At 38.0% G+C, this 72089-nt stretch overlaps 1 protein-coding gene across 2 annotated transcripts; it reads left to right on the forward strand.

The window, feature by feature from the left end:
- Positions 1 to 6315: 6315 nt before the first annotated feature.
- On the forward strand, positions 6316 to 46912 carry GRXCR1 (glutaredoxin and cysteine rich domain containing 1). 2 transcript variants are annotated; one of them, XM_074821383.1, is made up of 6 exons: positions 6331 to 6726; positions 14633 to 14639; positions 30608 to 30619; positions 35618 to 35841; positions 43378 to 43443; positions 46729 to 46912. In XM_074821383.1, exons 1-6 carry the CDS (start codon positions 6331 to 6333, stop codon positions 46906 to 46908), a joined length of 885 nt encoding a protein of 294 aa, XP_074677484.1. In that variant the 3' UTR covers positions 46909 to 46912. The 2 variants fall into 2 exon arrangements, with proteins under 2 accessions (XP_074677483.1, XP_074677484.1); XM_074821382.1 differs by lacking the exons at positions 14633 to 14639; positions 30608 to 30619 and having other exon boundaries at positions 6316 to 6726; positions 35602 to 35841.
- Positions 46913 to 72089: the final 25177 nt, after the last annotated feature.

Below are 72089 nucleotides of genomic sequence, written 5' to 3' on the forward strand. Positions count from 1 at the left end.
AGACAGAAGCTCTTCATGAACTGCTGCTTCTGCGTTTAGCTCAGCAACTTGACTCCTATGGAAACCTACTGTGGAAAAAGCAGAAATGAAAGAACTATATTGAAATCGCTGTGAATTTAAAGATAGTAATTGACTACCTTTTCAGATACAATGTAGAGCATTTCTCCCTGAAGGGTTTGGAAATGGAGGATTTCTTCTACCTCTGGCAAAAAGGGTAGCAGAAAGATCCCATACGTCCTCTTACTTCATTGTGCGCTTGTGTGCATGGCCTAGATACATGTGTTGATTTCCTCATTCATTTAACGCCTTCATTATGTAAATTGAAAAAAAAAGTGCACCTGACTCACTAATGTAAACAGAAACATAGACACAGAAACCCTGCCATTCTATCTAACAATTGTTTAACAGAAGTTAAAATCTACAAATAAAATGAAATGGCAGTATAAGGTACTTGTCATATGAATAATCAGACATTATAATGGCAACAGTATGCTTGGTCTGTTCTCATCTGTAGTATTTCTGTTTAGCAGCTGCTATGTCTGACAAACGACTGCCAGATGCAAGAGTTCCCTGATGGGTACCCGAACATGTTCTGTGTGTCCTCCTGAACCTTCCTACAGTTAAAATGTTATTCTGGACCTGCAGAAAAGTAGACAGATGTTCTGCCAGTTTAGCAAATGGGAATATTCCTTCTCTGAGCAAGTGGAAAATGCACTAAATCTCTCTCAGCTAGAAACAATTTTAGCATTGCTGTTCAAATCATATGCTTTTGTAATCTCTAAAGCATAGAGCATGTTGTTCACAAATTTTACTTAACTTGTAACAGAATAACCAAACTCAACTTTCCACCTGTGCTTTTAAAAACCAAAATACTTGCTTCCCAACAACAGATGGTACATCTAGGGCTCTTGAATGTCTGAGTCCTGATGATTATTCTGCTAATAGTACGTTAACAATTAGAGATTACAGAATATGCTTTGATTACTACCAGTGTAATGAAGTCAGAGGCACTTGCAAACAGACTTTGTAGAGTGAAGAAAAATTTGTATCACAAGACATGTCACTGTGAATTCATGCCATCTGTCTAATGATGAATGACACCCATGTGAATGGTATCAAGTCAGCCTACAGATTTGCTATATATACTTAGTAACCTGCAAATACACAAGGCAAAATGGCCTCACTTACACTGTGCATCGAAACAGAGAGTATAACACTTTGTCATAGGGTAAACCACTCTATTAAAATTATCACATGTTCAGAAATGAAGAAGGCATTTGTGATTTCAACTTAGTTTATTTCTTTTTTGGATATCTGTTTTCCTCCAAAAGTCTCATTTTCATCATTCAGGTTTAATTTTGCTGTTATTTTAATACTACCAATTCTAACAGCTCTTCATACCTTTTATTCTCTGATCAATGTCACGAGGTCCATTTTTACTGTAGTTTCAAATAGCACACTCTATATTTCTTCAGCAAAATGCAAACAATCTTTGCTGCTTAATATACATGGCTAGATATTCTTTCAAGCATTTTGCTGCATTTAATGTTATTGATTTGTTGTCCTTTCCTGAGGTGAAGCTGGTAGTGCTCCAAACTTACAGAAATGGAGTGCCTATGACAGATTGTCTCCTTGTATAAGCTGCTGAAATTGAAGTGTATATATATATATATGATGAACTCTGACAGTTAGATGTCACATATTAAAGAAATTGTGTCAGGGTTATAAATGAGACTGGAGTTTCCTTTTATTCTCTTCTGCTCTTTTTTCCCCCTTTCTGATACAGCTATAAAGGTCTCACTTGGAATAATATGACTGCTACTTTAGCTTATTTCAAACCTTTCATTTTAAAAGTATTAAAGAGTTTGGCTCACCTGACCTAATTTCAGTCATTTAAAAGGTAAATATTCAGAATAAGCTTATTAGTCAGACTTTCTTTGCTTTCTCTGTCATGGAAGAAAGATGTGATGAATTGCCCTCTGCAGGCACCTTCTTGCATGGACTGTGGAAGATTCTCAGATGTGTATCTCAGAGCAGATGTTTGCCTTTCAGGCTGCACTGTACAGCATCTGTCTCCTGGGCTTCATCCAGTACTGTTATCTTGACTCTGTGTCAAGAAGAATCATCAGAAGTCAGCAACTAGCAGAAACATCATCTTCTTTGTTCCTTTTGACTTGGTGATAAATTTGAATGTGATAAAATGTGAGGGTTTTACTGGAAACCATATTATTTAGCACAACATCAAGGTAATGGGCTGGTACACATCCTTGTGAGATGGGACAGAGTCAAAGAGGTGACAGAGGTAATATCTTCTTTCCAGGTGTTTTTTTGCAGAGTGCTCCTCTATTAAGGAGTGATCTCTGTAGCAACAACTTTTTTCTCTGTATGCTTCGACATTATGCATGCTGGAACCCCCGGCCTCGAATTAATCAATGGCAGAACATTAGAACCAAACTAAGCAGAAACAAAAACTAACAGTAGCCAAATGATTCAGGAAGTGTCATAATTACAAGTAAGAAATATCTCATTACTGCAAAACCCTGCCACCACATTAGTTTTTAATGAATACTGCTCATTAAATGAAATAACCCCTTGAATGAAGTTTGCCTAGAGAAGCTAGAAAATGATAAACACAAATATAACAGCTGTCAGGGTGCAGCATCAAACTGGGTAAGTGGAGTTAGTATCACCATTTACTACAAATTTTTTTCTACAGGAGGGACAGAGATGTTTAATCAAGTTCCATCCTTTCTGCCTTTGTTGAGAACATGCAGCCAGAAGATGGGACAAATATGTGCATTGCAGGTCTTTGAGCCCTCAGATGTCTTATGTCATGAATACAACCAATTTAGTCTGTGATTTGTTTCCTGCTGGCAATGTGCACTTATCCCCATGAAGTGCTAAGGCTTGGACAATAGGCCCAAGCCAGAGTTGACCTATAGATGAATCCTGTATATTTTATAACTGATAACCATTGTGCTAACAGGTATTATACTAAGTTATAACAAACCACCTAGTCTGATGTAAAAGGTGAAAGTGTTGAAGCCTGAGCAACAGGCCCTGAACCAAAACTGTTAATTCAATATGTAATCCCTAATGAAATATGCATGGAGGATGTAGCTATGATGAATGTATCTTTCCCTTCCTTTGTATATGAATAGGGTAACAGAGTCATGGAGACAGGTGCCTGTCCTCAAGGCCTGATGTGAGACCTTGTGCATAATCCAATCAGATAAGCAGAGAAATTCCCTTAGTTTCTTCCTTGAGCCCTGGCCAGACTCTGGGGGGAACCTAATGTGAAATTTAAACCAGATATTTCCGCTTGAAACAAAGGTGCCAGCTATTCTGGCGTGCTGATTTTTAGCATATAAGGCTGGGCCCGCTCACAGCGACTTTGGAAGCCTCACCTACGGGTGGACGCACCGCGTAGGATTTCCCACTTGCCGGGACAGGCTCTCCAAATCCTCGCTGTAACCGGGGCTCCCCAGTGTCTGCGGATCTGCATAATGGTAAAGTATGCAAGTGGTGATGTATCTTTCTTAATCACTATTCTCTCTCTCAGATAGTAATGATTTGATGCGTTACCCTGTATTTTCCTATTTGTTTAAGTGCACTATTCTGTCTTTTCTTACTGTATGTTTTCTGTATTATTCTGTTATATTTTGTTATTTCTAGTAAATATGCCTGCTCTTTTCACTCTGGTGTCTGAGTTTAATTGATATCCCTGATCAGCAAAACACCCCAAAATCACAGGTTTGCTCAGAGAAGGTCCACAGCTGAAACAAGATGACATCTTATGCCTGTAAATGCCTTTGTCAAGGGGCAAATTCCCCTTGTTAATAGTTAAGGGGTGTTTAACTACTCTTCTGCAGAGAAAACTGTGCATACACTTTCTCATTTCTCATAACCAGGCATAAAAATATTTCCCAGTGAATAATGGAATTGCCATGAAACTAAACAATGAACTAATTTCCTACTAACTGACAACAAGATGATAACAGTATTTGGAGTGTTTTTAAAATGTGGTACTGATTAACTCTGTATTTATTCAACGCTACATTAACTTTTTAAATCACTCAGGTAGCATCAAATCCTTTGCACTACAGACAATACAGGCTTTCCCATTTCCTGCATAGGAGTAAAATGGTTTCAATATTAAAGAATATATAGCATCAACTGGAGAAGATAAAACTATTATGAAAGTCTTTGTGCAAAATATTTCTGTTACAGTAGCTCAGATTTTTTAATCTGTGGCAATTCATTGCAAAGCACCTGGGTTTTATTATTTACTTAAGAGAATATAAACAAAGTTAATTACTGCAGGTTTCTAAGAGGGGATCACTCAGGTAATCATGGAAACATGATACAGTTAACTTTGGGGTAGGTAACAACTAAATATTTCCTCCAGGTACCTTGCAGGCCCGTTTGAATAATTCCATAATAGATATTTTGAAATATTAATTCTGCTACAGAATGTTCTTAGTTCTAAGTCAGTTTTTAGTAATAATGAACTGTATTTGTTGTCAAAGCTTCTGTGGGCAAGTGGCTATATCACAGTCAGTGTGATTCAAACCATCCCCAAATAAATTTCACAAGGTGTCTTATAACTGTATTCAGTATTAGTACAGACTTGGATACAAGCTTTTTTTCTTCTCTGAAAGAAGAGCAACAATGCATTTTAGCTCTTGTAACATTATTTTTACCTATTGTTTTTCTGTGTGAATAATAGTAGTTGATAATATAGTGAATTATCTCATTTTAGAAAGAAGTGTGGCAACCACTAGCACTATGAAATGTCACTAATCATTTGTGTTTCCATTTTGTAGATGGAAAATAAGTAATTTTAGAGTTTAGTCACAAGCATTGTGATTTTACTTGGGCCAAAGAGCAGTATTTTCTTGCCTGTTGTTCAAAAGAAAGTCACAATAACCGCTACCTAGTTGGCTGAAAGATTGGAGCCTGCATTTCCAAAATTTTGGCCAGAAAGCCTCCTCAGATGCCTTAAGCTCTGCAGCTGCTTGTGACCGCAGGCATTACCATTCTGAGTTGGCTGAGCGTCTAGGGACTCATTTCATGCCTACACCTGTTGGGGGGTCATGGACTTCGGGAAGCAATTCAGTATTCATGAGGCTAGAGAGAAAATGAAGCTGTAGGGAGTGTGTAAGGAATGTTTGCCAGGAAAGTGAGAAGGGGATGGAGTTCTCAATTCTGCTCTAAGAAATTTTACTTTGCATTTTACTTTGAATGAAGAAAATGCAGAAATAGCACTGTAAGTAGGGATCATCATGCAAACTCAGAAACAGCTTGGGGGTCTAAGGTGCTACTACATGATATTGAGAGGACATAGTCAGAAACCTTAAGTGTGGTTTGTTATTTTTACATCTAGAGCCTAGTTGTCTAACACTGTGCCAACCTCTACTTGTGATTTGCTCGGATAGGGGAATTTCCTTCCCCTGTGGTCGAATTCACTTTACCCTACTTTTCTTTGTTTGATCCTTCTTGTCCCAATTAATTAGCTTTCTCCTATTCCTTGTTCAGATTCCCTTGGTCCAGTCCCTTGAATAATTGAAAAAAACAGATTAGAGGCTGTGGTTACTGTATGGCACTAGTTGTGGCTCAGTTTTATTGAATAACACAATGTTACTCTGTGCAACAAATTGTGGCTAATTTCTTCTCCAATGCTCTGACAGTCTGAGCAAAGGCCAACATCGCAAAACACCAAGTCAGAGCTCCCCAACAAATCTTTGTAAGCTTATATGTAAGGCAAACATTGGTGAATGAAGTCTGACTGGTAGGGGAATGAAGTGTTCTGGTGAAAGAAACATGGCCATCATTGATTTCTTTTCAGTGCTGAAGTCTGCGATTTTCCTCTCAGGTGTAATGTACATAAACAGTTTTGACTCTGCAGACCTTGTGAAAAACTCTTCCTCTTTGTCTTTCTCAGAAAACAAAAACTACATTCATATAAACTCGTGTAATTTTTGTTATTTGGTTTATTATGTGTGGGTTTGGACTTTTATTTTAATCAATGAATATAATTTCTCCCTCTCTTGCTTTCTTCCTTAGTGCTAAAAAGTACACAATGGCTTTTTAATATTTAATTGACAAGATCGTTTTACAGGTTTTAGTTTAAAGGTAACCATAGCACAAATGCATCTATTATTAACTGCAGAACGGCAGTGTTGCTTCTCGGGAACCCTCTTTAGTTTAATATGAGAACCCCTGTCAACAGAAAACAGCGCTGATATTGTTGTTAAGTGTGACAAACTGGCAAAAGCAATGGGCACCACACTGGAACAATGCAAACTGCTTATATCAATGGAAGAGGCGATGTTTAAAAGTGAAATGAAGGCGGACAGTGAGAGGCTGTCGAGGAAGGTTCGATTCCGTGTTGCGTCCTCGCACAGCGGGAGGGTGTTGAAGGAGGTGTATGCCGACGGGGAGGCTGCTGACTCTCTGGACTCCGAGTACGCCAGTAGCTCAGAGACTGACCAAACCAGCCGGCTGAGTGAAGTGGAAGGACAGCAAAATGGACACCTAGGGTCTGAGTGTGATGAAAATGAGAATGAGCAGGATGACTTGCTCATTTTAGTCAGAGCCACTAAAGAGAGGGGGTTTGGTACAAAGCGAGTCAACATCCTCAGCAAAAATGGCACAGTCAGGGGAGTCAAGCACAAAGTCAGCGCTGGTCAAGCCCTCTTTGACAATTTGGCAAAAGTATTTCAGGTAGGTGATGTGGTTCTGCTGGCTGTAAGCCCTGTGTCTGTCCCTTTTAACTCCCCATGTTATTCTTCCCTTTGTCCAAACTTCTCTCATTTATGATTTCTCAATATTCTGCCTCATTCTCATTGCTATCCACTTGCTGTTGTTGCACAGGAGTGGGTCACTGCTCTTTCTAGTATAAAACAGCTCCACACTCCAAATTGACTGTGAACATTTTCTTTCAAAACTGACTTAAAGTCTGCTGAGTAGAAATGTGTATGTTGTGCTTCTCAGGTATGGACCAGGAAAGAAACATAACAGGGCAATTAACTGGGGCTTTATTGAAGATCTGTAGAGATCCTCTGTACAGGGATGTGTCATGTTTCCACTCCTATTATATTAGTTCTAATGAGTTCATGATGTTATCTACTGTCCCCTATATGTAAATATGTATACTTGCAAATTCCATTGTGTTTAATCTTCAAAGTAGATCAAATTAGGTGCAGGATGGCAGCAATGACGGTTTTCCCACATGAAAATTTCAAAGGAATGAAATCTTAGTCGGAGGTCTCTTTTATCAATGTCTGTTTTCCATTTATTTTGTAGAAGGAGCAGAATATATGTATTTGAAACAGTATATGCCACACTGACACCTTAATTAGAGAAACACAGGTCTCAGAAAAATCAAGATAAATGTTCTAAAGAATTTAGGTCATATATATAATTTATCTATATATGTTATTCAAGCCTTTAAATCATTAATATTCAAACAAAAGAGTAACAAGTGTGCAACCAAACACTTTCTAAAGGTTGTTATAATCTAGAATTATGATGGTCACTTAAATTAACCTATAATTGTCTTCAGGACATTGTTTTAAAAACATTTATGCAGTTTTAAAGCATGAGGAATTTGGTATTAGTAACGAATGTCATGTATTGAAATTAAATCTTCTAAAGTTCTTACTTCAAAACTAAGTCATTTCATAATACGTTTAGAAATGGCTACAGATTAACACTCTCTTGCTTCTGAATATGAATTTATCCTGTATGTTGTACCTAAATTATAACAGTCTTTTTGTCAATACCGATGTTCCTGTGGAAGTTGGGTATTTCAAAGATGAATGTTCATTTTTGTTCTTTACATCACATAGCACTCAAGTAGCTTGCTTTCTTTTAAGCCACTCACTGAAGAGTTTGTCCTTGAGTTCTCTACTCTGATAAAATTTGTAATAAACTCACTTTTTCTAAGTAGATGTGAGTTAGGAAGTGTTAACTGGGGCATGTCTGGGTTCTTCGTCGACCTTGATTCCAAATACTGTTATGTGCTGTTTCGCTACATGGAGTACACCATTTTACCTCACTAACCTCATTCCCTTCTAAAAACTTTTTTCCTCTGCATCAGTGACACCAAACTAATAAATTTGAATCAGCTAAATAGATGGACCCATCTGAAAGCATTCGTACCTTAGTTAGTGTCCCTGTCATCTTGTTGTTTCTGTCTCCAGTTTTAGGTTGGAAGTTCTTCAGGAAAAGTTCATGGACTAAAATCAATGTACTTTGATTGCAGTGAAGTTTCTTTTTATTGCTATCAGAGTTACAGCTAGGACTAGCACTATTTCCATAAGGTGTTTTGCCAGAAGAAAGTAATGCTTGAGAGGAGGCATATCCATCTGATAACTTCAGAAAATTATATGTAGCTAAGTCTACAACAGAAGTCCATAATTAAAACCTGTAAAATAATGAATGACTTAAAAGCTGATAAGGAGTATCAGTATTTTACAACAGAAGAAAATGGAAAAATTGAATTATCAGGCGAAAACAAACTAAACAGTTTTTCATACAACACATAATTAAATTTAAGAACTCTCTGCTACAGGCATTGTAAAGGCCAAAAGAATAGGCAGATTTTTAAAGCAGTTGAGGAAAATATATGGGGAACTGAGCAGCTTCATCTTAGCCAGGTCTAGATAACTGATTTCCAGAAATAACCACATATTCTTACCTTAAACATCTACTGGATCAAAGACATATATTCAATGATACAGAGGACATAATGGGTTGAGGCTTCTACACAAACAAGTTCCCATTTACCCAGAGATAAATTTTGAAGTCTAGTGAAGAAGAATGATGGTTTGCATATCTTTTATGTCATACTGCTAGCCAATTTTCTGTGCCACATGGTGAACACAGAGGAGAGCAAAGCACAAAGGTTGGCTTTCAGACTCATTTGAAACTGTTTGATCCCAATGTGAAATAGGATTGAAATCTGTCCAATTACAAATGAAGTAATGACTTTTAGGATGAGATTAGAAGATGATTTTGAATTTTCTGTAAGTATGTTCCAGACAACTAATTGTGCAGTAATACCACTTACAGAACAAGAGCTCTTAATTCAAAGATATGATAAGATAGAAATATGCCTCTATTAGAAGATATAACTCAAAATCTCTTGATCTGGGAATTTCTGTAAGTTCCCCCCTTGATTATGTGAGGTCATCTGCAGTTATATGTTTTGCCTCTCTTAGATAAGCAACAGCAGATGTATAACAATAGTTAAGAGGTACACAAAGTCCCTTATGCCTGAGGAGAGCCCATCTCTGCCTAGTAGATGGCCTCATTATACATTCCTCAGAGTTAGTGGTATTTAGCAGGTATTTGTAATCTCAGAGTATGCACATGAACTCTTGACAGTCCTAAATCCTGAGCACTGATAAATTCTTGAATGTAAACGTTTCTTATTTAGTATTTGATGTATCACTTCTTATTAATTAAAATGTGTATGCAAGAAGACAAATACTGGGTGTGAGTGTCCTGTGACCCTGAAATTGGGGGGACGGGTGTGTTTAAGATTTTTTGCAGTGTCAGCATTCTGATTCTTCAGACTGTATCTGCAAACTCCTCTACTATGCTATTACCCCAAATTCCCAGATGCTCCCTATGATACAGGAGAGATCCTTTAAAATAAATCACTTTGCTCAGATATTCTAGGGATGTGCAGGGATTCATTAACTGAGCTTTTTAAGTCGTACAGTCTAGACCTTTGATGTTTTCTGTTCAAATATCTGTGCTAAAAGCGCTCCTAGGTAAGTTAATGTTCCATGGAATATTTTTTTGGAATATGTTTTCCACATTTTCTAACTACAGTGTCTCTGCAGAATTGCTTCGGACAGTTTCTTCCCACAACAGACTCATCTGAAAAAAATCACACCTTCTGGAGTTTTTGGGAATATTAAGAGTGATGTAATACAGGAAGTATTTATGAAAAGGTGGTTTTGGTTGTTATTATGATATAAGCCTGGCCTGAGAATGTATATCTGCTGCCAAGTATACATGTATCCTCTGATACATCTTCCCATGTACATGCACTTGAGCACTTCCATCACCAGCACAATCAGCAACTTCCCATTTCCACTGTTCCTTGAGAAGAGAAGCTAGGTCCCTTGCATTAGGCTGTCCGAGGACTGTCTGTGTCCCCGGACATGAGCTTCTCCAGCACTGTGACAGTAAAAGGTCTCCCATCAGGTTGTCTCTGCACGGCTGGTGAAGATACTGTGAGCTCGGTGGGAGAAGCCATGTGTGGCTGGGGCCATGGAGATGGGATGGGACACAGCAGGACATGTCAGGGTTATCTCAGCTTCAGGGCAGGACATTTTGGGGACAGAAAGGTGAGGAAGAGACCAGCCCTACTGATGCTTCAGGGGAGCATGGTTTCCATGACAACCCCTCCAGCCGTTCCCTCCCGGGGTGGCTGCCACAAGGAGAGCGTTGACATAGCAACCACATTCTGGGAGTGGGGGTGGGGAATGAGAGGGCGTTGCTGTGGCAACACCTCCCCAGCCCCTGCTTGGCGGGAAGGTGGGAGGCCAGTCAGCGGTGATCAGTGGAGGTCAGCGATGGTCACAGGTGTCCATCTGGCCTCCACATGCACCTAACTGGAGACTGGAGGGCTGGCCTTCTACCAGGCTGGCAATACAGTGGTTAAATAGTCAGGAACATTTTATTCATGAGAAATGTACACTCCTGAAAAGCATGAATAACAAAAAGGATCTGGAGCTTCCATTCTCCCTGTTTGTGCACCTCCTTGGTATAAGTGAAATTATCTCCTGCTGAAACATTAACACTGACGGTGTCACAACCCCAGCGCTGGGAACGTAACCTGCTAATTGCATCAGAAGCATAAGCTCCTTCTCTGAATATCCAAAGTAATTGTGGTCATATTCCAGTACATTACTGGAAATTTTGTTTTCTAATACTTAGAATACTGTTAAAATGTGAATGGGTGTGAATATTTCCTATATTCTCCCATAGAAAGTAGTAGAGAAATAGTTCTTGTTTCCTTGAAATTAATTCTCTTCATGACCAATTTTTATGACTAGATGTTCCTTATGATGGCTTCCAGGTGACACAGAACAAAACTCCTTGGGTTGCCTGGTATATTACTAAGTAGTGCAATCGTCGTTTCATACCAGACTGGGTTTCCACCCCAATATGCAATGTAATGGAGCTCAGCCAAAGGTTTTACACAGGTATCCCCTCATTTTCACTGTTTCAGCATGGGTCCTTTCCTCCATTTCCATACTTACATACTTCATTGACCTTCCAGCCTCCTTTGAAAGGTCACCTTCTGCTAAATTGGCTGCAGATCTCATTCTCAGGCAGGGCCTGCTGATGTCTATTACAAAAGGGCAGGTCTGGTTAACATACCTGGTTAATGCCTTTGTGAACATTGCATCAGAGGGGATACAAGTGAAGGGTCACACATAATGTACTTGGTCTTTATGATATTTTCCAGTACGGGGTGTCTCAGGTAGAGTTAACATTTAAAGTTGCAAAGTGTAAGTCAATATTCAGGCTGATAAAAAATTAACTTATTAATGGTTAGAGAGAGAGGTGGTAAATAGTTAAGAATCAGGTGGAAGTTTGTTAAGAGAAGGAGAGCTTCTGGGGTCGTTATGTTCGTTTTCATCTTTCTTTACTTGTAGATGACCTAGAAAAGTGAATACACAGCAGGACACACAGAGCTTACAAACCAGTAGGGCTAGCTAATAACATAGAGAAAATAAAACGAAAGACAGCAGCAAAACCAACTGTCTTCCAAATAAGGCAGATGCTACAAAGTGCTGTTAAGGAAAGTTTCTGGTGCAATAGTACAAGCAAACATTTTAGGGTGGGTGACACGTTGTATACCACTCCAGCCCCTGGAGCATATTTATCACTACAATCCCCAAAACTCTGGGGAGAAGAGAGAGAGAGATGTCTGCACAGTCACTGAGAAGTCACAATGTTGTCCTCCTCACTTCTTTGGCAGATGATCAGTGCTGACACTCCAGCACTATTGGACTCTTTGAACTCATAGACCTCTGCTAGGACTGGACTAAGATTGTAAAAGGTCTCCTGAACTTTCCCTTCATATTCTTATCCATACACACTGCCCCATGACTTCCAAATGGGTATAGCTTGCAAAGGGAAGACATGCTGGATTGCTTGTACCTACTAACAGCAATGTTCAGGAAACCTGCTGATGACCTAAAGCCATAGCATTTGCTGTAGTAATGCCACTTATATGGATGGAGACAAATCCCAGTGAGCTGTACCTCCTCTGAGGTGTGAAGTTCCAGGGTACGTTTCTAGTATTAGCAAGTCTGGAAAACTAATTAATGAACAGCGTTGCACTGAAATCCACTGAAGAATAGCAAAAATCATAATGACATAGAGGATCAAATGATTATGAAAAGTACGTTTCTGTTTGTTACAAAAAATTCAATGTTAGAAGGACAACTGGATCCCCATTGGAACGAGAATAGTGTCCCTTCAGAACTTCCTTTGTACCTTCTTAAGTGCTTTGATCTGTGACCACAGTGCATGGAACAGTGATTCAAGTGATTCAGCTGATTCAGCTGATTAAGTCACCGTTAAAACAGGTAGTTTCCAGAGCTGTTGGCTGAATAGCCACACTGATTTTTAAAAGGAAGATGTTCAGGTCTGTGAGCTTTTAACTGCAGCCTGGGGTTCATCAGTACTTAGGATATTGGTATTTATTCTCATGTTCTCCTATAAATCAGCTGTAAAGCACTGAGCTCAGACAAGTCTATTATTAGACTGTTCATGGTATTTTAGGATTTGCTGCTATTGGACTTGAAATACATATTTGACATAGACTTGAAATGATCTGTACATAGACTTTATCTAAAACTCTGAAAGTGATATACAAGCTTTGAGTTAAGAAAGACTTAACTGAGTCATTTTTTAAAAATGTAGGTAAGGGATGACTTGATTTTTCAATACACTCAGCACTGGGAAGCTTAGCAACAAAACCATGATTACATTTATCAATTCTTCAAGACTGAATAAATAATTGGAGAAAAAATAGTTGTTAGACTTTTATGCAGTCTAATCAGCATGTACTGGACATCTGTCCAACCTCCCAGAGCACTGCCTGGCCTCAAAATTATTCTTGCTCTGATATGTCCTGATTCTTGTAAAGGATCCATAAATGAGGTCACTGTTCTTGACACACCCTGGTGCACTGTATGGGGCTGAGCAGAAGCAAGTCTGAGGACAATAAACATATCTGTTCCCTGTTTACATATGTTTTTGCTTCAGAGGATATAATAAGCAGGTACTTTGACTGCTTTTTGAATCACACCTACATCTGCAAGTGAGTGAAAATTGTTATGACGCTGTATTAATATTTCCCCACTGGCTGCAATATTTTTATCTGTTTAGCATAGATAATGACTACATAAAATGCAAGACAGCTGAGAATTAACCTTTATGCATTTTGCAGTAGAGGTCAGGCATTAGTGGCAGGAGCGGTGCAGTTTTGAATCTGCACAGCAGTCTTCCCTGTGGCACACTTCCTAGCAAGGGTCTGTGAAACACAGTGGAGTCTCAAGTATAACCAAACTCTGGTAGATGCAGGATGGAAGCAGCAGTGAGGTAATTTTGCACTTCATTAGCACTTTTTCTCTTCTTTTGATAGAAATCAACTTCTAACAACTGAGTGGTACTGAATAGAGTTGTCTCAGGTTTGCCCCAGCTAGGGTCTAAGTGCCTGTGGAGATTGTGCAGCCTGTAGGAAAAAGCAGAGCTGCTGCCCTAGGCTGTGAGGGACAACAGAATTAAATCATTCCCTCTGTGAAGAGTACGCCATGTGTCTACTTTTCCAGAGTGATTTATTAATAAGCCTCATCCCCTGGCCTTTTCCTTTGTATGGCAAAGAAGCTATGATAATACTTCAGTGAATATGTATATGCAGAATATGTAGTACTAGAGGGAATCAAGACTTTAGGTATAGTGCAAAACCCCATAGGCTTCTGAAGAAGGACTTAGACACCAAGCTCCAAAACCATGATCCTCCAAACCACCTTGTCTCAAAGGCAGCAAAAACCTTTTATTAATGAAAATTTGACTAATGATCTGCCTTGGCCATGCACCTCAGCATTTCAGTATTGACAGGACGTGACAGTTCCCTCCTACTCACGTCCTATGGGAACCACAAAACAGGCGTTCCTTCGCCTGTCTCACCTGCAGGGCTTGATGCAGTAGGTGTCCTCTGAGCATGCCTAGTGGATCAGATCCTACACAAACTGTACATAAGCAGATGCTGCTTTGTTACAAATCGTGTCTGCAGGAGGCAGTGGTGGGAGTTGTACTTTGAATTAGACAGTCACAAGACAGTATGAATAAGTTGCTGGAGCAGGAGTGGAACACAGGCTTGCTGATTTCAACTTGCCATACCAAATACTACTATACTTCAGCATCATGCTTGATTTCCATTTCTTTCTTTCTCCCTCTTAAGCATTATAGTGATGGCATTGCTTCAGCATGAAGGTATCCTAGAAAAGCTTGTAGCCTGTGACTTTCTTGTTAGGGACAAGAGGTAGAGAGAAGACTGAATCCAGGTAGCCAAGACATGAGAGATTCCAAGCAACCATGTTCTGCCACCTTGTTTCATCCTCTCTCTTTAAATCTAAAAATACTTTTGCTTTTTTTTTGAAAGAAAGAACCAGTGTACTTGTTCTCAGGCAATGAATGTGAATGCCAAATGGAAAAAGATGCCTCCTGGTCGTACTAAGTGGGATTCCTAAATCATATTGGCCTCAGGAAATTGTCTAAGCTGAAGATAGTCATAAAATGAGAGTATTAGGAGGAAATACCATATATGCTTGCCATCCTCTTACTTTTAATTATCAGTTTGGTAGATGACCTGAAATACTAGACAAACACTAAGTCCAAGTCTGTGTACTGCTCTGGGACTCTTACATAATGTCCCTTTGTGGAAATTCTCAATAAGGTGCTCAACCTTTGAATTAACATGGAAAATACTTCATCTTACTTCAAACTGACTTGAAAAAGAGTAATGTTACATAAACAGCCTATCAAAAAAAATCTTAGGGTGCTAGTGAAGAAATTTATTCTACTTATTCTGACAGTAGGAAATATTTTTTTTTTTCTGAATTGGCCTCTTACAACAGAGATGAAAAAGATGAACTGATTAGTCTTATTCATTAATTTGTAGCAATAACTCTTCACTTTTTCTAGCTGTGGACCTCAACTCAGTAACTCAGCAGGACAATTAGGAGAAAATGTCTTTTGAAGTATTCTTAAAACTGGGACTATCAAGAAAAGTTGGGGCTATTCCCTTTTTTTTTTTTTTTTTTATTTTACATGGTACAACAGGCTGCCTGCTAGCTCATTTGCTGTGTCCTCTTTCCCCTGAATATCTGTGTGCCTTTGACACAGCAAACACAAATTTTGTGGAACACATAAAGCTGAAATAAATTGCCTACAAATATGAACCATCCTATATGCTTAATTACTAGCATCATTCTTGGTCATTGACCCCTAATTTTGTGTACAAATAAATTACTCTGCAACCAAATATTTAAGGGACCTCATTGCACCTGAGTGTCTTAAGTGAGGTATGTTTTGGTTAAATTTGCAAACATGGAAGCAAATATTTGGCTATACTGGGCCAATTTGTCACCAGATTGCACAGCTGTGCAGTTGTGCAATTGCAAAAATATGGTAATAAAGAGGATGAAACACAGCTCGTTTATTTTAAAAAAACAAACAAACAAAAGGTTCAAAAGAGTGCGAAATTGTCTTTACCTTAGTGGTATGATTCTCCAGGCATGTACTAATGCTTTTGATTTCATGCCATAGAAGGCATTAGCAAAAATACTTTCTAACAAGTTAATTACATTACAGTTGCATTTAGTTTACTGATCTCAGAACTGTTTCAGTTCTGAACTAGGATTTGCAAATACTTACACTAGTAAGCTTACATAAGCTTAACAAATATAAATATGCACATGCCATACAGGTATTGTGTTACAATGACCCAGGAAAACTGTATTTTAGCAGTTGACTGAAACTACATTTCATCACCTGCTGCCAATTTAATTGGTATGTAGGTGTCATTGAGGGCTATTTCCTTCCCTAAGAGAGAAGAAATGAAGTCATGCTTTATTTGCAAATAATGCTTGCTAGACTGCTCTGGTCTGTCAGCAGCCTGCTCTGACATTTGTCTACTATTGTTGGCAGTTTATTACACACTACAGCAACACAAGGTACATGATTAACAGCTTGAAAGAAAGAAATGGTCAAAGAGATACTGCTTTTTTTTTGGCTGGAGCTTTAACCTGTGACTGAAATGTTTGGCAGCATCATAAGTTTGAAGCTCAAGCGAAATGAAACATCCTTCAGAATGGACTTTGCAGCCAGAGAGAGAAGGGTATGACTTTCATGCATGAAAGCCTTCTTCATTGCTGCAACATGCAGTACTAGGTAGTAGAAAGCATGAAACTCAAATCTCACTGAATTTTTTCCAAAACTTTTAAGATAAATAGTAATTAGGACAGCATCCCCAGCCTGTTTATTTTGAAAAGGAGCTGGAAAAATACAGCTCCCCATCCAAACAGACAATCTTGTGGTTTTGCTTAACACAGTAGTTATGTTGTGGAGAGGCTGCCACAGCACAACTTTTTACAGCTTCCATCATACAAAGCAAGAGAAATGGTCACAGATGAGCAGATGGAGTCAGTGAGGTAGAGACTCATTTCACGCACAGCAAGAAAAAAGACAGAAAAACCATCATTCATTGCTAGTATGAATTGTGGAAAGCATTTTAACAACCTTAGTCTAGAGACAGCATCCATCAATAATGTCAGAGGAGTATGTCTTCTATACTGCAGAAATACCACATGGACACTCATTCTTTCTCCACTTCTCAAAAGAAATATGGAAAAACTTACTGGCCAATATTTTCACACATTTATAACAACATGCTGTATTATGTTCTGCATTGAGAAATCAGTCAATGCTTGTGCAAAGACAAAGAAATTTTTCTTTGGGATTGACTCCTGGTAGCCTTGATTGCTAATTATCTAAGACGTTTTTAAAACCTTAAGAATAGAAAGAAGTCATACACTATTATTTAAGAAAAATCTATTTCCCCATGCAACTTCTGTAATACAGAAAGCCATCATTTTCTAAACCTGCAACTGAAGTTACAGCTTTTTAAAGAAAATGTGATCTCATGCCCAGCTGCTCATGTCCTGCTCTTGCTTTACTACATCTAAATGCAAGGGACTCTCCCTCCTAGCCCCACAGGCAACTGCGAAACATTTCATTGCTGTTCAGGTAGAGAATGTCCTAAGCAACAGACTGATAGACACTGAAAAATGAGACCTTTAAGCATTCTTGCTGGAGTTCTTTCCGCCTATTGGAGGTCTTAATCTGCATCTTGAGAACTTCCCTTTCCAGGTGTTGGCTGATGTTTTCAATCAGATTCCCAAACCTGTAGTGGGTAAGCCCAGTTGTTCTTCCAAATCCCACCATGATCCAAAAATATAACCAACCATTCAGTCCCTCCAAGTCCAAACTTAAGCTGTCATGAAGATTTAAAAGAGGCAGAAGTTCCTACATGACTTGTTCAGGAAATAGATTCTGTTCATTTAAACCTGTCTGCAAAATTTTGCATGGCAGCTATTGTTTTTGTATCTGCTGGGTGGTCAGGCCTTTTGCAAACCTATCATCTGCTTCATGCATAATGTTCTTGTGGATCCTCGTGTGAGAGACTGTGGGGTGAAAGGGCACTTTTACAGGCCAATATTTGCAGCTGGATACAGGTGACTATTCTTTTTTCTGCTGCCACTGACTGGCAGCAGCCTTGAATAATGTAGTTGCTTCAGCCAGGTAGTTTTATCCTCAGCCGCTCCGGCAGTTCTCTTCTGAAGTCACAACAGATAAGGGCAAGATCTGTCAAAAAAGAAGAGATATCTAGTGAACTTTCTGACCTGTCTTTCATGCTGTCTTAATTCTCCTTTTGGCAGAAGGTTATGCAACTGGCAGAAATTTAATCAGTATGGAGTTTCAGCATCGTTTGAAGACATGATATGATATTAGACGAAATGTTGTTATTGATTTTTCTTGCTGCAGGGGATTAAATGATATCTATGCAAAGGAGCCATTGAAATGTTGCTCCAAAAGAAAAGCAGATAGCCAATTTAAAAATCTCAGCATCTGCATTTGTAGTCATATTCCTTGATCAGAACACATTTAACTTGATGACATGATATAGATTCTAGCCCTATTATAAGAACATTATAATATGAAAAGTATGATTTTAAGAATAACTATTTCTGTTTTATTTTAAAAATACACATCTCTGGGCCAAATCCTAAATCAGACTAGAGCATAAAGCTGCTCACAATGACCTTGCTAAAAAGTTACTCCAACCACAGATGTGATATATATGGAATAACTAACTTGGCAGCTATTTTGACTAACAGGTTCGGGAGCTGGTATAAAGTGTACAGCCTGCTACATTCTGATTTTCAGACATTTTACCTATTTGGTTAAAAAAGCCAAAAATAGTTTACACCGAGCAACAAAGTCTATAACTCTGCTCCAGAGAGTTATGTTCTATTTTGCTCACGCAGAAATAGTGGATGAGTCATCTGTCCCCTTTTGTACATCAAGTCTAGCAGCCGCAGTATAGCCTATTCTAGGGCAGAGCTGGTTTATGTGTGTCTAGGAGTTGCATCCTCTATGTCTGCATAAAAATCTCAAGCTCTCTGCCTTTGGTTTTGGCATCTATTGCATAAGAAAATGAATGAAGCACTGTATGTGTGCAACGCAGATGGATCTTTAATTTAAAGAAATGGAGACTGACTGTATAACTAGTAATTAACTACTCAGGGTTTGAAGATGAAGGTACCAAAGTTCTAGGTATTATTAAATAATGAGACAGCAGAGAGCATAGTTCCAATTAGGTTAAGTAATATAACAGGGAAACAAGGTCCTTCATCACTCAGTGCTAATATGGAACAAAGTAGTGCTATAACTACAAGAGATTTGTTTCCATCACTTTGGTATATTGAGTGATAATGCTCTCTTTCATTGAGGAGTAAGGGCTGAATCAGCACTTCATCAGCACTTTGTTGCATTAAGCTTAACTTTGCTCTTTGTCTCGTTCAAAGACCTGTGCAAAATTCATTACCAGTTGCAGAGTGCTTTGTGACCCTGTGCGAGAGTATGCTCTGTGTCCACCTGTAAAATGGTTGGCCTTCTCCTTAACTGTGCAGTACGAATGACAACTTCAACTTTTTACAAAATAGCCTGTTTTTATCTCAGCCCAGATGGGTAACATTTTCAGGTAGAAATTAAATTGTATAAAGTGGCAGGAAAGAAAAAGTACATTTGTCAGGTGTTTGGAAATGAAAACTAAGCATACTGGGAGGGTGATGGTTTCCCAGTTTTGTTCAACACTCCTTAGGAGTTTCAGGATCTCAGTGCATCTCATTCCAGGTTCCATTCACAGGAATACAGTAAAAGATAAAATAACTTTTGAGAGAAAGCTTGTTGTCTGCCAAACATGAAAACTCCAGGGTGTATGCCAAATCAAAACCAGACTTCATTTAAATCTTTCCTCTGATTTTATTGCTTAGGAAGGTAAATTGTGCAGAATGAATCGTAATTTTGAATTTTCTCTGCTGGTTGCAGTTGAGAGTGGCACCTTATTTCAGTTATACTTTAGTTGTTTTCTGAGTGAGCAGAAGTAGCTCTGTTGTGTAAGACAGACTGACTTTAGGGTGTAATTAATCTGCATCTGCCAATGAAAATGCAGTAAATTTTCAACTGAGCTAAGTCCAACTGATAAGAGCTTTCCTGAATACTGGTTTTTACTTGCTGATTGTCTTTAACACTCTGAAAATCACCAGTTACAGCACTGTTGTAAATAAGAAAGAAGTCATAGACTATTGTGCTGTTTCCTATGATATTCTGGTATATTGAAGGTAAGTTTTAGGAAAACAGATCCATTCACCACACAGAGCATAGCCTGGCAAAGAAGGAAGAGCCATGTAATATCATGAGCAGGATCTCAGCAGCTAACCAGTTTATTGTCCAGTCAGAAAGGTGATGTATCACATTTGTGAGAAGCTCAACAGACTAGAATTCATTTTCATAGACCACTAATGCCTTTTAAGTAACCAACTGTAATTGACATTTGGGAACTATAAAAGGGATCACTGCATGAGTAAACTGCACCTGGCTATGTTTAAATGTAAAATGACTCAGTCAGAAATCCATGTATATATGTACGTAATATTATTAGTATGTTATCATTAGCATCTATCAGTCTCTCTAGCAGTCTAAGGATACAAAGGGAATATTTTAGAAAGGATGAGTAAGGGACTGGTGAAAGAGAGGAGAAAAGAGAAAGAGGGAAAGGATAGCAACCTTCTCTTTTTTTTTTTTTTTTTTTTTTTTTAAACTTCATCTGCCTGCCAGAGAACAGTAAACAGGATTTTCCAAAGCTGCTGCCAAGTTAAAAAGAAATGGGCCAGAGTAGACATAGTAATTTTCATGGCAGCCATTTGCTGCTGATCAACACAAGTCTGTTGCTCTGCAGTAGGAAATGTTCTACTGAGTGAAGCAGCAGTGATTACAGACAGATGGGGCCAGCATGCTCAAACCAGGACTCACTTGGAGCCATGTTGTTTGCTAGCTTTCCCACATGATCTGAGATATCAAACAACTTTATCTTTATCTGCCCACCCTCAGCAAGTCCTGTTCTAGTTCATTTTTGGCTGAAGCCATCCTTACTTACAGAATATTCTCAAACAGGACAGAAACGGCCAAGTGATCCTCCCTGGACAGGCAACTAAAGATTCAAACATCTTGAACAGTGCGATAAATAACAAGCAAAAGAAAAAGCTGCTTATGACAAAAGAAAATAGGATTTGGACTCCACAACTAAGGGTCCTGTTTAAGACAAATATATTGTAGGTTTTTTTTAAAAATTCAGGGTGGCATTATGGGAGATAGTACATAAGTAAATAGTAGAATTACCACCAAAGTCTGAGTAAGTAGCAGGACAAAACATTCCCTCTCATGACAATTAAACATATTTGAAAAGTCCTACCCATATTATTAAAAATCAAGCCCCAAAGCAACTTAATATGTGAACTGACAGTAAAAAAAAATAACTACACAAGAAAAATAACTAGTCATTCAAGTATTTCATACATATAACCAAATATAAACAAGTCTAGATATGTTTAAAAGTTCTTTTTTGGGCAAGTGACCAAACGCTTAGTATCAGTCAGAACTCTTTCAAGTTGACCTACATGCTCTCTTCTTTTATTTCCAGCCCTTCTTCTTGTTTTGAGTAGAACCAAAAAACAGAAAGGCCCAGAAAAAAGAATGTAAAAATTGAATGTTTTTTAAACTTGAGAAAAAGTTCCATTTTATTGACGTTCAATTCTCATTTTACTCAGTCTATTTCTTCCTGTTGCTAGCGATAAAGAGATAGAAGGGAAATAAACACTGATCAAATGTTGAATAATAATTATTTTTCACACCTCTACATATAACTGTTATCATCAAGTAGTAACTCATAACTGTTAAGCAATAGGAAATTAAATGGTGTAATCTAGGACAAATCTTATTCTAATAATAGAGACTTATACTCAGATTTCCTGGGCTTGCACATTGTTTAGAATTATATAGTTAATATTAACACTCTTTTCATTACCCATATGTGATCCATTGTTTCAGTTCTCTGGTCTTGCACAGTCTTTACTGATGTAGCTTTAGGCAGGCAGATGCTATGCAGCTCAGACCATATATTTTTAATTTACTGATGGCAGCATTTCTTTAGGTGACATGTAGTAGACTTTAATTTTTCCTGTTACATTAATTAATTTCTGTTTGCAAAGTACGTTGGAAAGGTAACAGTGACCTTCCAATTTGTCTGTTCTGTAACTTCATGTTGTCTGTTAGTAGACACAGAAAATGGGTAGGAATTGTGAATCTACCATTTTTATCTTCACATTCTGTTTGACTTCCCAATTTTCCAGGCATTTTAAAATGCCTGTATCTTTCTCATGTCAAAGGCACATTTCATAAACTGTTATGCTGCTGTTCTGTGAACAGAGTCTTCAGAAAACTGTCTCCAGGTAAACAGCTGCAAACAGTCAAAGTAGAAATTCAGCTCTTTTCCTTTCCTTTTTTGTTGATGTAACACAATCATAAACCCTCACTGGGATAATTTAAAAGCTATGTCCCCTTAGTTTTGCATAGATCAGACATGATACTGGAGCCAAAATGAGTCTAATATGCAATGAAAGTTCAGGCTGAAATTTAGACTTAAATTAACAGACCTCCAAATGGTCACATGATTCATGCAACAGCATAATGTTGTACCTTTTTGTAGACATCACAGCTGTATTGAGGCCTGTCAGAACACAAGCCATGTCTGCCAAAAATAGTATTCTTGCAGAGGTGGGAAGTTTCAGATTGACAGCTATGTCACCATGCTTCATAACTACCATGTTTTCTGTGGACTGGGTGTGAATTTTAGTCCAAATTATTTACACACAGTCAAATACCTCATTACTTTAGTAAATACTTTGTATCTGATGTTTTTTAAAGGGATTCAACTTACATCAAGCAGCGCAGGAGGTGAGACAAAACTATGATGAATGGATACTGAGTAAAACACAAGAAGTTATTGGTGGGGGAAGCAAAGGTCCTTCTCTTCTCCAAGATTATAAAGGTAGCTGAAGTGTCCTTGAAGAAACCTCTCTGAGTAAAGTTGATAGAATGAAATTATGTAACATCCTTGTCAAGTTATTCTGTGGACATATTTGAAAAGGTGAAGCTAGCCAAGAGCCAGAAGAACTAGTGGAAACCAAGATTATCGCAAATAAGACTGACCAGATTGTAGATGCTGAGATAAAGTAATTAGTTTGCAGAAATTCTCAGGTGGTAGTTAGGCAAGGGCTGCGACTGAATATATGGGACAGGCTGGAGAGGAATAAAATAGGAACACCGATATTGTGGAGGGAATTCAGGAGATAAATCAAATACTTGTGGAGGAAAACTGAGTTTATCCATGGGATGCTGGAGAAAGCTTCCTACTATCTGGATTCACAGAGATGTCTTGGAGGGAAATGGAAGAGCTGTGATTGTCAGTGCTTCTAATGTTTGTGAGCCTGAAAAGCTGGTGTGGTGGCTGTGGAATTCCTCAACAAACCTAACAGAGAGGGAAGTGATGCTTTGAATTCATCACATTTCAGGCATAAACTGCAACCAAGACAAAGCTTTGAAGGTTTTGGCTCAGTCTCTCCCTGTCTTAGCTTGTGGCACTAGTTTATACCAGAAAGGCAGAGTTCATCAGAAATGGTGGCATTATGCATGCTCCATGGCAATGCATGGCGATGATCTTCATATGAAAGGATATGTGTCACAGTTTCAGGAAGAAGACATGTCCAGAAACCAGGAAACTGTGTTCACAGCAAATGCTTCTGGGTTTGATTTGGGGATGTCTATCTGCTTAGTGGTGTGAGTCCTCGGGTGGGCTTCTGTCTCATTTTGTCTGATTCATTATATCCTCAGCCTTACTGAAACTTAATAAGCAAGCACCGGCTACTTCTGAGCTGGCACCATGGAAACCTCTCGATCCCAGCCGTTCTTGCACCCCACCTGCAACACAGGCTTGTAATTTTGACTTTATGTAAGTCTTATGAAAAGAGAAGGGCTGCACTTAAACCAGTCCCTCAAGAGCTGCCAGAAATGTCAAGTGTGACAATGAAGTACTCTATCTTGAGAGAATAAAGCAGAAAGCGAGAGGCAGGAGGAAAAGGTTTCCGCATGCTAGCAGTGTTAGAGGAAGTACAAATGTCTCCTGGAGGCCTGGGGAAAACTGGGTGTTTAAGTCCTGAGAGATGACTTTGACCTTGAAGAGAGGTGAAGAGCCATCAGGCTTGTTGGAGGGGAAGGGAACCTTAGTCTGCAATCTAATCAGTTCTCTGTAGTAAAGAGAAAGAAAAAAGGACTAGGGAAACACAAGTTTTCAATTAGAGCTTGAATTCAGAAGGTTTGGCAAAGCCAGATGAATGGGAATGTTTTTTACAGTGTACCTCAACAACACCTGTTGGTGACCAGCATTAGCAATAATCCTTTTGCCCATTCTTTTGATTACAACTTAAAAATACTTATATTTTAACCACATCTATGGTGAATTTTCTTCCTAACTTTGTTTTAGCCAGAACAACAAACTTCAGCATAATTTTCCACCAGAACTTCAGTTCTGACCACAAGGGAATTTGAAGTTTTGCAAAATTTTTGCAGTTTTTACCATTGAATTTTCCTGAATTTGGCTCCTCATCTGTATCTGACTGGTACAGCCTACTTCTTAAGAAGTGGTTTTAAAATTTAATAAGGATTTCTAATTAGCATTTGTTTTATGCAAAGATCCAAGAAGCAAATCAGAGAGCTTATATCTCCTGTAACACAACTTTGCAGAAGTACAGGTTTCAATTTCCTGATCCAGCGATTACACCAAAGAGAAATTGTTTACATTGCCACTCAGATTGTTCAGCTGAAAGCTATTTATCAAACATAGCAGATAATCAAACGTTAGTAAAACTAGCTTGTAACTCTCCTACTAAAACTGCACCTGTAGAAAACAATTACTTCCCTGGTTGGATGTCAGGTTACAGCATGCTACAATCAATCTTTCAACACAGTGTAGGCATAGAGAGGAAATATGGAATAACTCATTGCCAAAGAAAATTCATTGTTAGAACAGGTGCTGGCTGAAGTTTGCATGATATGCTCTGTATAGGTTAAGGTAGGTATTAAACGTATTCATATTCCTGTAAAACAGCTATGAAAAGTGAAAATTACTTATCAGAAACAGCAGCATTTCCCCTGAAAAACTGAATTTGTTTTGCTGGAAAGAAAAATTTTATAGGCTAGTGTTGTTCATTGTCTCAAAAGAGCCATTTTGCAAATACTGTGTTTATAAGTAAAGTAATCCCATCACCTTTCCTCTTGTGTAGGAAGTCTCGTTACTCTGAAATGAATTGATGAGGGAAGAGGAGGGTAATAGATGAACAGGTTGTTTGATGAGCAGCATCAGAGCAATTTTTAGCTTTCTTTACTCTCCTCTTTCCTGATCAGTTAATTTCAGAGCTGACATTACATTTATTGAACTAACAGATGAAAGAACAAGACTGGATTGTGTTGTGACCCTGTCACTAAAGGCTGAGAAGCAATCAAGCTCTCAGTGAAGATGAAGATCAGTGTCAGAAAAAGCAAGTGTACTTCCCATGTGGTTTGAGGCCACTTTTCTCACCTGACAAGCAAACACTGTATTTGGTAAAACGCATACACTGAGAAACTCCCATGGAAATTTATCCAGGTGAATCGTCACTGATGTGTGCTTTAGGGATTGTGGTCCATGAGCTAGAAAATCACTCAATGAAATTTACTTCCAGTCAGCCTTCTCAGTGACAAATATTTTCCCTTTGCATAATGTTTTCTAGGAATATTGCAGTTTCGTTCACTTTGTATAGTGAATGCCTTGTGAATGGCAGAACATTTCCTCCACCATGTTTACTTTTACAGGACTGAATCTTGATTATCAATTTGAACTGGCTAAAAACCTCCAAATGTATCTGTATTGTTAGCCAAAACAATTGATATAAAATAATCACCCTAGAGTAATTCTTTCCATGGTTTATAATGATTGATATACTCAAAGAAACTATAGCAATGGGGCAACACCCAAATCCTGATTTTAAGTGTTACTTAATCCAGGTAATATTTGGCTGCAGAGTCATATTTTGTAGGTGAGATCATAATAAGGCTGAAAGATAGTGTATCAGGTTTCAACTGTTTATATTGGTGTAAGATCCCATGGCACACTTTGCAAACGAAGGGGAAAGTTATCATATGCCTTGCTGAAACTCGGTTTACATATTTCCTGACTGCTGCCTTAAAATTGCACTGGGAATTTCCTGCTGTAAAAGGCAAAGAACTGAATCTGTATGTCCTAAAAATTAATTGTCTATTATTTTTGCATGGTGATGGTGTTAGTTGATGAAAATTTTCTGAAATCTGTTTCTCGGGCTAGTGCTGTTAAGAAAATTGTACTGTCCTGAATTATGTGTCAGATTTTTCTGACATGGATGGAGTCATAAAGATTTTCTTTGTACTGGTAGTGGAAGATTCAAAGTTACTGGCAGCCCGAAGTTTATACAGGCCAACTGTAGAAAGATTACCTGTGGAACCATTTGTTTGGCTCTAATATTTTATTGCTACTTGCTTTGTGTTTCCTAGAATTGTATTTTTCTTGGTGTCTTTATAAGGCTGATGAGAGGAGAGGAGGATGCTAGCAAATTGAATGACAGAGATGTCTGCAACAGGGAAGGGATTTAAATAATGAAAAAAAATGAAAAAAAGTCTATCGATTTTTTTCTTACTACCCTCACTGGATTAACTGAGAAACATTTTTCAAATGCATTTTAAGAACAGCGTAACAGCATTTTTCAATTAACACTTTAATTATATTTCACCTATAAGCAACATTTTAGGCAGTTACATTAATGGATACATGAACAGTATTTGATGAGGAGTATGTCATTTGAAGGTTTTTCACAATGCACAGGGATTATGTTTGAGGGTTTTGCATGGTAACTGAAATAGGGAAACCACATTTTGGCAATTTGTGATATCTGTTGTTTCCAGGACAATATTTTGGCCATTATTACTCCTTGATGTAATAATTTCTTCTACTGTTCTCTCTGAATAGATGTAATTGGCTGCTCAAAAAAAAGGTATATGAGAGATAATACTTTGCTGAAATGTGGTTTGATCCTCTAAATACTTACATTTTATCAGCTATAAAATACATTATTGTGCTGACTATGCAGCATAAGATACTTCAGGGATCAAAAATACCCTACCATTTGTTTTAAGTCACTATATTTCCTTTAGAAAGAAAAAGAAAGATGAGATCTACTAATTTGATGAGGATTGTAAGGTATAGAAGACAGAAACACTCAACTAGTGTAAACAGCTCAGCTATTGCCTGTCTTAACCGTTGGCCCATATGCTAGACTATCACAAGTAGCTTCATCGATGTTACAGGACAGTCCAGGCACAACTTGTCTGGCTTCAGGCTTCTTCTGCTGCATACATGAACAGTTCAAAGAACTGCACTATATAAAAGAGGGTTGTTGGACACTTCATTAAACAGCTTCTAGTGCTTCATGTAAACTGCTGAGGACAAAACTATTTTCAGTAGCTCTTGCTTCTTCCCCTTCAGTCTTTGTGGACAGTGTCCTTGCACAACAAAGAAATGCTTCTCCTTTCTTACAAACCTATATAACATATCCAAGGGTCTTCCCAGAGACTATCTCTCTTTTTTTCCCTGAGAAGAATTTCTTGGAGATGTCAAATTGGTAAATATGGAGAGAGAAATAAGGAGTGAGCAAGCTAAAGAGAGAAACAAGCATTCTGTCAGTGTTGTGTCTTCCTGCAAGAATTGCAGACTAGGTTAGAACTATTCACACAATTATTCTTTGCTTCTGATTTTCAAAGGTTTCATTTATTCCTGTCATATGAAGAATGGCATAAATAAACTAATAAGAAAATACTGATAGACCTTTGAACATCTGATAAATAAAATCCAATTAGACATGGACAGATATGAATCTTCTTTTGACTAATTTGAACACTAATAAATTTTGCCCTGACTGATTTCCACAGTGTTGCTGTGCCTTGTTGAACAGGAACCACTTTTTTCCCCAGAGTCAGTGCCACACCTGTATCTGACAGTTTGACTTTAGAAAGTCTATACAAGCAGAGGCATCAGGGTCTAGCAGAGATGATGAACCCTAGGGAGATAACCTGTTCTCTTATCTGAGCTCGGGTCACCTGAGAGCAGGCTGTAGCCTGGTTGTATGGGTGTATGCTGGATGAACAGTAATAAGGACATTGGGAGGTGAGCTCAGTTGTAGTCTTTGTAGCTTCTGAACCTGCAGATAGCTGAATGCTTACAAAGAGCAGGGAGAGGCAGGGTCATGTCCTGTACTCCTTTGATGTGGTATGTAAGTAGTTTTTCTGCTTTGAAATGAAAACACTTTGACATCCCCTGAACAGCAGTCTGTGCCAGAAGATATGTGGGAAAGGCTGCAGTGACAGAAAAAAAGGTATGATGTTACATTGTATTGTCTGAGGAACAAAAAGAGTAAAAACACACATATAGTGTCAGATGGAAAGCCCTCCTTTTGTTTTGTTTTGTTTTTTTTTTTTTTTTTTACTATTCATTCAAGTGATTTTAGGATGAAAGGAACAGTATAAATATCACATGCAGTATTATTATTTTTTTTATTTTCATCTGACATTCCCTAAATTGATATATGGCCTGAAAAGTACAAATGAATTACAGACATATATAAATTCACTATGCCAATGTCTTTGGTATAATGACATCCTATATCTATTTTATGCTGCAGTTGATGAAAAACTTTGAGGATGCCAAACTTAAGGAGGTAAAACTATGCTATTTTACAGTCAGCAGTATGTGGCAGGTGTGTAGATAAGAGAGACAACTGTTGCCCAGAAGTTAGAAGATCAAAGATTTCAGGTTCTTGCTGGATCACAGCCCTTCTCTGTAACTGTGACCAGCTCCTCAGAGTTATCTAGCCCTATGAAACTGAAACAAGAAAAAATGAGATGTTTCATGCTCTGTGTTGGGGAACTCAATCAGGCAGAGGACCCTACACTCCTATACAGCTTTTGGAAATTGGTACATTCCTAGGGCTGCTGTTTGTGGGTGAGGGTGAGTGCCAGAATACAGGCAGACAAAACGCAAACAAGTTTTTGTGCTATTTTAAAAGCTGAGAAAAACAGTGACCTGACCACTTTCTTGGGGAAATCAAGACTAGTATCTATATTTGGGACTGTCCCAGTCTTGCTGGCTACCTTGTTTAGGAGTGCCCCTCTTAATGTCCTCACTCATAAATTGGTATTGATAGACATTCCCAGCTTGCTGATGGTTATGAGGAAGATAACTGGTGATATCATTCCACTATCCCAGAGGGTCACAAACTCCAAGTCCGACAGTTACAGTCCGTGTAATTACCAAAACTGAATAAGAAAAATAGTAGTGGGTTTGAAGCAATGTATTTAAGAGAAGGTCAGTACATGTTTTGACTTGAGTATATGACTTGCACTGTTGCAGAAATTTAGTCTTTATTCTACTGAGCTTTACTAAAATACACAGTTTTCTGAATTTAATAAAGTTCAAGTTCTGAATTTTCCTGAATATTGATATAGTGCCAGGTTCTTGAAGACAATGCAAACAGAACTACAGCCTTAACATAATAAAGCACTTAAGAGAGTGCTTAAATTTCAGTTTAAGAGCGCACTCTGCTGTGCTGTGTGAGAGCCCATGGAGGGTTGGAACTGCAAACAGTGAAGTGGAAGGGAATGTGATTTCATACCAAGAATGCACACTGTGGCTGGGGACCACTTGCAATTCCTCTTGTATGCATAAGTAGATCTTACCTACCAAAGAAAAACATTTTACTTCAGTCAATGAGGTCTGTTTGTTGGAAGAGGTCTTCTGGTCAGCAAATCAATTCTTCCTGAAAAATGCCATTAAAAACTTTAATTTGAACCAGGTAACCAGCAATGACAGACAGAAGGGACCCGTTCATAACTCCGTTAACACTGTACGGTGTTGTTGTGATGACAAATATTGCAGTTTTCACTAGAACACAAACCTTCAATCTCCAGCCATCTCATTCAAAGGATGTTGCACATTTTCACCTAAACAGTGACATGATGAAAAATATACTTTTCATTAAATGCTATATGTTTTGGAAAACATGTAAGTTCTCGTGAAGTGTCATGTAGAAAAAAATGGAAACATTTTGATGATAACTCTTTAAAATAATCTTTCAGAAAGTTCATTACTTTTAGTATACATTTTGAAAGCCTTTTAAAACTCAAAAGCTAGTAAAAGCTTTTCAATCTAGCAGAAATTAAAAGTTTAAATTGAATTATTTTTTTTCTGCAGAACCTCTTCAACAAGAAAGTTGTAGGTATTTTCTTCCCTTCTGTTTCTGAGTGGAAAATAAAAACAAAAAGTCCAAACCAGATTGTAGTCAGAAAATTAGTATTAGACCATAATTCTTCTTGTCACTCAGTTCTTGATACTAATTCAAGCTATAAGCTATGCAATACCAATTATGAAGAGAACAGCTTAATTCAAAGCTTTTAGATATGCAAGCATACATAAAAATATATATGTATGCATATATATGCATACGCACATATGTATATATATATACACACACTCGTTTTCTCTTGCTCAACATTTTCTTTAGATCATGAATGCTGCATTTACTCACTGAAGCAGCTCTGGTGCAGGATTTGTAATGTGCTCTAGATTCCTGCCTCAGCCGACTTAGTGGACAGCAGATACTTCTGCCAGTCTGATAGTATCTAATTACAGAGCCAAGGGGTGCATATTTCAGTAGAACACTCTGAGGTGTTGAAAGATGATATTTGGAGACAGAGAAGGGCATATCAGCCATTGATTTAGGTCACAGAAGCAATTCACTACTGCATGAACAACATTAGTTAAATGCTATATCCGAACATAGTAAAAACCTTTACAAATCTCATATGTGATAAAGGTTGGCATTAACATTTCAGCTTTTGCCAAAGTACTGTACCAGGCCATAAATCTTAGCTGAAAAATATTCTGCTTTTTCTAGAATACAATTGCTCATATAATACATATAATGCAAAGTATAGAGTGGGTTTGGTGTTTTGTTTTTTTTTTATGCCACCACTGAAATAAATTATATATGGATATGTATGTAAATAGCTATTCTTTTCATACCAATGGGTTAAAACATATATTTATACGTTCTATCCAGAGAGAGGATTAAAAAGAAAAATCCCATGACTACTTTTGTAGTGGTGCTGTCACAGTTTTCATTTGCAACCAAATAAAAATGAGGTTAATGTCATGAGTATTCCTCTTAATGCTGGGTTTGTCTGTTTACTTGCTTGCAGACATGGTCATGTACAAAGCTTTTCAAAAAGAAAATTTTACCGCTGTTTTATGAGCAATCACTTTATGCCCCAAGGTCCAGCAGTTGGCCTGACACCACAAGTAGAAAAGCATTGGATTAGACCACTTCCTTGGCTCTGAATTTGTCCAGCTCTTAGCTGTGCTGCAAAAATACCCACGTTATGAGTTTCAGTCCAGAGATAAAGAGCCACTCAAAGGCAGCAAGGCAAACATAAAAATGCCCTAAAAGATATTAAAGAAAATCTATAGCCTTGGGAAAGCAATTCATGGCAAATATGTTGAAGAAATAATCTAGTATTATTATTCAGTAACTCATTTTATAAATTCACCTCACCAATAGGAGTGTAAGTGGTATCTGCTCAGACTGGGGGGACTGGCCAGGGTCATGGTAACTATGGGTCCAGTAAAGAAACATGGACCCTTTTGGCTGTTACTTCAGTTGCGGCTGGATCTAGAAGCCAGGGATAAGATACAGAGACATCCGTGGGAGTTTCATGGCACACATATTTAGCTGTCTTTCAGAAGCACCATGGAAACACCTGTTATACTATATTTTCAGAGCTACTGAGAAGTCTGTTATTATTGTCATGGTAGCTGTCATACAGAAATCGTAAATTCTCAAACACATATTTTAGGAGTATGATTCCCAAATATTTCATATTTCTGCAGCTCCAGTAATACACAAAGTTTTTTTTAAAAAACCAAAAATATTAAAAAAACTTGGAGATTCACCTATTCTGTAATGTATTTGTTGTTGTACACTTACACTGGCTACTAGGATTTCTTTTAAAAAAAGTTCAGGATGTCATATTTCATTGACCTTCTCTCTGCTTCATCAATTACTTTGTTTTGTTTCACTGTCTGTCTCTTTTTGTCATATTTTTCATGTTTTTGTTTCTACATTTAGTTTCTACTACTCTTCCTTTGTCAGTATCCTGACATTCTGGGTTTTGGTTTATTGTCTATTTTTGGTTATTTCTGTCTTTTCAGCCCTTTTTCAGTCTACTGCATCCCTCCATTTTGTTGCTCATCTGCTTGCTGTATTAAGCCTTCTCTTTTTCATCATCAATTTCTTCCTCTGTTCTGTGGTGTCTCTTCATGCTAAGCTCACATATTTAGCCTCATGGGATGACATCCCTCACACTTTTTGCAGAAGATTTGCTAAGTTAATGATTACATTTAGTTGCAACCATGTCAGATGGATGCCAGTGGGATGGCAGAATGGTAGGTTTCCCCCAGTTATACACCAAAGTATAACCAACTACTCATTTGCAAAAGCCCTGATCCACCTGGTAGAGAAGTCTGGGAAAAGACTGAGTCAGGCACAAAATAAGAAAGATCTGTGGTTTTCTCATGTTCAACCATGAACAGGATTGAACTGGTACAAAAATTACTTTTTCTCTCTAGACAGAAAAAAAGGGCAGCTGTTCCTGTGTCACTGGGAGTGGTGTCTGTACCATAAAGTGATGCAGGTCATGCTACTGCTGTTGCTGCCTACTTGATGCTCCCAAGAAGAATGGTCTTCAGGTTGATGCAGTAAAACAGATACTGCCTTTGGACACTTAGGGAGATAGTAGCACTGTGCTGTTAAATTAAGAGCTGTAAATGATGTAGAGGATTGTTACTAAAGCAACTTTACTTCCCTCTGAAAGCTTAAATCCCTTCCTTGGCAATCTTTTTACATGGACACTTTCTTTGAAGCACACTCTTGGCCCATGTGCATTGGGTTCTCCAAATCTGACACAAAAGTTGCCACCTCAGGCCAAATGATTTCCATAAGCTTCAGGTTTCAGTGGGAATCCCCCTTACAGGAAGTGTGAGAAAGTGGTCAATGCGAGTTGCTCCAAATCTTCTGGTTTGTTCATCTGTCCAAATTCCATGGCCCGAGTGAAATTTTGTCATGCCCGTTAACCAGAGCATTACCTTCTGTTAAACTTCAGCTACAATTTTATGTGCATTTGTGAGTTAATATGAGAAGATTCTAATTTAAAGTTTGTTGTGCAAAGTTGTAAAAGTTCATTTTCTAAAATGTCTTTCTATTCATTTGTTTACATTACTTGTCATTTATTATGTTTTTGCTACAGTTCCAACCTAGGAAGGAGAAGCACAGTGTTCAAACATTATTCTGCTGATTTACTTCAAGAGCATACTCCAGTCACTAAGTATTACAGGCTGTAACCATTGAACTGGGTAACAAAACAGTAATTAGCATAGATTCTCATTAAGAAAACCCCTGTAAATCTCTATAACTGTCTTGACTCCTATTTTTAATTACCAGTGTAGTTCCAGGCAGGTGAAAGGAAGGATTTTCCTGGTATGATAAAGTCCTGCCAAGGACAAGTTCTGTGCGTTTATAGCACAGAAAACAAGGTGTTTACTAAAATTTCCCTACAGAATTATTTAGTCAATGCCCTTGATACTTCTCTGCAGGGCAAACAAGGGTATTTCTTCACTGCCACATTAGGGAAAAATAGAGGAATAAACATAAAAGTGACTCTGTGTACACACCTTCCACTTGATATCTTTCCAGATCACTTTACAACTTTCCATTTTTCCGTCTCTTCAGCTCCTTATTTGTATGCTGTGGGGACACCACAGTCCTGATGTTTCGCTAGATAATGACTGTCTGTATCTATGCTACCAGCCTGTGGTGTCTGGGAACAAACAACGTTAGAGATTAGAGCTATGAAGAAACAAGAATTTCCATCCTGTTGAATAGTTTTGCACTTCAAAATGCATTTTCACTCCAAAGAGGAGGAAACAGAGTATGTGAAATTATCTTTTTTAGGTCTATTTCAAGAACTCCTTTTGGTTACTTCTGAAAAGGGTGAACTCCTCTTCCTTCCAGCAACCCATGTGTGGTTACTAAAATATTTGGCAGTGTTTATGTAGAGTACTTGTTTTTTAAGTAGAGGACGAGCTAATCCTCTCACTTGGAATGTGTGAACAATATGCTGGAGAAGAGTCACTGCTGCAGTATCAGTATAACAGATTTTCAACCTAGAAAACAGTCTGGAGAAGAGCCCACTTTTTGTAACATTTACTCCTAAAATTGAACTTCTGACATCCATTTGAAGAGAAATAATTACTGACCTATACAACATGCTTCCTTCCTGGAATGGGAGATGGAAAACCATTACATTACATATGTTTGCAATTACACTTCCAGCGATCTATAAGTGATCTGTGAAATGCAAATGTTTTTCCTGAGAACCCTTCACCGTAAGTTGAACCTTGTAAACACCTTTCTAAGCAGGATATGCTTTTTGCAATGACTTCTTTTTTGCATTTACATAGTAAGATAAATCATGACTTCATTATGTGGCAAAATCTGCAAAGGCATCTGCCCAATTTTACAACTGTGTCTTCACAGTTATTTTATGGCATAGTTCAAAAATTATCTATTCACCCATCAAGGTTCATTTTCCATAGATTGCTACAGTGTGTTACAGGTATCCTTGCTTTTTATTTTCTAACTTGTGTTTTTACTCCTGGAATACTGCTGAAATGATTAATATATTTTGTTGAATATAATGGATAATTCAAAAAGCTTGGAAATGCCTTGGACCTTTTTAAAAAGCTAGGGTTTTTGCTATTTATCTGAACATAATATCTTTGTTTAGAGCAATGATTCTCAGGCTTTTGGAAAATGTACCACTCTGTCTTGGGCAAACTAATCCCTGTAGTATTTACACTCCCTAATTGTTTTCATCTCAGAAAGGAAAGATGCAGCATAAGCTTTTACATATGAAGAAGTGGGGTAAAAAGTCAAATCTGAATTGTAGTATGAAAATTTTACAGTCAAGGGAACTGCCTCCCCTAGCTGCAGTGGTCTTTGAATTGGGCACTGAGTACGTACAAAATGTGCTTTTTAATTGTTGGTTGGACGTTAGAATAGTTTGATGTGGATCTGCACTAAAAATTAAGGATACATCTGTCCCCTCTGCAGTCATAATCTAGTTCAGCATGGAAAGACCTGAAGTATTCTAGGTTAATGTTGGCTCATGGATATGATGAAGCTTAGCTTAGGCTCCTATCCTTGTTTAAAGGAGGCTGTCAGCAACACCTGAGCTAGGAAGTTTAGACTTAGTCTGGGTACTACCAGACTGTGTTTGTGCAAACACGAGTCACTATTACAACAGAATCAGACATCAACAGAATGGTGATGATTTATTCACATTTGGAAGTCCACCAGTATCTAAAATATGTTTCTTGAAAATGTTTAACTTGTTTCACCATATCTAAAACTCTCCAAAAAAAGTAAAGTTGCACCTTACTTAGATAAATAGTTTAAATTGCCTTAAATTGGTGAATGCAAGATCTTAATTCCTCTCCTTTCATCTTTACATTTGAAAAATGTAGAATGTTAGATTGTGTTTTCAAGATGCAATATTTTTGCTTAAATAATATTTTAAATTAAATTACTCAATACTTGGAAGCTATTAACACCTTACTTAATGTAATGGAAACCTTTTTTTTTCCAGGTATCAACAGTGCCAGAATTTGGCCGCATAGTAATTTATACTACCAGTCTTCGTGTGGTGAGAACCACTTTTGAAAGATGCGAACTGGTTAGAAAGATCTTTCAAAATCACAGAGTTAAATTTGAAGAAAAAAACATTGCTCTGAACAGTGATTATGGAAAAGAACTAGATGAAAGATGCAGGAGGGTCTGCGAAGTTCCCTCACTCCCTGTTGTGTTTATCGATGGCCATTATCTTGGGGTAAGTAAAGCATGAACCTATATTTTATTCTGCAGTCTGAAAGAACAGATTAAAATCTTGATGACTGAGAGGCAAGGTTTTTAGAAAATTACTTGCAATGCTCAAATGATGGGAACAAAGACAGATATCCCTTTGTGATATGTGCTGCAGAGATCCACACTGATAGGTTTGATCTGAAGATGCAAAAGATAACCGGGGAGAGGCTATCAGGAGGGGAATAAGAGGCAGTAATACAATATAAGTTATCCTGTGTTTCTTAAAAACGTAACTTATCTTTGTAGCTGAAACCATGAAAATCTAGAGAAATGGATATTTTTTTTCCTAATGGGAACCTGTATGTATGATTGACCCAGGAAGATGAACACACATAGCATAAACCTGTCATTTAATAATATCTCTGTTGAATATGGAACTAACATCTTGGCGTGTCAGACCTTAAACATCATTTTATATGATGTAGTCTGTATCGGGATCTGTAATCAACTGAACATGATTTTAGGAACAGAATTGGTTAATAATTTTAGAAAGGTCTAGCACTAGCAGAGAAAAACAACCCAACTCTGCACTGTTGCGAAACATAAACCCCAAATGGAAAACTATAATCCAAATCTCTACACTGGTACTCTGGGTCTAAAAGCCTGTTGATGTTTGAAATCACCTTTTCATTAAGGCCAGCCTGTACTTTCAAAATGTATTTCTCAGCAACGGAAAAAAAATCAGAGTTTAAAAGAAAAAGATTCTGGAAAGTGACACAAGGAAAACAGCTTGATTGCTCAGAGAAGGTATTTGTCTCAAGTGGTAAAGAACTAGCAATTAGCACCAACAGTGAGACTGTGATTTATGAAGGCAAACTATATTTGAACACAGTGGGGCTATTGTGTTCATATTGCTTAACAGCTTAATTTTCACAAATGATTTAAGTAATGAAATGAAATGTAATCAACAATCAGGCATAATTGATATTGTGCCTGTATAAACACTTGAGTACCCTTTCTCTCCTTTTGTCCTGTCCCCTTCCCAGATCTCCATGTGCTCTGCACAAGGCAGGCTTCCCCGAACACTATAACAAATACATTTGCTGGCACAGGGCTTGCTTGTGCCAAATCGCCTGTATGCAGAATATTAGCAAACAGTGATTTTTACTTCATAGTAGAGGATGCTTTTATCAAAAACCTGGGTTGGAGAGTTGTCCAGCCATCCAGGAGCAGAAGTGCTAGATTCAAAAGCAGCTTAAAATTCAACAAGATTCAGACTAGGATTTGCTCACCTAATTATCATGTTAAAAATAAAAGTAGTGAGTTATGACCAATTCCAAGAAAATCTCAGTCTGTGTGTGATCAATTTGTCAAAAGAATTCAGTTAAAATACTGAAATGGTTGAATAAATTATTTGCTCAGCTGTAGCTGAAACCTGGTTACAGTCATTTTGGTATGATGGATGGCCCATTAATTCACTGCTGCTTTTTGTTTTTTGGAAGATCATGGGAAACTTGTCTTTTAACAGAGGAGCAACAACATAACAAGCAATACAATCTCATTAAAACTGTTTAAGTATTGTATGAGATACTTTGGACAGGTATGGAAAGAAGAAAAGTGAATTAGGAAGCTGTCTGTCTGTGGGAGAGATGAATCTAGCTGTCCAACTACCTACTGACAAGTAGTCAGCAGGTTTTACCTCCTGTAGGTAAAAAAATGAAGAAAGAATTTGGTGTTCTGGTCTACAGACATTTATTACAGCATGACAACTGCATTCATATTGTTTAACACAAGAAAACAAATGGTATTGATCTGTTAAAAAACAGAAAAATATCTGACTTGGGGAGTGTTTTTCTTTTTTTTTTTGATTAAATTGATGAGGCACACTGTGGTTAACTGGAACAGACTTTAGCTACAGGAGAGGGTTAAAGTTATTCCATTTAAGTGCAATATTATTTGTGCAGAATTTGCTTTGCGGGCAGGGAGTAGTCCAGGAGACATCTGCTCTGCTCATGGGGAGCATCATGGACAGCCAGGATGAAGGCAGCCCTTTGCTCTTCCAGTGTGGGTGCCCCACACCTCTGCTCACGGACGAGGTTTCTGTCCTCCACTGCTCTCCACTAACCATCATCAGACTGGGGGGCACTACTGCTTGCTACAGCATTGCTCTCTCATGTTCTTTAGTTGAGATGAACCAGGATGGGAAAACTGAGTTCAGCATGAGCAGAGCTAACTCAGGCAGTCCACTGTGACTGCCAACAGGAGCCCAGCAGCTGGCAGGGTGATGGGAAAGGAGACCCCCAGGGTGAATCTGTCCCTTGCACTGGCAAGGGACCTGTGTCCACACACTCTGTGGCAAAACCCATTATTTTATGGCAGTTTTTATTTCTCTGTCTTAATATGGCTTCATAAGAGAGGCTGGCTTCATTCATTTAGGAAGAGAAATAAGGAGGGGGGCACTTTGCATATTGAGAAGGTCTGACAACGAAGTATTCACCCCCCAGCTATGTCAATGTGTGGTGGATATGGCACCTTAAGACTGCATCAGTGACCCTAAAGGCAGTAAGTTGGCTGGAACCTGTGCTGGGCTTGTGTTTCATTAAAATATGACAGAACTAATTACAGATTTTGGTCTCGTTGGTAACAGTGGATATTTCTATAATGCCTTTTATGATAATTATCTTCTGATATGCAAATGCAACACAGAAATCCAGAAGCCTGGTGTGTCAGTAAATTAATCATGCAATTTTTTTTTCTCTCTCTTTTTAAAATTTTGAATATTTATTTCCTGGCTAATCCCTCCCTGAAGGAGACTGCATGTAGTAATACAAAGGAGAATCTATATTGAGCCATGCACCTTTCAATGAGTCATAAGGAGAAAAAAAATCCCCAACCCCTAATTAAAATAGGAACAGTTTTGAAAGGGGACAAGATTATTTTTAATGAGATAAATGTAACAAAAGCACCAGAACACAGCATATGTGCATCTGTATACGGTATCCAAGCGTTTCAGAAGCACAGACAAGGTTGTTAGGGCACTGCAGGCTGTGTGGATAAATCTTCACAGCGCTGTGGAATTTATCATTGCCTTCACAGGGGAAATGAAACAAACCCGCGACTTGGGCAGAAGCAATAGAAAAAATCATATTTAGCCCCTGTCAACCAAAGTCCTGGGTGTTACAGTACAGCAGGTTTTTTAATCTTCTCATTTTTTTCACGATTGAATGATTGTATTTCTTGACACACACTGTCTAAATATCAGTCTGTCAGGAAATTGCAGGTTCTTTCTGCAGCATGCTCTTTACCAGCTGATCTAATCCCTCCTTTTCACCTGAGGCTGCCACCATCTGAAATGGAACTATGCCATCTGCTGGGACACCAAAGCAGAATAAGAAATGACTTCCAAAAAACAGCCACACAGAAAAAACCCCAAAGCATTCATCTACTCTTTTACAAAGGCAGTCAGGATTGTTCGAGGTTTATGTTATGCAAAGACCCACTCTGCTGGAAAAGGGATGCACATAAAAAAAAGGCAAATAGAGTCATCCTTAGTAAACATATTAGCTCACTGCGTAATAGTTTTAAAATACATTTATTTTATTTTTCACTTTAAATACGTGATTGAATTCCAGTATTCACTTGCCATACAAACCTACTTGAATCTTTTTCAAATATGTGAATTTAATATATTTTTTTCCTGAAGAAACTGTTTCCTATTTAGTTTTCCCATCTGTAATGAATCCATAACAGAATGAGGTTTACAGTAAAATTATTTTATTTGACTCATTGTTTATGATTATTTCCCAAGACTGATGAGGCTATTTTTGTAACTGACTTTTAGAAAATACCTGTGTAACATATTTTTTGTTACACAAGAATTAAGTTTCCTTTATGTTGCTTTCCAGTGGCATATATGATTAGTAGCTCTCAACTGTGTCCATGTTTTGTTAAAGTAAACACATTCTCCTGGCATTGACTTGATGAGGTGGATATGAGTGACTCTGTGGCAGTAAAACTATGATGTAATTATTGCATCAATCATCTAGCATTTTCCCACTTGTTTCCTCCATTTTTGCAGTTTAACATTTCAGGAACAGCAGGGATCAATTAATATGACAGCTCTTTACACATCAGTCTTTCAGTTCTTTACATATCAAATCCACCATTTCTGGTGCTGGTACTATACTTCAGTGTCAATTTTCTCAGTTTATGGGCAGATTTCCAGGCATTTATTCATACCCCTTGTGTGTCTGCTGCCAAGGGACACCTCGTTATGAGAGGTGCAGTGTTGTAGGCTGAAGAGCATGTGAACTCTGGGCAAAGACAGGGGTATATCCTGCCTGTCTCCTCAGCAAGCCTCAGTGAAAAAGCATGGCAGGTCCAGTAATGGTAGGGCATGTGATTGCATTCTGCTGCGTTAGCAAGATGCCTCACCCATATACTTAGTAAAATTTTGTTTCTAAGGAAATAAGGGATGTAATTTATCGGCACAGCAAATGTGTCCACAAGAGAGATGTTGCAGTGCTGCGGCTAATTTTTCTCTGTATATAAGGAAAGATACGGAAGAGAGGCTGCTTCCCAAAATCAGCAGCTATTCTAGTACAGACAAATGGAGAGCCATATATCTATGTGTATTCCTTGATGAAAAATTACAATGTGAAAATGTTGATGGATTACATCCAAAACAGGTGAGCAACAGACTGGTTTAGTGACAGGACAGAGCTGGGGCAGTAGGAAACTTAGTGGACCTTGGATGTGTCCTAGTTCTGCAATCAGTGGGACAATACCTGAAATACGATGTTAATTTCTGGACATTCTCATAAGAAAATTGGGAAAATATTTTGAAGAATGAAAATGGTCTAGAAAACCTGTTGAGTGATTTAGCCATGTTGGTTGCATTTCCTTGCCAAAAGAAGGGCAAAGACTTGACAGCAGCCCCTGGGGCCCTCCAACATGGTAGAGAGCTATTGACATTAGTAGATAAAGGATTCACAGGTTGGTGCTTTGAAATTTAACTGGTTAACAAAATTAAAAACTCACTTCTCCCTGCTGCTTCTGTAAATGTTATGTCCACTGTCCCTCATGTTCATTATGTGAGTCTTAGGAGGAACAGACTCTTTAATGTTTCACATCCCCTTGTGTGTACTTGTGGACTGAGCACAATCTAGGAAGAAAAAGAAAGGCATCACTTTCTGGTCAGAAAGCAGCTATTGGTCTTATTTAACAGCTGCTTTAATTATTCTATTAATTACAGACTCTGTGTGTTAAGATTAACAGATCCAAAGGGAAGCTTAACCTCTGCAAAGTATCTTTTATTCAAATTTCACAAGGCAGCCGTTAATCAGAAAGACACGCTGAAACACTTAAAAACATTGATAGCCATTTGGACGTTTGGTTTTTAATTTTAAAACTGTAGTAATGAGGCTTTCCGCTTCAAAAGTAACACAGCTGGCTGACTGAATGTCGTCTGAATACAAATCCTTTAAAATATGAACCTATAATGGGAAACCTGTCAGACTTTTAATTATATTGCTGTAAAAGCCAGTCAGCATTATCATGTATCATTACTGTAACACGGAGCAGAAGTCACAGGAATGCTTTTGCCAACTGTTACTGCAGAGAAGAGATCCTTTCCTAAATAGGGGCAAATCAGGGTTTCCCCTAGCTTAGGGAATTTGCAGTGCTGCAATTACATCAATAAAGCTGCAAATCCTTAATGTCTGCATCAGACGGGCAGTGCAAGCTTTGTCTTAAGCCACTGCAGTGTATTCAGGCCCAGAGCTAATACTCCGTGGGCTGCCCTGGCAAACCCTCTCTTTGTTGTGCCAATCACTCCTATTGCTCTTTCTGTGTGAAAGCAGAGAAAGATTAGAGGGCAAGCATGAAATGGGCTGACAGACTGCTAAAAGCTGCTCTGCTGGGGATACAGAGAGCCTAATGCATATGTCGAAGCTGGTACACTCTGTGCCCATGATCCATAACAGATTTCAATAGAAGAGTCAGCACAAGTAAGGCTAGCTGATCTGAGTCTCCTGTCATCTTCTGTGACTAATTAACCACAACTAATTACCTTGTAGATACTTCTTTTTAAAAAAAATCTCTTTGAAAATGTAGCACTGTAAGAGTAGCATTCAGTGGAAAAGTGGCACTCATCTACCAAAATATTAATATTTTGCTTTTTAACTGAAATAAAAATAATCAAACACAGAGTCAAAAGTGCTTCATTTTGTACAAAGCTAGAGCAAAATGACATTCTGCAGGGAAACTAACCGTAGTGGGGTGTCATACAAAATCCTTTGCAATGTTTTGGTGGCCCTTTAGTTGGCTTTTGGGCAACACATCCTATGCAGTCCCCAGCAAGGCACTGTGAATTGTTGGACACTAACACATACATTAGTGATCCATATGTGTTCCCTGTGCTCCCCAGCAGCCTTTCCTGTACCTCTCAGTAACAGGGAGAGAGGTGCTGTGGGCTGCTCAAAGTAATGGCACATCCGAGCCATGTGCCAGCTTTCCACCGCACCTCAGCCACGTACCAGCATCCCACTGCACTTCAGCTCTCTGCCAGCATCCCAGCCCACCTTCCGGCTCATGCTGGAAGCAAACCCAAAGATGAAATTTAACAGTGTGGGCATGCAGGGACTAGCAAACTGGGGAGCTCAATGGCATGAACCCACCACCCAATCTAGATGTGGCCAATTTCCCTTAGCAGCAGGTAAGGGCTGTGCAGTTCCCTCCATCTGCGACTCAGTTTCCTCACCTTTTGTTGGTTTCTTGTGATCCACTGATTAAAAGTGTCTGTAAGTGGTTGGTAATATTTAGTATTCAGTGAATTTGGTTACATACGTGAAGTGTAAGCATTCAAATGTGGCCGTCTAATTAGAAGAAAACGGGAAAAAACAGTCTTACATCATCTTTGACACTTTAATTTTGTCTGCCATAATCTCTTAGCATTTACTTTCAGGAGGAAAAAAGTTACTTCAGTACCTCCTCGGTTCAGATCACAGAACCCCTCAGAGACTTAATGTACTCAGACTAAATTATTATTATTCATTGTCATGTCTGACTTTAATGTTGTTACAGTACTTTCATTACCCTTTTTCTCCTTGTGTTATACATTAGGCCTATTACCTCTTAATTCAATGCTCAACTGCCAGAATATTTGAAATACAATTTCCTCCTCTCATTTTGCTGCACTCTCTGATGTGTTATATATTTATATAATTGTAATTTTTGGTATAGAAACTAGACATTTTTTATTCTGTCAGGAAACATACCCTATAAAACAATGGGAACACTATCAGAATTTCCAAACTGTGTCACCTTTTACAAAAAGGCAATGCGATATGACACCTCATACCGAACTTCAGGCACTACTATCAGAACTGTGATTAGATTCTCCTCTCCTTCTAGCTTTCCTAAGGTTGACCTAATTACAAAATACTTAATGTGAGTCAAATTTGTCCTCAGCCTGTTTAAATTTTCAAGACCAAATCTTCTAATCATCTCTGGTTTTTCATGCTAAACTGGCTGAACTTTTTCTTCTTCTTCTTACTAATAGGGTGCTGAGAAAATTTTACTAATGAATGAATCTGGGGAACTGCAGGATCTCTTAACCAAAATTGAGGTAACTGTATTTTTGCAAATAAATGTAAGGAACGTACATTGAATATTTGTATTTGAGTAGATTTTCTTTTTTTACCAGTTCCTTTTCTTCTGTTATAAACTGGTTATCCCAAATGCTTTTTTTTTTTTTTTTTTAACTCTTTGAATGAATGATATCATAGTATCACAGTCCATTACGTTTGAGAAAATGTGAATGGCAATAACATCAGACCAAAATGTCCATCTCTATTCTCTCTTGATTCTGCCACAGCAGGAAAGGCAAGCCATTTTCCCTTTCCCATAACTTTTGACATCATCGTTGGTATTTAACCTTTACCATACCCTGTGGGAGTCAGGCCTCTTGGGTGGATGCCACTCCATTTCCCTGTGTACTGCAGTGAATGCACTGGGAACCTGCGCATCTGCATTCTGGCTAGACCTAAAGCTGGGCATTTACAAAATCTGGGCAAATGCTGGAAGTTTTGAATAACACCAATTTGCACAAATTTCAAATTACAGGTTATCATGCCTTTCTCCAGCTCTTAGTTTGCCTTGTCCATTGAAGTTCTCTGGGGCAAGTTTGACTTTTATTGTGAACAGTTGATGCACACTCCCTGAGGACTCTTGACGTGTGGGTCTGCTCCCACAGCTTTGCTGTAAGCTAGGATCTCTACTGGATGTCACTTTTCTGCTGGTCTTGTGCTATTGGCTGCTCAAGGCATTTTCTCTTTTCCTTTGGATAGCTTGCAACAAAGAACATTTTGGGGAGACGTGTGTCATAATATCTAGCTTATATGGATAGTTGTGTCCTTAGAAAATGAATGTACTACTATTAATTATCTTGTTATTTTGAAATCACCCCTAACCAAATTAAGATAACACATAAGCTTCAGAAGTGTGTAACATCGACATTAAAAATAGCTAATGAGAATATGATATTTGTAAAAGACACTGATGAAAGAGCAAAAGAAAGCTACATCTAGTTGATTTAACCCCAAGGTTTTTCTTTCCCTGCATTTAGCCAAACTACAACATATCCTTTCCTAACACGTTCTCAGTAACTCTTTGTATACCACACACCTTTGAGTTTATCATAAAATGAGCATCTCTTTTTGTGAAGCATATTGGTTTCTTATAGCCAGTCTCCTTCTTGAACTCCTCCAAAAGTTCCAGTCAGGCTGAGCCCAAGGGTTGTTTACCTCTGTCTTATTCAGGAGGAAGATTTAACCCTATCCAGTAAATCATGAACTGCTTTGTCCCTTTGCAGTGTAGGTGGTACCTTCTGCATTTGTTTGGCCTGTTCCTTAACACAACAACACTTTCATTTTTTAACTCATCAAAACTTTCTTTGCCTAATGACACAGTGTATATTTTTCTGTATAAAATGCAGAAGAACCTGTTGGCCATAATGAACCATATTGAATAGCTAACCAGAAAATATTAAACAAAAGAATACATATGATTAAAGCATGCAGCATTCTTGTCTGACTAGAAAGGTTAGCTAATACACCTCCTTAACATTTTTCATTACTTTGAAATGAATTGTCCCCAAATCCTGCTTTGGGGGGTCCTATAACATTATTGCCTAGCCCAACGTGTGTCCTAATCTTTGGACAGAGAGCACATTTACAAGACAAACAATTCCAGACTACAGCAGACTAATAACTGCTTACAGAATACGATCACTGCTTCACTGCTTTTTTTTTTTTTGTTTGTTTGTTTTTTTTTTGTTTGCTTTGTTTTGTTTCAAAATGATTTGCTACAATTGCAAGGGGCAGTCAGGTTTCCTCATTACTGAAGATGCAGAAAGTATTTACACAAACTGTCAACTGTTCAAGAAGGAAATGACCATTGTTCAAGGAACTGAGCTAAAGCAATTTTGCATTTGTTTTTTGTTAGTTCTCTTAACTACATGGAAAAGTAGTTATTTACAAACCTAACAAGCAGTAATTAATGTAAAGATTAAAAATATTATTATCTTAAAATTTTGAGATTATTTGCAAAAACATCCAAGGAAGTAAACCACCAACATAAATTGTGAAAGGTGTGACCACTCCTGAGATAAAAAGAATGCTAATTTTACATTAAATACTTCCAAACATTGTCCCCAGAGAAGTTAATAGTAGTAGGAGTTGTTTGCCTGGTGAAGAAGAAAGGCAAGTTTATGAGCTACAGGACAAAAAAAAAAAAAAAATGCCTTTTTTGCATGTTCATCTGAGTTGTCAGTAGATGAATGCTATTATTAATGGTTTTACAGAAATTTCTTCAGTTTTTTCGATGAATCTACAAGAAGGACTATGTTATCTGTATATATTTTAGTATACTCTGGTAATAATTTGTGACTAATTTTTTAGTGGTGCATAATTCCTCAGACTAACACTAGCAGGAATTGTATGGATTTTGTTCTTCCTTTGTAAATAAATCTGTAAAGTCTTTACTCAACAGTGCAATGTTAAAGCCGCATATCTGTGTTGTGGTAAGCACCCAATGTGGTGGTGTATCTTTCATTTGTCTGATATAGAATTTCAAGGCAATCACTAAACAAACTAGCAACATTTTCAGCAAGTGAAACTTAAAAATGTCTTTGAAATCTCTTGTTGTGTTCTCCATGGTCTTTAATCCAATACAAAATAGAGTAAAATTATTGTTTTACTCAGGAATTGGGACAATTGAGGTAGTCCAAGCCTTGCTCACAGCAATTTTGTCCAGGTATGACTGCTGAATATTGATGATCTTCTTTATATTAAAGCTTCAGCATTCTACACCCATACATTTGAATACACCACTTACTTCCTCAAGCACTACTTGTCAGAAGCTATTAATTGCTTTTTGATATGATCAGCTCTAACTGTAATAGGAGCAATATGTTCAGCATGAACATGCAAATGCTAAAAGTCATAATATCTTAACATAGAAAATATAACGTCAACATAAACTGCCTGGAGTTTAGATTCAATCAATTGCAATACCTCCTAGAATTGATCTAGACCTAAACTACATCAGAGTAATGTATGCAAACTCTCCTTTAGCTAGCTATTTTGTCAAGTGTAAACACAAGCTACTAAGGTATAATGTGACTGATGAATCTGCAGTGAGCTTCTCTGACCATTGCATGTGGATCTGACCAAAGGAAAAGGCAGATGTACTGATCTTCCATGGTGATATACCTTAGAATGGGGTGGTGAGTATTGCTTCAGATGGGAACAAGAATGTGTATTTTTAGCTGTCCTGGAGCCCTCATTGTCCTAGAGCTTATGGTGGTTGATGAGGTAACATTTTTGTCTTTCTCACATTCTTCTTTGAGCAGAGAGTCCAGCATCCTCATGAGTGCCCCTCTTGTGGGGGCTTTGGTTTCCTGCCGTGCTCAGCGTGCCATGGGAGCAAGATGTCTGTGTTTCGGAACTGCTTTACGGACTCATTCAAAGCCCTCAAGTGTACTGCTTGCAATGAGAATGGGCTACAGCGTTGCAGGAGCTGTGCAGGCTAAGAATGGCATCTCCGCATGTACAAACTGATTTTATGGTACTGCACCAGTTTGTAATATGATTTTTTAAAATTAATCTGTTTATCCAATTCAGTCAATAAAAATCCATTTGTAGTATACTACTGCTGGTTTGATCATTTGAGCTGTTTAAATTTAGGTCACTAACCATATCATGAACTCTGAAATATACTTTTATCCTTTCTTTATTGAGAAATTTGTAGTCTGCAGAACTTACTGTATTATCAGCCCTTTGGATGTGAAGTCTTCCCTTTTTCTACAGGGGATCACCAGCAATAGTATGTGTTTCTGAGCCATGCCCTCAAGATTACATCAAAATTAAATTTAATCTTCAGATTATTGAGTAGCTGCTGTTTTCAAGATCAGTGAGAATAAAAATTTTGTGATGTGGACTAGCCTAATATTCCACTTAACACTTCCCTGAAAGTTCACTATGGCTGAATTCTGGCCTGAATTCTAAGTGGCAACAGAAGAACAGAAACATTTCTTAAAAGTCCCATGAATCAGCTTTCTCTTTTAGTACTGCTTTGTGTTTTGTACTAAAATAATGTTGTTAGACAAAGTTACTTAAACATTTAACATAGTTGATGTTGATAACCATTGCTGTACTATCTCAGAGCTTTATGATACTACATATCACAGTAGATCTTATAGTGATCAAATGAGAACACCAGATAGCTTTATAAATTGCATATATAGGATGAGGATGAGATTTCTGCTTTTGCAACTTAGTAAATATTGTGGTTTGATGGCTGGCCTGGTGCAAGTGTTTTAGGGCATCTATTCTCTCCTGGAGGGCCACTGGTGTATGCTCAGGCAACTCCAGCACTGTATATATGTTCGTCATTTTTGGTGGGTTTTCCCAACACAAACACAAGATAATTAGTCAGCGAACAGTCTGAATGGACTGTGGAGTCTCCACATTGAATATATTCCAGTTTGGAGGTGCATTAGTGTTCATGCACTTCCACAAGTACTTTTTAACAGGGTACTTTAGTGGACCACCACCTTCTGCTTACGTTGACATTGCACATCTTCCTCCCATTTCTGCTGTCAGGACTGGTGTAAGCCATAAAGAGGTTTAGCAGCTTGTTGAAACTAGTGCTGGCTAGAAAACACTTCCATGGTAGGCATTTCAACCTGTCCAAACTGCTTAGCAAATGTTAAGCTATGTCACTTTTTGCTCTTTGCCTCATTCCTTGTAGAGCTGTGCTAAGTGGCGTTTAGGTAAGTGAAGCTGGTTTTACTAGATGCTGCTTATTCTGGTGGGGGACCCCATTTTGCTTCCCTCTTCTCCATACAACCTTCCTTAATTTGTCTGTGATGGGAAACTCAGCTCCTTTCAGTGTTTTGGGCACAGCACAGCTGTGGTATAAAGCAGGATAGCTACAGCTGCACAAAGCTTGACAACATTTGTATTTCCTGATGCCTTATTTCCCTCACCTGAATCAACAGACAACATTTCTTTCACCTCCATTCCATCTGCTATATCTAGAGGTGGTAGCTGGTGGTGAAGAGTTGGACAAGTTGGGCTAATTTACCTTTTTGAACATTTGAATCTAGGGGATTTATGCATATTCTATGAGATATAGAATGTGCAGACCTGAATGGGCTTTAAAGATCCTACTGCTTCTACAGCATCTACAGTGAGATTCAGAGGGAGTGTCTAGATCTTCTGCATAACACAAGAGAGATTAAATTTTCTACAGAGGCCATTCACAATGCTTAGCAGCACCCCAGCTATAAAATTCTGAATTACAGATGTGCTTAACTTATTACTACATGTGTAAGAAGAAAAGAAAGAAAATACAGTTCCCTTCTTTTATTTAATACTGTCATGTAACCTCCATTTCTGACTAATATTGCAGTCCAGACTGGTATGATAGGAAATGAAATGTAGCAGAAAGCAGAATACCAATGCTTAGAATGTCAATTTCTGATGCATGAAAACTTTTTTTAGTTGTTAACATGCTACAGCTCTAGGGGTTGAGCACATTCACAGTAGTGAATACTGCACTTAAGATGGCATAAGCAAATTAATCCTTGAGGGAAATTACTATTGAAGAAAATGCCAGTGTATTTGTGATACTGTAATTCCACAGTCTTTACTCCTGAAAAGACATTTTGCTTGATGAGATAGTCCATATCACCATTCTTCCACTGAAGCACTAAGTGGCCAAATTACGATAACTCTTCAAAGTATGTTAAACATTTTCAGTGAAAATGTTTTAGTGAAACTGAAAATGTTCTTCGTTGATCTGGAGTAAGGGTTTGAAGCTAGTTTTCCCACCTCTCAGGCAGTCAGAAAATGATTTCTCTTCAGAATGAGACACATACACTAAATGCAGATTCTTTCCTGATTTGTCTCCAGGGGCCATGCAGGAAACCTTGTCCTAGCCAAGGTACCACCCTTCTAACAGAGACACTTAACTCCTACAAGCAAAGATGAGGCAAAACATCCTCAGTTTCTTAGAAGGAGAAATGATGAAAGAAAAAGGTCACATTTTGTAGAATTATTTTTTTTTTCAGAGGGTTTTTATGGGAGGCTAGAAGATAACAAAATAAAACACAGGACACGTAGCGCTTACAAATAGAGCATTCTTCAGGCACTATATATTTTTCAAGAAACCTATGACAAATTCCCAGTACTAGAAAAGTTACTTTCTCCTTTGTCATCAACTGAATTACCAGCTTTATCTCTCCAGCTATATTTTTCTTGTAACAGTCTGCATGAAAAACAAAACCAAACCCAAATTTTTTTCAAGATTATGTTTTTACTGCATGGTTTACCACCTTTGTTACATTTTTGGGTCTGGCTTCTCAGCTTGCTCCAACCATTCTAGAAGTACTGAAGGTGACAGAATGACAACTAAGGCAAATCCAGGAGCCAGTTCATATGTATCAGGCAGCTGGCAATACAACTTCTAAGCCAGTCTGAGGACAGACAACGAATACAGCTCTGTTCTGATTTACACCAGTACCGCATCTTTACTTTCAAGGAGTTAGCAGTGATCTCTGATATGACAAATAAGACTCATCCAGCTGCATCTTTGTATAGGAAATTTTCTGTTTCTAAATGCATCAAGCTCTGCTCCTCTTATTTCTGGCCCTTGTCATTAAGCTGAGGTAAATATCCAAGTATATGTTCTTTGGCTGACAGCTCAGAATATTAACATATATGAAAGCAAGGTAATCCTTAGGTTGTCTGCTTTGCAAAATAATATTTTTGATCCTGAGAAAGAGAACAGTGTGGAGTTCTCAGTCTTGTAGCTCACAGCATGCTTTCCAGTCGGCTATGTATTCCCTGTGCTGTGGCTTAGCTTTACCAGGATTCACATCCTAGGCTATAACATGATGAACTTGTTTCTGATTGTTCCATAAATTTAATTTTCCATTTCCTTTTTTCATGGGCTCTAGCTACTTGTTACTTTCATGTAAAAGAACTGAAAAGTAAAAACTGAAATGCTGCAGGAAACTGACTTCCACATTAGGGACATCTGAGGTCTCATGTACTTGAAACTTCATGGACAAATGCAGGTCCTCCTACAGCAAAGGTTCCTACTGCCTGACAAATACAGGAATCATTTCAGGTATAAGCAACAAAGACTCTGTGACTATTGCTCTGGGGATTGGATATATCACTCTAACTGGCTAGACAAATATGCTGTTGCAGTATATAATGACCTGCAGAATATACATGCTTTGGTGACTTCATGACAATTTTGAAAGGAAAAAACTTTTGAACTAACTTTGCCTAACTAGAGAAACTTAAAAAGAACTAGAAAGAGTGTTTAGAACCAAGGAGGAAATGAAGCAGAGTAAGACAGAAAATACTAGGCTGCTATGGATAACTTTTTCTGGTTAATTTTTGGAAAGGGAACAACTGCCCATTCTGAGGCAGAGGAAGATATATATGAGTACTTTCTAAAGCAAAATCAAATGCTGATATGGTAGGGACCGGCAACTAAATTCACACCTGGTCTGAGATCTCTGCAGAAGTCAGATGCCTGTTCAGCATCTACACTATTCACTCATGTGAGTTCAGACCCACCTGAGATAAATAAGTAATCTGGGAAGTTGTGCACGCAAATTTTCAGTGACCAGATGGTGATTAGGAGCTTCTTTCGAGCTTTCTTTTCTGCCTACTTGCCTGAAGTTTGACTTCAAGGCTGCAATAGCAGGTTTTCCTCTACAAGTTTTGACCTAAAACCTTCTTCTTCTCCTCCTGTTATTAATATTGATCTGATGAATTTTAAGAAATGGATGAATGTCGTTAAAGTATTTGGCACTTCTTTCCAACTGAAAGCAATGTCATACTGAAGAAACTAATATATTAAATTTCAACAAATGATCACACGTTGACAAACCTACATGTACTTTCATTTTATGTAGTCTCAGGTTGGTATCTGAGCATATGACTGGTCTACTACTCTGTAGAAGGTTTTACCGTTCATAAGAGTACAGTGTAAGCAAATTTGTTACTCTAAATAGGGAGGACCACTTTAAGCAGGGTGTTCATGCTCCTCATTTTGTTTCTTTGCAATAACATTGGGGTATTTCAGAGTAACACGTTTCTCACTTGCACTAACAGCCTAGGGATTATGAATTTTATTTAATAATATAGTAATAAACCAGGTGCAGAATCCTGAAGAACTAGTGGAATATTTGGAAAATGTATGTTGTCACCCGGGTAATTCCAGAGAGGCACAGCTCACTGCAACATGCTGGGTGCACTTGGTGGGTAATGCAGAAGTATGGAGAAGTCCGATGTGTGCCTCAGGGAGATTTGATTTTAGGTGAGAATAGCCAATGAACCGAACTGTCAAATAACCCTGTTATGGCAATTGGTGCCTTGCAACATTCCCCTGCCACATCCAAAGCCTCCTGCTCCACCGACTGAGCCAACTCCGTCTCATTCCTCCAGCCTTATAGACTGTCATGACAGATGGAACCCGAAGTTATGGACTAAATGAACTCAGCAGACATTGTGGAAGGATGGCCCATAGACTACGTGAATTATCTCTGTGAGACCTGGAAAAAAAAAAGGGGGGTGGTGATTCCTTAAGATATATTTGGAAACCTGAGCATAACGTCAATGGTATGGCATAAGGGGTGGAGACTGTCCTGGTTTCGACCAGGATGGAGTTAACTTTCATTGGAGTATTTCATACTATGTGATGTCATGCCCAGGGATATAGGGGGGCGGGGTCTCTTGGGCGGGCGTGGGATTTTCGGGTCCGGCCCGGGTGTGTGTTGCTGTGGGGGCGGTCGCTGCGCTTGGTAAACTACTGCTGCATTTTACCCATTTCTTTTTTTGGACTCACTATTGTTACTGTTGTTCTCTTGTTATATTTAGTAAATTCTTTCTTTTTATTCAACCTAAGAATTCTCTTCTTTTTGTCCCTCCCCTATTTCACCAGAGAGGGGGGGAGAGGGGGAAGTGAACGGCTGGCCATGTGGCATCTGGCTGCTGGCTGAGTTCAAACCTCCACAGTAACAAAAGTAACAAAAAATTCTTGGGAGTTTTGGGTTTTTATTAATGAAAATAAATGAAATTTACTGAGCCGAGTTTTGCGATTTTCATGCGTAAATACAAAATGGAAGACAATTCAGGTCCTTTTCCTAGCTATTGCCTTTGTATTATTGCATTAAAATTAGTTTTATTCATTTAGCCTGAGATATATTATTTGACCACAAAAGCATTCAGCAGGAAACATTTATACCATAAATAATTTAGTAAGAATAAGAATTTAGATTGCTAGTAAAGGACATGATAATCCAACAATAATTTGAAAAGTAAAAATTATTAGAAATAAATCTTTATATTTAGTCCTATTTTTCTTTCTTCTTGCAGTAATTTGCTTAAGGATGATGAATCAGAAAATAATTGTATTAGAAGGAAATGACTGTGAAAAAACTTGCAGTTTAAGCTTCTTCCAGCTTATCAGATATACTTTGAAAAATTGGTTTCAAATGAGTTAAAAGATTTATGAAATCAAATAAGTTTTCCACTCAAGAAAAGCCACATTGCAATAAGACATGTGTTGCCTGTCTCTCTTCGAGGCCTCATATTTTTTCCACTGATGGAAAGATCATCTTATTGGAAAAAAAGGTTTAAGAACCCACCCCCACCCCCCACCCCCCGCCCCATCAGATATTAAATTAAACAAAAATCATTATCTTTTAGTGACCTGAAATTTGAAAGTATATAAAAGAAATATTCTTCAGGGTAATGCCCTCTGGTAGCTGACAGAGAGTTATATTTTGATCTGGAGAAAAAAACCCTGTTGTGACTACATGAAACAAGCAAGAGTTATGTGACCAGTCAGAATGGTTGACTACAAGTTGTTATTTTTATTATTGATCATGATCTGTTCAAAGTAGGCAAATATTGATCAATAGAAAATCATCAAACATCATAATTTAAATGTGAACACTCATCAAATTACCACTTAAAAGTGGCTATTTTACTTTAAAAGTATTAAATCTGGTGGATGCATTCTTGGCTGTCAGATATGGGAGAAATTTCTCTCTGATCTCAAGTCAGGTAAATTGTAAATTACTGAGGATGTCAAAACCTACAAAACATCATCTGTATCTGAGTACTCTCTGAGCTAAGTTCCAGTACCAAATTTATACTATTTCTGACTGGGGCTCTGCCCCTGATTTGAGCCAACCTCTAAGACTTTAAAGAGCATCTAGACTCTGTCTTACACCCAAAGTTCATTTGCACATTAATTTTCCCCATCATATGACAAGTGGGAATACACACAGGACAGAGACGTTATACTCCAGCAAAAAGCCTCCAAACTTATGGGATGATATGTTTATGTTAAACTTTATGCATCAATAGAGCTGCACTGGCAATGAGTGTAATTACTGCCTCAGGGATCTAATCAGACAGACAGGACATAAGATCAATACCTCAGTCTGCAAAATTAAAGGACTCAGTAAAAAATTGTCATTTTTTTTTGTTAAATATAAGCACAAAAATAATAAACAGTCATCATCATTACTCATATATTTGAGAAATTGCAGTCATCGCTATTATTATTATAGGAAAATTGTGCTGCCTCTCATTACAGGTTGATGGTAATAGCTGACACTGATAAATTTTCATTTTCATCATAATCACAGAATAACATTTACTAGAATATAATCAAACAACAGAACTGTACTTTTAAACATAAGTAGAATATTATTTTCATTATTATTCCCTCCATCAGTTAGGATCTCAGGGGAAACAAGAATAACTAAAGCATGATTAACAGACAAACATAGCAGAAATTTTAGTCTGTAATCCTCCTCAGTGTTTTAGAGACCCATTAACGTGCTTTCTGTGGGATGCAGAGTTTCACAAAAAGACTCCTTTCTATTCGATGTCATATTCTTGTGATATCCCTGGCAGTGCACACGGTTCAGACAATGCATTGAAATGACTGATGCTCTGCTGCCTTTTTCTATGTCCCACAGTCTTTTACCAGTTTGGGATATAATGATCCTAAATTTGTCAGTCCTTTCTCACATTCTCAACCAAATGTTCACATCTGGTATCAAAGAAAAGTTAACAATAAAATCCTCTCCTTTTTTTTTTTTTTTTTTTTTATAGCCACCATATCTGATCTTCCAGGAAATTCTTCATGAGAAATATGGTTTGAAAAACCCTATAATATTTTTCCGCATTTATTCTTCACTACTTTATCAGGTCTGTGATGGCAATAAGTCTTCCCTACTGCAGCCTGTAGTTCTTACAGAGCATCTAATGCTCAATAATGCCAAATATGTCACGCCACACTTTACGCTTACCTTCAGCCAACTTGGTATATCTACTTATTGTAGGATTTATGGCTTCAGGGCCTAGCCACAACTCCTATTGTCCTGTCTTGGAGATTTCCTACCATCTGTATTTGCTGTACTATAACTTATGGTCCAGAATACCTTGCTATACCATAACTTGGTTTTAGAATTTGATGCTAGATTCACTCATTTCATCTTCTCTCCCTCAAACAGTTTATCTGCCCTGCTTAATAGTGGTAGTTTACTCCACCCTGCTCTGCTAAATCCTCAGCTGGTTTCAGTCTTTGTCCTCCACTCCTCCTGACAGCCACCTTGAGTGGGACCATTAACCTCCTGTAACCAACTGTCCTCATTCCATATACGCCTGCAGAAAATAGCATAAAGCCAAAGTAGTCTATATATATATATATATTTTTTTTTTTTTTTTGGCATAACTTCATTGTGAGCTTTATTTTCAACAGTTTTACTAAATCCCCAAAGAACTTTTTTCCCAACATGGCATTTCATATTGATAATAACAGTAGTAATTACAAACTGATAAAGGACTTCTTGGCTGTGAATATGAAAGTATTTCATAAACAGCAAAGATGAGCACAGCAATTCTGAATGGTAAATCAGATTTTTTAACATCCCTGTTTTAACATCTCTGCTTGTCTCAGAGACACTGATGGAGAAAATTAATCTGAATCTCCAGACAAAAACAATCTTTGCTGATGTCCAGATTCATGTAGATGTTAGACAGACACTGGAAATCAGGCAGAAAAGTCTTCTTCTCCTAAAAAAAATTCTTGGATGTATTTCCCTCTATTTTTTAAGTATAAAGTTTTTCCAAAAGCTTTATATCTGAAAAACTAGCAATTTCTGACTTTCCTTCTTTCCTTCCTCAGGAGATGTTATTAGATACCTAGAAATAATTAAATTGTTAAGCATAACTATAGCATGTCTGTTTTAACTTTTAAAATCTGATTGTGTATAAAAATCAGATATATTGTAAAGTAAATAAAAAATTTGAGCTTTCTGTTGTAAATTTGCTACCTATCACTGAGCAGCAGATTCACCAGGCCATCACTGTTCATTAGAGATACACGTCAACAGTAACATGCTGGTAGCAAGTTTGGTAACATTTTTTTGATCTTTATCAATATTTGATTCTCTGACATTAAAATACTATTAATGTTTTCAGCAGTCATTACATTCTGAGTGTTTTTTACATGATAGCTCAAAAGCATCATACCATGTCTGCAGAAACAAGGGCTTATGTTTCATAATAAAAGCACTTGTCACAAGTTTTTGGAAAATATTTTCAGTTTTGAGCACTTGCGCATAGTGATACTTTTTTCTGCTATAAACTGCAATTGAAACTGGCTGCAAATATTCTGTCATTTCACGCAGAGGTATAAGAATTTCTAAGTGTTGTTTCTGTTGATCAAGTACTGGAAAATGTCTTGTCCATGAAGGACTACTATTACCTTAACTGCAAGAGAAAGACCTTAATGATTACACATGCATTAACAGGATATTTCGTCTAATTGAAGGAAAAATAACAACCACCCTTCATGGATGAAATAGTTTATGTTTTGCTATTAAATGAAATGAATCAAATTAAGATTATTAACTAACTACATTTTACCTTCCTACTCTCACGCACTTTTGTTCTAGAGTTTGATATGTGTGCAATCTGTTCAGAAAGTTTCTTTCATTTGAAGGGAGATTATGAAAAAACAGAAGTATTATTTACCACAAGTGTTATCAGTTAATGGCTAAAAACCCACATGGCTAAAAACCCACATAGCTAAAAACAAAACTTGGAAGAATAAAGCCCCATTTTCCTTCTTTTGTTTCTGAAGAAACTGATACTAACCCTTGTCACATTGTCCTCAACAATTTGCTTTGCTAGGTCTCACAGTGCCATGTGGCATTCTTATTTTTACTACAGATTTCTCAGAGGTGGCCCCAAAGCTGTGTTTGGAACAGTCCTTTCTTGGTACAATACTTGCGACTTGCTCTAGACTTTACTGAACTAGACCAGTTCACATTCTTCGTTGGCACTTTCAGTCCTGCATGAGACATGGTGAGCATGAGACTCCTGCATGAGACTCTGCAGCACTTCAGCAGAGGCTTTGGGTATACGTTGTGTCCCACATACAATGGTGCTTTCTCCAGCCCGCTTGCGGGATGACACACTGAGTGAGCATCTTGGATGCTGTAGCACCTATTGCTACCACTCCTAATGTACTTCCATGAATTGGCCAAAATGTGTGCCATAACTAGGAAAACACGTCTGATCTTAGACATAGATGTAGAAATACAAATCTCTGTATTTCACAAAATAAACTTAACTACCTGTCATGCTACTCAACCCAAACATGATTACCATGATTTTTTGTTACAGTTTGAAGTAACTTCTCCTTTTAGTATTTTACTTTATATGATCTGTTTTAGGCTTAAAAATTCTTACTGGTAAGTGTGTATAAACCTAAATCTAATACAAGTGTTTCAAATAAGATTCAAACAGTATAGTCAGTATAGTTCACTGTGAAACGAAAAAAGCTAAGGTGAACTTGTTTAAGATATTCTAATACCTAAACGATCAATAACATAGAGAGTGAAGATAAATGAATTCTATTAACTTAGGTCATACAATATAGAATATAATCTAATATTCATACCTCTATAGGAGTGTGTGTATCTCTCTCTGTAATTTTATTTAAATAACAGTTATGTTCTTCTCTGACTCCTGCTCCAACAATTTTAGCTACTATAACCCAGAAATAATACCTGAATTTGAAAACTCCTATCACTTCTGGGAAAATTCCTCTGCTTCAGACCCCAGATCCCAGGAGAGCAGCTGGATAAAACTCAGATTTTCTTATTCTTTTGTTCTGTTATGCTAAGACCTGTTCAGGGACTGCTGATTTTTAATGACTGATCTACTTATTGAAAGATGCTGGATGCCTCTTCACCAACTCTTCAACAAAGATGCACATGGCAGAACATTATGACATGTCCACCCTGACTTTTGGGGATCTCTCCAAAGCTGCCCTCAATGAGATGTGAGCTCTGTCCTGACAGTGGCCTTAAAATGTGACACCATGCAGAGGTGGAGACTGTCCTCTAAGACATGGTTTGTCGTATGCCTGACACATGCTTGTTGTCAGTATAGCCTGTTCTGCTGTATGGTCTAAAGATATAAGCAACAGAAACCTGGAGGGAGAGTTTGCAATTTTTATGTAACTTGTATCTGAAAAAGAGGCAGGTTTTCAACACACAGCTCCTTCTTTAGGTATGAAAACCAAGTAACTGATTTCAGAGCTAAATATGAGTTGAAACCAATTGGTTCAGGTTTATTTAGATATGCATCAGTTAGACCAGAGTTATCTGGTTTCTTAGGAGTGGAGGCAGTATCAGGAGGTGAAGGAGTGGGAATAGGAAAGGGTGAGATGAGAAAGGTAGTTATCCCTCAGGGACAAGAGACAGACAAGTAACACATAACTGCTATGGACACAGACAGATAGGAACAAGGGATAATATAAAAACTGTACCACTTTTATCTTAAAAAGTTTTGGTGTTCAGTGGAATTATGAGTTTTAAATTACAAGTTTGTCTTTGTAAGGTTTTTTTACAAATTTTTCTTGAGGATCAGGATACAACTCATCCTTCATTGCAATTGCATTGATTAGCTTCTCTTTTTGTGTCAAAAGGCAATGAGGTAGACTAGAAAACTTGTATTCTTTCAGTGCTTGAACACAGCAAGCACAGTCAGGATGATTTCTCCTGGACCATATGTCTTCATGAAGGTTGTAGGACAATACTTCTCACAAGGTCCCATGTTCAGCCACCTACTCATCTCCAGTGCCCTCCAATAACACTCCACCTAGTAAATGTCTTAATGCCAATTCTTACACATGAGAAAGAGTATACCAATTCAGCACTTAAATTAGTGAAATTTAGCATGTTAAGTAAAATTTTAACAGGAAACAGTGCTTGCCCATAACAAGCGGATAACACAAACTGTGTGTTCAGTTATCTTTCAGATATCTTTAAAATAACCACAAATAAAAACCCCTCCACAAATGCATACCTTCACATCAGTCATTTAATTTTAGTTTATTACTAAAGCAAGAACAAATAAATTACTGTCCTAAAATCATGCTGTTTCAAACATTTCCCATATATTTAGCTGGATGTTTTATGGCCTTTCAGTTACTGCACAAAGGACAGATTCATCACTGCTTTTCTTCTCTTTTGCCCATATTTATGTCATCTCAAGGACAATGGGAGTTTTCTCTTCCAGTGTGTTCTCAGTGAGGTCCCACATAGACCTCACATCTTTCTGTCTACAACCCTGGGAGGCTCCTTAGTACATTTTACTGTGTCTGCTAACTTCTCATGTTTTCTTTCTATTATGGAAATTCTTCAGTCATTTTCTTTCTTTTATACCAAAGAACCATGAGTTGTTCAGAGATCTGGGTTCTTTCTTATTCAAAGAAAAAAACAGAAACAGCTACCTTTCTGGTCTGAGCCAGGGCAGAATAACTTCACACAGACTCATTACTCCTTCAATAGAGAATTACATGAAATTTTGAGATCACGCCTAATTAGGTGTTTGCTGGACATTTTCATTTTCTGGAAGGCAACTGCTCATCTTGCTACTCTGAACAGTGTCCCTGTGAAGTACACAATGAAAGTTAAATCTTATCCCTTGATTTGTCTCTAATTTCTACTGTGTCAGTAATCCAGCTAAGTTAATTAAATAAGCAAAATTTGTGTGTCCTGTGTAAAAGTTATATTATATATCAGTTAAATTCTTAATGATTTGAATAGTGAAAAGGTATTTTGATACAAAGCATTACTGGAATCACAGTCTCCTAATGCCAGTGAGGAGGGATTTTTTTTCTTTCCTTTAGAATTAATTGATTTTGTTAGTAGCAGGGAAAATTAACCTCACTAAACCTATCAGAGCCTTATTACAAATGGAAATTGCTGTCTCAGTTCAGAATCAATGATTATATTAAATGCACGTTGAAACTAAAAGCAATCCCAAAAAAGGTATTTAAGTAGTGCTGATGTGTAACTTCACTAAAGAAGTCAGATCTCTGATGACACTGTGGTCTCGTGTTGCCTGTAATAAAGAAACAATGAGTTGACTCACACTCCAGCATTAACTGTGAAATTATTGTGTTCCTGTTCTTTAAATTTTTTTTCTGTCCTATGATATTTGAACAAATCACCATCCAGTACAAAGAATTCATAGCTACATAAAAGTCATGTCCTTTCTTCTCAATATAACATAATTTATGTATAAATTTTCTTTCTGGGAAGCAAAACGACTGAGCAGAATAGCCCTAAACCAGAAGTAGTATGTTAGGCAAACCAGAGTAGACTGTGAGACCTGTAATGGGAAAAAGTAATGATATGTAATACTGTAGTTTCTTTTACTTAGGCCATTTTATGGAGCTTCTAGCATGTTTAGGGTTTTTAGCACTGTACCTTCTGCTGCAAACTCTTCTTTGTGTTGCTGAAGGAGATTGTCTACAGCAAGTGAGCTTGTAAATGCATTTGTAGGATAGATTTTTGGCAGCACTGATTTCTTTAAAAAGGGAAAAGTTTTGAGAGTTGTACACAATGATAGCTTAGATAAGACAGAGAGTTGGCAGAAACGTTGCCTAGATGTGTTCAAAGTTACTTGATCTGGAGGTAGTAATTTGTGGTTCTATTTTTACTTCGTTGGGAAAGGTCATGGAATCCTGAAAAATATTGCTGGAAAATGACAGACTACCCATAGTAATCATGCAAAGAGGACATGTCTTCCTGACTGAATGCAACAGAAATTACGGCACAGCGAAAGGGATGTTGAAGGACTTTTAGAACAATCTTAAAGTAAATGGTATTAGGAACAGAGGTGCAGAAGTGTTATTTAACTCTAGGGAAAGTAAAGATACCTTTGAGAAACAAAGATCAGTCAAGAGATGTCATTGCTTCTCTCTAACCTTGCTTAATGATATGTTTCTATAAATGATGTAAATAAGATGGACATTGTCATCAATAGAATGTATGATGAGCAGGACTGAACAGGCAACAAAATCATTCCTGTTTTGAAAGAGATGTTGAATTTCTTTGGATTTTAAGCTCCTGCTGAAAAGTAGATGCTGGTTATTAATGTACCTCTCTTATTCCAGGGGTTTACTCACTCTAATTTAAGCTGCTCTAAGCTCATGACTTAAGTGCATATCATATATCACAAGAGATCAGTTAGATGAGTTGGCTGAATTTTAATGATGTGGTGGAAGAAATCCCCTTTATGAGGGTTCCTGGTGACCCAGTGCAATAGCTCAGATGTCAAAGCTGCACAAATATTCCTTAGCATCTTTTGGGCCTAAATCCGTATATTTTTCTTGGAAAAAAATACTTTCTGCTTAGGTCTTTCACACCTAATGTTACACATGGCTGTAGTCTCTGCACTGACAACAGGTCCTGGCCTATTATGTTACCCAGTATATCAATCTGAAATTTGACACAAGGGAACTATGTAACCTCTGCAATATGACACACATTGGAACTATTACCTCAGCAACTCATGATCACTGTGGAAGGTGAATAAAATATTGACTATCAAAAAAAAAAAGCTGATGCTGGTCTCAGTTTGGAAGGTACCTTGACCACTTTGACCCATATTTGTTATACACCTGGAAGTCAACAAGAATGTTTTAGAATATATTTGGGATTGGTTAGTTTTCCATCCTCAGAGATAAGATGATACCAATCAGGGAATGAAGATAAATAATTTTTCTATTGCTAAATCCTTGAAAAACTGTGGTTTTCAAAGTAAAGTCTACTTCTTCTCATCTTGAACTGAGGAATAATAATAAACAAATAAATAGGATTTTATTAGTAGGGCAATAAAAGAGATTGGTTGCTCATGGGAAAAAGAAAAGTATATATAATCTGCCACTAATTCCAAAAGATCAGATTTCATTTTGGAATGAAAAGGATCATTTGCAATATACTGCATAAGTTAACAGGCTTGAAGAAAGTGAAAAATAAAAAAAAATACCTAAGAAACTCCAAATGCCCAAAGCTGAGGCTGCTATTCCCTTCTCACTCCTTTAGTCTCATTTGACAAATCTAGGCCTACTGGCAGAGTGTCACGTCTCAATTTCTTGGGAAGATGACAACTCAGATTTAGTGATTCCCAGGTCACGATTAAGGTGAAAAAACACCAAGGATTCTTCAATTCACAAAACTCAATTTTTATTTGCTCACAATAAATAATTGGCATGAAACTTTGTCAGTAATTTTTGCATTCTCTGCAACAGCCATTAAACTTGCACTGAGTAGTGCTAGATCTTATAACATGCCCCAACAAGCCTTGGCTTATGTGTGGGCATAGAGAATAAGAATGGGAGAGAAAAGGGGAGAGAGGAAAAGAGAGAAAGACAAAAAGGAAGATTTCACCAGTCTTGGTTCCGTTGTGGGTCCAGACAGCCCAGCAGTCCAGTTCTGGTGGGGCACAGACACACAGGGCTTTGACTTGTGTCCTTTTATAATTCCTTGCCCCTCCTCCGGGTGGGTACCTGGACTTGTTAGGCTAATTACAGATCATGCACAGATCTATGCTTCTAGAATTCTCCTTGCTTTTGGTACATGCGCAGTTTGTACCTTCAGATTCTTCTGGAAATGAGTCGGTGGGCTCAGGGGTCATTGGGGAGTTACTCCCCCCTTCCTGCAGGTGTGACTGTTGTTTGACCTTTAGTGAAAATGGCTTCTTTATTGGCTCTTTGCAGAGTCACTCAAGATAGGGAAGTTCATCCTCCAAAAAGTGTGGTTCCACCTCCGCAGAACCCCCTCCTCTTGCCATGCTTCCCTGCCATTACCTGCACAGCCTCGGCATTTCCATAGAAAACATTCCTTTGCCAAAGTTCTTTACTGGATGGTTGACACATTAACTGTGATTTCATCGGACCATCACACAGAGCTACTGAGTGCCTTTTGGTTGAGCACCTCTTTGTTGCAGATGAAAATATTTGACATGGTTATGATTTAACAAGTCAAGATATACTAATGATGTGAGGTGGATCAAAAGGTTGAATTTTCGCAGCACTTAATGACTGACCAATTTAAAGAACTTAACAAAGTGATTTGGTAGAATATGTTATAATTAAAACAGCAACTTAATTACAGATTTGAGATTGACAAGATTCACGCTAATGTACTATAAGGTACCCTAAATTAAAATATATATGTACATATGTATAAACACAAAATATACACACAGACAGAAATATCTGGATCCAGTGAAATATGTAGACAACAACACTCATGAAGGCAAATGTATGCACTCAAACACATAGATAGGTAGAGAGGTGGATGGAAGAGGCTAGCCTATAGTTAAAATTTCCCTCTTCTTGAGTTTAGAGCAAATGTTCACAATGCATTGGCATTCCTCAACAGGTGATAACTGAGCCTCAAGAAGTCTGACTTCGCCCTGGACTTTCATCAATTTTGTCAGCAGACAGTCTTTAAGCCTCAAGGAGTCTGAGCCTGAGAGGTGTCCCCTCTCAGGGGAGATGGTGGTCACAGCCCATTGTGATCCAGGAGAGCTCAAAGAGTCACACTTAGAATTGTTATTTATAGGGTCCAAGATAATTGACTTTCATCAGGTACTTTTCCATTTCAGCCCAACTCAGATGAAGAAATACTCTGGTGGTTTCCACCAGTTGCACAGGCCCAGAACTTGCTAGATCTTGGAGTTCTGGTGTCACCCATTTTGGGCCACAACCCAGGTACAGATGTGCTAGGCTGTCAGGAGATGATTGGTTGTCATTATTGCTCCCAAGCAATAGGGGAGGCAGGACCCAGGTACTTAAGGGGGTGCCCTAATGCTCTGATGCACTGCTTTTCCCAATCCATCTTAGGTTGGTATGTGGTCTGGCGGGGGGAATCACACAAAGCACCGCGTGGCCCAAGGAGGGGGGAGTTGCACCACCACACTCCTGAAGGACCTCTTGAATCACCTCCCAGAAGAGGTCCAAAGTGAGGGTGTAAGAGAGCTGAAGTGTTTTCCTTTGCTTTCTTACTGCTGTCCTGAATCATGATTAAGGTGAACAAAAGACAAGAAAGAACCTGCCTTTGGCAGGATAGAGCCTAATGCCTCCTTTAGATCCGTACTGTTCCTTACGAGTGCTGCATGCTTGATGTTCCTCACTGAGAAAGCACACAGCCATGTGTAGGTGGAATTACAGTCAAAATCTGCTATGTATGGTTTGTGCTCTGAACTTTCACATCATGATGACAGCTATTTCTGAAAGTATGAAGTACACTGTAATATTGACAATGAGATGGGATTAGAAGAAATATCACCAATGATATACTAGAAAACAGTGATATCACAACTTTGATGAAAATGATGGAAACAGTATCTGGAGCACAGCTGAGGAAAATGTTTTTACTAATACCATTGTAAATGAGAACCCAGCAGAGTAGGTAGAAATCTGTGTGGAATATGGTGTATATTAGTGAACTTTTGTCCTGAAAGCACTTTATTGTCAGCAGTTTTCTGAGACACCAGAAGTAATTCAAAATGGTTAGGAAGCTCCTTAATGACCATATAGTTCACATGTTGGGCAGAATTTGTAGTCACACCGAGACAACTAGTGATACCATGGACATGTCATTACAGTGTTAAAATACACTTTTGTCATGTTGTTGCCTTTTCTGATAAAATAATGCATGAGAACCAAAAAAACCCCAAGAAGCTGGCTGAACTTGATGGTTGTTAGGAAGTGTTTTCAGCAGTCCCAGTTGTTTCTGTCCCAGGCAATGCAGCTCTGCAAGCTCAGCCTCAAGCTCTCTTTTATCACGATGGCAAAAGTGTGACTGCTTTTCCCAGAGCTGCTCTTGCTTCTTGAGGGCTCATAGCTAATGCTGTGTACTGCAGTGTAAGAGGGAAAGATCTGTTTACGTGCCTGCTCCTTTCTCCGCTGGCAGCACAATTCCCTGTTTCCCTATTCTGTTGCTCAGAAAGCTTGTGTCACTTTGATCAAAAATGAATCATAAGAAAAAGGCACAGTAATATGAGAGAAACAATTTCTGTTTGAATAAGAAATGGAATCACTACAGTTCCCAAAATTTTCATGATAGCGTAAGGTTAAAAATGAAGGACAAAGCCTCCAGCTCTGGAAGAGCGGGTTTATGTTGTCATGAGATACTTAGCTGTCTGTAGAAAAGGGTTGTTCTTTTTCATAGGAAATACACTGCACAGAGACAATCCAAACCAAACCATGCTGCTGGTGGACAAGGAGATGCCTGGTGAGCATTAGCAGAAGCTGAGGACCTTCATCCATAAGCGACTACACAGAAAGAGAGGCACCCCAGGCCTCAGCCAGGGGCATATAATGAACTAACACAAAAGGGAGCCACTTATTTTGCTCTAATGTCTCTAAACCATAGCTTAAAGGAATCTTCTTCAAAAAAATAGTCTTCAGCATGTCGGTCTTTTCCAACCCAGAGGAACAAACAAAAAGATTGTAGCTGTGGTGTTTTATCTTCTGACCCATGCAAATACTACTGCATTTAATGTTGCAAAAATACATTAAAATACATTTTTAAAATGCTTGTGATTATTTGGATGATATAACCAGGTTTGAAAGTGTAAGAGTGGATCCATACTGTTTGGACAACTGCAAACATATGCAGATAATCTCTTCCAAAATGAAATCATGCCTCAGAATATCCTAAGTAAGTTATGGGCATGTTAATTATACACAAATAAGTGTGTGTATATATATTATATATACTATTGATATATCATCTAGATGTATGCCACATATGTAAACAATAATGTTTACACCATGAACAACGATATGGGCCTCTTTAAACCTTCCCTTTCATGCTTTGATATGCATCACCAGCTATTCATCATGCTCATATTTAGAGTGCATGCTTTTTGGAACACTGAATCATCCCTTATGCTTTCTGTGAAATATATTTATTGGGGAAAATGCAATAAAACCCAAGAATATTTACAAATAACATTATTTTTATATGAGCTTATCATTTTTCTGAGGTTTTCCAGCACCTCTCAGAGTTCAATAAACAAGACTGATCATGATTTAGTAAGACAGAGATTATTTTCCCTCCAGACTTGGCTCAAAACAGAACCAAACTAAAACATTTTCTTTACAGGGCATTTCTGCATTCTGGCAAGAGATGGCAGATTATAAAAATGTTGATGAGTTCATGTAGGAAGTTATCAAGGTGGAGCTGTCTCTATATAAAAAATAGATTTTGTCATACAGAGAAAACATGAAAGTATATTGATCACTGATATGAACTATGGATGAAAAGGCAAAATAAAATGTGCTTGTATGGAATAAAAAAAAATTTTAGCAATTTATATTTTTCACCTGTTACAACAAATCCTGCTGCTAAAGTTTTAGCAATGATGATAAATTCATATCAGATAAATGTTTAATTGTAATTACTCAGGTTGGGGTATGTAAAGATTTTAGGCTCGGTTATATGAAGGAAAAATCTGTTTCTATTCCTAATTTCAAAACAATGTTGTTTCTCATGTTCCTTTTCTTTCCTTCCTCCATCCCCCAACCCCACACTGACTAGGCACAGCACTTCAAATGTGAGATAAAAAGTACTGTAAGGCATACTGGACTCCTATAATTCCCACTGAAACACCATTAAGTAGAGAAAAGCTGTCGGGTATAAAACCTGCTGATCCTTAGGGATGACTTGGAGGACATTTTGCCTTTAATAGCTTCATCCTTTGCCAGACTATAATTCACTTACATTTCTGTCAACAGCCTCATCAATGTATGACTATGGCTTTCATGAAAATTACTGTACTATAAAATTTTCTTTACTATGTGATCATAATTGATTGATACACAGGAGCAGAAAGACAACAGAACCATGATACCATATTATTTTCCCCTCTGCTCTCAATAACTCTCTCTACTAGGAAATAAAATGACAGGCAGCACCTTTACAAATGATTTTTACATGCCTTTGGAAAGATGGTAAGCCAAAGGGCAAGCGACACTAACCAGCAGAAATCTACAAAGATATCTTAGAAAGACACCTGAAGTGAAACGTGTTGTTGGGGCTGGGGTTGGTTGGTCAGTCCAGCCCTTGGTATTGTGAGTAGAAGAGTTCATATGCCAGGGACTGCTTTGAAAAACAAGGCTTTGCAGGCTCTGAGCACTGGGAAAGCACTTACAGCCTAGCATTTACTGGGGAACACTGACCTGAATGTTACAACCATAATTGCAACAGAGAAAGAACCAGGTATTTTTGGCTGTGTACATTGGGTTATCTGGATCACATAGTAAAGCACAAAGGAAGACTGAAGATGTTTTGACAACAGATTTGGCCTTACCCTGAAGGCAGTGGCATTTTGGTGAAGGAAGCACATGTGAGCAAGACTGAGGCTGCTGTGTGCAAGTTGGACAAGAGAGGTGGAAATGAAAGCTGCTTTGCCCCAGCGCGGAAAGCTCAGCTTGCATTGACTGAGTCAGTGTGTGGTCACATTGGGACCAGCTGGTTATGAGGGAATTTAATTGGCTTCGGCAAAATTTGGGAAAAGACAGATGTTGCAGGGCTGGCTGTGTTCCTGCAACGTGATTGTCATAGTGTAATTTCCCGCTGGTGTGTTTCACATCCTCGGAAGCCCAATTAACCAGCTAAGCTTTGCTTGTAGCAAGCAGAACTAGGAATGCACTGGTTTTCCCTGGGGCAGCTACTTTCTTGTTTTCTGCATACAAGGAAAAATAAAAAGTTGTCTTTTTCAGTTAACTGAACAAGAGCACCAGCACTTTATACTAACAAGGCTTTAAAAAGGGGTTATTCTGTATATTCACAATGTCTTATATCTCCAGTGCACTCTAATGCTTTCCTTTCAAAATGATACACTCAGGATTTTTCATTGCTTTTGCTGTGAAGCACATAGCTTTATATCTGACTGAAACCTCCCTGCCCAAGACATTTCCAAATGCACTCTTTCTTTAACTGTACAGCTCTATGATCACTCTTTTCAGGACCATAGACCTCTCATCTAGGCGATTCTGATTCCTTTTCTTCCCTGGATTCTCCTATTCCCCTTATATATATCAAAATGAGCTGTACTACAGCCAGCTCCACATACATCCTCCACAACATCCTTTTAATTCTTTAAAGAGTTCAGGGAAGACACCAGAGGTGCTCTGCCCTATGCAAGCTGGTCTGTGTACTCTGCTTCTTTCACATGGACAGAAATCTGTTGAACATGGCATCTTTTAAAGAACAAATCTGATAGCAGAAGATTTAGATTCTTTCTCTGAGAATAAGAGAGTCTCCTAATTTTCTACCTTTCCCTAAGACAAACTGTGTAGTTGAATTTCTTGCCAATGCTGGTCTGAAGGAAGGTGATTGTTCTCATTTTGTCAGCTACACCATATTTACACCAGTCATCAGCATTTCTTTTCTGTGTAAGACTTGTGAATTGCCAAAGATACTGTGAAGATACTTCTCATTTAAGTGATCTCAAGTGTTTAAGAGAATGCTGTCCATTAACACAGGATCCATACTGGAAATGAATTTAATAACCCTTATTCTATGTTAACAAGATGCGAAGATCAGCATTTGAAGACTCATTATCAACACACAGTCAACATCAAGAGTTTCCACTGGAGTTCTGGATGACTTAAAAATGCATATGAATAGCACCAACTTCTTCATCTGCAGAATCCAGAGGTCTCGAGGGAGCAGAATGGTTCTTGGTCTTTGCAGCAATCCTAGAGCAAGGCTCTACTGCATAACAGAAGAAATGCACACACAAAAAGTGAATACACATAAAAATGAAAGTTATAAGGGAGAGTTTCTTACTCACCATAAAATTCACGTAACCAACAAAGAAAACATTTTATTTTTGATGATCTATCTCCATCTGTTGAGGTTCAAGACTTACTAAAACTCCAAACTGAAAGTTTGTTATATATTCACTTACAAAATATGTTCTATTATGATAAGCACTGAGAGTTGGAGGCTTACAAGTGGAAAAGGGGACTTCACTCTAACATGAAATGTGTCACTGGTACTATATGTGAATTGTTAGCATTACCAGGTGTTCTTGGACACCCCCAAAGAAGCATGAGTATAGCCATATGCATCTTTCCATGTAGGCTAATAGGTTCAGGGGAGAAAACTGTTACTTTTGCAATGCATAAAGAACTCTTCTCTGTGCCTTAGAAACATTGCACAGGTCTTGTCCTGGTGGTGTATAGGTGTGCAGGATTTATAGACGTTATGGGATCTTGAATAATTTTCTTTCACCTAGTTAACACTAAACAGGTTGCCTTTAACAAATGTATATCTCCAGGAGAGACATTTAATCTTGGTACAAAGACATGAAACAACTACAAATTCACCATTTCCCTTAGGATTTCCCTATAATGATTAATCATCTCCATTGTTGGAAAAATGTCATGCCAGAAATGTCTGGCATTACTTTCTGTCCATATGTTCTTATTATGACTCTACTATATTAAATATCCCCTTAATACATAATTTATTGTTGTGAAGGCACTTGCAAGCAGTAACCAAGCCTCCTCTCAAGCCCCTGCTTTTGGGCTGAACAGATTGGGCTCTCAAACTCTCACTGCAAGGCAATTTCTCCAGCCTTTAAATTGTTTACGTGACTTTTATCTAGAGATTTCCTAGCTACATTTTTACTATGCAGACACTTGAACTGCACACAGTTTTATAATATTAGTGTCAGTCTTGGCCTAGCTAAAAATAAATTAATTTCTTTTCTCATACACCTATTATTAATTCAAGTATCACATGGGAGCAGGCCCTTTTTAGTGCTGTATCATATGGGAGTTTACGTGGAGTTGTTTTTTTTATTAGGAATATGACACCAGATCCTTTATCCCTTTGAAGCCTGCACTTGGTTTCTGGCACTAAACCCTTGCTTAGATGTTTTATTTGAGTGTTCACTCAAATACTAAACTAGTTCACTCATCCTGCTAATCTATTCAGGTTTTTTTTGCCATTGTCCTTGGCTCCCCATAGTTTTACTTATCTATTCTATTCTATTCACTATGGATAAATATTTTAACACTTTTGCTGATTGTTAATGGACAAAAACACTCTATGATGCTTGGAGTAGAAGCATAAAATATTATCATGAGAAAAAAATAGAAACATTAAAGAAAAAAAAACAGATTACTTGTGAACACGTTTGTATCATCTCCCATGTCCCAGCTGGCTGTGCTGTCTTTTTTTTTTTCTGTTGTTGTTCTTAGCAAAGTTTTAAGTTGCTCTTTACTTCTCTTTGGGATAGAGATAGATTTTTTCATCAAGAACTTTAGCTTTGGTTATTCATTCACAGCAAATTGATGGCTCATAAGCTATATTGATTCCATGTTTATTTACCCCCTTCCATATGCATTTGCCAAATACTGATTTCCCATCCCACCCAAATTGTTGCCTTGACTTCAGTGTTAATCCAAGTAGTATTCTAAACAAGATTTTCCTCTGTCTTGGAAATGTAAGTCTCAAAACAGGCCCATTTTCAAATAGTTTTTTAACAACATTCTAGGAAAAGGGTCATCATTTTGTTCCCTGCAGAATTTTTGCTTTTTTGTCTCAGTCATAATTTCAATCATTTTGGGGAGACAGAGGCAGGCTGACTAGAGCTTGCCTGTCTTTCCTTAAAATGCTATGTCATTAGATATTATTACTGCAGAAATTCTATTGCTTATACAAAAATCAAGACCATACAGGCCACAAAAATGCCTGGCAAGGCCTAGGATATAAATGTGCACAATAGAGAAACATAAAAAAAAACTTGAGGTAAAACACAAAATGAAAATCTAGACCACACTGCTTGGACAGGTTTATTTTTACCTGACTAAAAGCTTGTTCTACTTAAATAAGCAGACTACACAAACCAGTTACAGCCTGATAACCTACATACAGCTTGAACACTACTGAAAACAAACAGAGGCAGAAGCAAAACAAATCACTCCTCTGCCTTAACAGAGACTATCTAATGCTCTAATCCCTCTTTCTCCTCTCTCTCTTTTTTTTTTTTTTTTCCCTCTTTTGAATGTATATCCCAGGCTTTTATTAAAAAAGCTTTTGTGCTTAAATATATTCAGCGGGGATACTGACAAGCCTAAATATTGATTTAACTCATTAGGTACTTACTTGCAGTCTGGCAAAGACAGGTTGTTCTTCCGCAAGAAGGATTGTGTTGTTGAGGGCTCTTAAGTCTATGTGTATCTTACCATAAGCGGTACAGGAATAAAACTGCTTTCTCACTCCTCAGCTTGCTGTTCTGCTGGTTTGGGGTGCTGTGGGATAAATGCAGACTCTGCAGTCTGTGGGTTATGGCAGGGTAGGTTCATTATGTCTTTGCAACACCTTAAAGCTCAGAACTTACTTCTGGGGTGAAATCAGTCCCTTTGGTAATGTTGGATTGTTGTCACCTTTACAGTCAAGGAAGATGGGACAGACTTTGGGCTTCCTGTGTGAACCTTAGAAAACTCTAGTTGTAGAAAGAGTATTTAAAGCACTTACTACACTGTGTTCTTTTTTGATACCTTTTTTTTTTTTTCCCTGTCCTTTTCATTTCCTTTTTTTGTCTGTTCCCTTCCCTCCACTACAGCCTGAGGGACCTGTACAGTGTCTTCAGGAGAGGCTGTTTCTCTTGCTGTGTGGAATCATGTTCTATCTTAAATAGGAGCTATTCATGAAAGGAAACACCCAGAGGTTACTGAGAAGCATCACCACAACCTCAGATGCAGCTTCCTTGGTATTAGAATTAGCATAAGTAAAATATGCTAAGCAAATGTGTAATTGAATGCCCTAGATTTTCCACCAGATTAACAGCTGGGGTGTGACAAGTATACATGTAGTCCCAGAGATGGTGAAGTCAGCATCTGTAAAAACTTTCTTCTAGACTTTGTCTTCATGGAATAGCAAACATTTCACTAGAATACACTTCAAAAAAAAAAAAAAAGTTTTTTTCCTTGTTTTACTAACTGACACTTAACACTTGATTGAGAAGATCAAGCCCAGGGAAAAGTTCCTCATCAGCCTTTGTGGGACACAGCCCTCATAGCTAACAGAAAAGACACTGAGCAAGGATGTTGATAATTAGAAGCCTGAGCAAGTAGAGCAGGAGCTAATAAGCCAACCTGCTACATGTGGTGTGTGTTTAATATTAATAGTCTCTGTGAGTCTGTAGATGCACTAATGGATGATACTAGAACAAAGCACTTCACATAGCCTTAGCAAGGGTAAAGCTTTGGGAACCTGCATCAAAAGAGTCTGTTGTTAAGAGTGCATTGCTCAGAAGAGGTACAAAACTG

Source organism: Strix aluco, chromosome 4 (genome assembly GCF_031877795.1).
Source record: "Strix aluco isolate bStrAlu1 chromosome 4, bStrAlu1.hap1, whole genome shotgun sequence".
In the NCBI taxonomy this organism is placed as follows: domain Eukaryota; kingdom Metazoa; phylum Chordata; class Aves; order Strigiformes; family Strigidae; genus Strix; species Strix aluco.

What these genes read in the sequence shown, in the direction of transcription:
- GRXCR1 (XM_074821382.1), top strand. Translation starts at nt 6,319, where the DNA reads ATGGAAGAGGCGATGTTTAAAAGTGAAATGAAGGCGGACAGTGAGAGG. An exon ending in ATTTGGCAAAAGTATTTCAG is followed by an intron (nt 6,727 to 35,601) that starts GTAGGTGATGTG and finishes TTTTTTTTCCAG; the next exon opens with GTATCAACAGTGCCAGAATT. An exon ending in TCGATGGCCATTATCTTGGG is followed by an intron (nt 35,842 to 43,377) that starts GTAAGTAAAGCA and finishes TCTTACTAATAG; the next exon opens with GGTGCTGAGAAAATTTTACT.